At 40.7% G+C, this 72,089-nt stretch overlaps 2 protein-coding genes across 13 annotated transcripts; both read right to left on the bottom strand.

Annotated features, from left to right (window-relative positions):
* Nucleotides 1–31,733: 31,733 nt before the first annotated feature.
* Nucleotides 31,734–69,772, bottom strand: LOC143020645 (3-hydroxy-3-methylglutaryl-coenzyme A reductase-like). 12 transcript variants are annotated; one of them, XM_076177151.1, is made up of 9 exons: nt 69,691–69,772; nt 65,548–65,596; nt 58,164–58,278; nt 57,876–57,982; nt 56,895–57,044; nt 49,898–50,013; nt 47,786–47,866; nt 39,076–39,233; nt 31,734–35,060 (listed from the first exon to the last, which is right to left on the bottom strand). In XM_076177151.1, exons 8-9 carry the CDS (start codon nt 39,202–39,204, stop codon nt 34,773–34,775), a joined length of 417 nt encoding a protein of 138 aa, XP_076033266.1. In that variant the 5' UTR covers nt 39,205–39,233; nt 47,786–47,866; nt 49,898–50,013; nt 56,895–57,044; nt 57,876–57,982; nt 58,164–58,278; nt 65,548–65,596; nt 69,691–69,772; the 3' UTR covers nt 31,734–34,772. The 12 variants fall into 12 exon arrangements, with proteins under 12 accessions (XP_076033266.1, XP_076033265.1, XP_076033262.1 ...); XM_076177159.1 differs by lacking the exon at nt 47,786–47,866 and adding an exon at nt 37,523–37,634 and having other exon boundaries at nt 34,931–35,060; XM_076177150.1 differs by lacking the exon at nt 47,786–47,866 and having other exon boundaries at nt 57,876–58,003.
* On the bottom strand, nt 57,901–67,772 carry LOC143020471 (uncharacterized). The gene is made up of 2 exons (XM_076176895.1): nt 67,465–67,772; nt 57,901–57,982 (listed from the first exon to the last, which is right to left on the bottom strand). The coding sequence occupies exons 1-2, from the start codon at nt 67,770–67,772 to the stop codon at nt 57,901–57,903; spliced, it is 390 nt and encodes a 129-aa protein (XP_076033010.1).
* Nucleotides 69,773–72,089: the final 2,317 nt, after the last annotated feature.

The raw sequence follows: 72,089 nt of genomic DNA, 5'->3' as shown, positions 1-72,089 counted from the left end.
CGTCTAATTCCACAACTTTTTGTCAACACTTCTCTTCAGTCTTCCATTGACTTTTGCCATTTTCTTAATCCTCCTCCACTTGATCATTCGTAGAATGCAATTTACACTTTTTATATTTCCCTTCCATCTTGACCATCGCTATCCATTCACCCGTCCCTTGAAGCAATGAATATTTCTTGTGAATGTCGACATTATAGCAACCCGATCAAGTCGTCCGATGTTATATAAATGCATATACAATATGTATACTGGCTGTAGGTCTCCAATGGATGTTCTAATTGTTACATAACTTTCTTGTCACACTTCTCTTGTAATATTAGAAAACTGATTACTTGTTTGTTATACAATTTCCTTTAAACAAACCCGAGTTTCCACGAGAAATAATTTAAGAATTCCATTGTTCATTCTTTAACGATTATTTCTTTTTGACAAATATTGGTCAATAAATGTATTTGTATATTTTGCAACCGTTACCTATATCTGCAAAAAGAGACTTATATAAAGAGGAAGGGAGAGGGAACAGACCGGTTAAAGTAGGGAGAGATGATGACAAAAAGGAGCAGCACGCACGACTCTGAGCTCTACTCAGTTGCGGTCACTGACTGATTAAACCATAGGCCGCACGAAAATGATTGTTTTTTGAAAGTAATAAATTTTCTTTGAATATTATAAGAGAACACGCCACCAATATTTCTTGTCAATTTCTATTATCACTAAAAGAATTTTAACCATGAATTAGTTTGATAACTGAACCTGCCACCATAATATGTATGAAATTAGTACACGTTGTATTCTCGTTTGCTTACGTATGTCTATCTAGTAAATTATATTTTTTAGACTTGATGCTGACAGATGAATGTTGTAGGGTGTCATTCTTATATTATTATTTTCTTTTCTTTAGCAGACCTGGCGACATTTGGCGAGGGCGGGAGGGTGAGAGGAGAGGTTGGTTGGGTTGCGTGTCGACGTGACGGTAAGCAGGTCAGCCATGAAACACTTTTTAACCTCCTCCCCCTCCCTTCCACTTTCTCTTTCGATGATGGAAACTTCGAGCATTTATGAGAGTAGGAAAATTTGCGGAGGGAGGAAAATATACATTAGTGGGGCACAGAACTGTTGATCTATAAATTGACTACACCATTCGAGTACATGAAAATCATAACATTTCCGGGTCTTCTAAATATATCAATAAATCTAAAACGGGAACTCGAGTGAATAAACTAGCAACATCATAGCTAACAAGATTAGAATCAAAGGAGGGATTTTGTCCAGAGATGGCTATGATGTTGATAGTTTATTTACTCGAGTTCCCATTTTAGATTTATTAATATATTTAGAAGATGAATTAAAGAAATATGACATGCCTCTGCCGGTCCACACAATAATCTGTCTCATTAAAGGTCAGATATCAACAGATATACCATTCGCTAAAAATCATCGTATTGCTCGAAAAAGTACTTTTTAAAAGCATACAAATAAAGTTTTTACCTATTACAGGTCAGATATCAAGACTTCCATAACTTTTTGTATTTACAGTTTAATGTACATAAAAAAAACATACTGACAGTATTCTATATAATTCCACCATCTACATCTTATCAAATTTGGCAAAAAACAGTTTTGTCTTCATTTCATTGCGTCGTCTGCTATTCGAAGCATTCCGCCCGTGCGCTTCGGGAAAGGTTCGGGGAATTCCGCGTTCGTGACGTCACAGTTGCCAAACAAACAATATTGTTATTCTGAATATCTAGACTTCGGAAAAGTGGTATGCGAGGCGCAATTAAAAGTGAATTTTCTGAATATATTCTTCTGTAATAGGTAAAAACTTTATTTGTATGCTTCTAAAAAGTACTTTTTCGATGATTTTTAGTGAATGGTATATCAGTTGATATCTGACCTTTAAGTTATTATGTGCATTAATTAGGTTCAAAATTTGAATTCACGGTAAATTTCATATGCAAAAGTTTGGAATTTGAATGGGGAATCCTTTATCTCCTGTTCTAAGCAACTTGTATATGGAATTTTTTGAAAGAGATATTTTGCCTAAAATTATTCCTAACAAAGTCATTTGGTATAGATATGTTGACGATGGAAAAATGATTACTTTAACCAATTAGATATTCAAGAAGATTTAGATAAATTACAGCAATGGTCTGAAAAGTGGCTAATGAAATTTAACACAAGTAAGTGCAAGGTAATGTACATAGGTAAAAATAACAGTAAGTACGATTACAAGTTGTTTGGAAATTCGTTAACAAAAGTGGATAGTGAAAAAAAATCTCGGCGTAATTATCAGTAACGACCTCAAATTATCCAAGCAGTGTATTTCAGCCTCTGAGAAAGCAAATAAGATTCTGGGACTGATTGCGCGATCTTTTGATTTAAAAAATCCATCACTCATTAACAAGCTATATAAATCGTTAGTTCGTCCACATTTGGAATAAGCTGTTTCCGTATGGTCACCGAATCTTATTAAACACATTGACAGATTAGAAAAAGTACAAGGGCGAGCCACAAAACTGATTCCAAATATCAAAAATATATCGTACGAAAATCGACTAAAACATATGAATCTGTTTTCCCTAAAAAAGCGTAGACTCAGAGGTGACTTGATACAGGTCTTTAAGATTTTAAAGGGAATTGACAACATCAAAAGTGACCAAATTTTCACATTGAATGAGAATCAGACAAGAAACAATGGTCTCAAACTGTCCGGAAATAGATTCAATTTGGAAGTAGGTAGAAACAACTTTGCCAACCGTGTAGTAAATGAATGGAATAAACTTCCTGCACAGGTAGTGCAATGTAGTTCAGTTCGAAGCTTTAAGAATCATTTAGATAAATACCTAAGTAAGATGCTGTAATGATTATAATTTATCTTATATTATTTGTTTTTGTTTTGTTATCATTTGTCTGTCTGATTTTCATTTATTATTAGTTATATGTCAATTTATTATTTCTACTATTTACCTGTTTGTTTATTATTTAACTATATCTATGCATTTATTTATGTATTTTATTTGTTATTTACATTATTATAGTTTTTATTTATTGTTTTATTATTAATATGATTTTTTTTCCGCATCCGACCTAGATATGGATCAAAAGGTCTCCTGTCGGCATGCTCCGCCTTTGTAATCCTTTGTAATCCTTTGTAATAATAATAATTATAATAATAATAATAATGATAATTCATACATATATAATGATACTTATACTACTACTACTACTATTGTACTGTCATTCTTTGTTACACTATATATCAATCTGTGTCGTGAGGAAGCTTGGGCCCAGGAGTGGTCTTGCCCCGCGGAAGAGTAAGGAAGTTGGGCGACGAAGAAGATTTTTATTTAGTTTTGGTCCTAGAAGAAAGCTGTGGGACCTCATGGGGATAAGACGCCACCGAAGAAGGTCCCTTCGAAGAATGGCTTGGGAAGCCATGCAGTGACTGGCGCTCCCCCGAACTCCTCAAAGTCCCTTCAAGACGACGCGACGCCATGGCCCGGGCAGCCGACGCGTCATTGTCAAGACCTTTATGGACATTGAGGAACTTATGGGCTTTTTCAAACGGGCTAAGAAAAAGGGCCAAAAGGTCATTGAAGAGACTATACGGTCCTCGAGGAGAAAATCAAAGGCTTTTTCCAACAGGCTTCCGCATTACGAGCCAAAGTTGATGTCAAAAGGTCATTACAAAGACCTTATAGGCTCTGAAGATTGATTATGGGCTTTTTTGAATGGGCTTAGTAAATGGACAGACTCGGTGCGAAAAAAGACATTGAAGTCTTGATCATGTGCAAATTTTTTGGGCTTTATGATTGGGCTTCATAATAAGATGATATAATTGGGCAAACCACAAGGAAAACGATCACGAAAAACGATCTTTTGTTCTTTGGAAAGAAATTTCGGGCTTTTCGAATAAGCCTCGCGAGGCTGGAGCATTTTGACTTGGGCTAAAAGAAGCTTTTAGTTGCTTGCAGGCCAGCAGGAGCCATAAGACAACAAATCGACACAAGTCACTTGGGCGAATTGGGCTAGCCCTCAGCTGAATAAAATCCTTTGGTTTTATATTGGATAAAATTCCTACATTGTTATTAGTTCAGTGACATTGGCAGTATTCTTTATCATATTATTTTGCCTAAAGGCACAGTTACACTGCTTGAATTAACAAATTTCTATTTTTCTGGGAATAAATCATATAGTGATGGACATGTCTGAATAAAATACAATTATTTATAAAGGCAGAGTGCTCGTGTATTTGACTGGTAGATCGCATTAGGGTAACTGTGGAAAAAGTAGATCATATCTTGCAAAAGGTTCATCTGGTTTGTGTATGTATATATATATATATATATATATATATATATATATATATATATATATATATGTGTGTGTGTGTGTGTATGTATATATATATATATATATATGTATGTATGTATGTATATATATATATTAGATTGCGCTAATGTCGTAACACATTGGTAAAATTTAAACTTAGAACCCTGTGTCTCTGGAAGGGCCAAAGTAAGGGCCTAGAATTGGCCGAGGGAAGTTCTAGGAAGCCGAAGTAAGGGTCTGGAAAGGGCCAAGTAAGGGCCTAGAATTGGCCGAGGAAGGCTAGGAAGCCGAAGCAAGGGTCTGGAAGGAACCAAATAAAGGTCTGGAAGGGGTATAGTGAGGATCTGGAAGGAGCCAAGGAAGCTCTGGAAGAATTTCTACAAGAACATGACTGACTGTTTACAGACTTTTTTCTTTTGGTTTTCCAGTAAGAAGAAATACGTTTCTCACATTCTTGTGGTTTGTGTTAGACCTGAAGGAAATGTCTCCTTCTTATGGCATTTTACCTTTGCTTCCAAATAGTTGGGAATGACATGCTATAGAACAGTGTTTCTTAACTGGGGATCCGTGGACTGCAGAAACCTAGCAAGGGGTTCGGACGACAGTGAATTTAATATGTTACAGTTCATTCCTCTCATGATTTTTTTTTTTTTTTTTTTTTTATGATTACACAATTTACTTTTTTTTTTCCTGGCTTGTTGAGTCTCTCTGAATGTGGCGATGTTGATATATTACAATGTTTCTGTCACTAAATGCTCAGGAAAAGTGGCTAGTCCCGTATAATATAAAAATTGATGTAAGGGTTTCCCAAAGCTTAAAATGTTGAGAAACATTGTGTGTACACCAAATTATTACTATCATTATCATCATTATCATTAATATTATGATTTATTTTTCATTTTATCTATTATCATTATTACTATTATTATTATTATTATTATTTTCTTTCTAGAGTAAAAGTTTGTTTGGATATTTGATCAACGTTTGACACAGATAAGTAATGAGAATGATTGTAAAGACAAGAGCGACAGACAGAATCTGTCAAGGAAGGAAAAATTGTGAAAATTGAGATCAATTTTCAAAGTCTTTCCAGCTCTTCATTCTGTGTTTTCATAATTTCATTTTATTCCATCACCGTATCTCTCTCTCTCTCTCTCTCTCTCTCTCTCTCTCTCTCTCATTCTCTCTCTCTCTCTCTCTCTCTCTCTCTCTCTCTCTCTCTTCTTCTTCTTCTTCTTCTTCTTCTCTCTCTCTCATTCTCTCTCTCTCTCTCTCATTCTCTCTCTCTCTCTTTCTCATTCTCTCTCTCTCTCTCTCTCTCTTCTTCTCTATCTCTTTTTCCCTCCCCTTCCCTCCCTCTCTCTCTTGCTTTCCCTCTCCTTCTTCCCTTCTTCTTTCTCTCCTTCCTTCACGATTTCTTTCACTTCTTCCTCTCTCTTCCACCTTCCTCTCTCTTCCACCTTCCTCCTCTTCCACTCTAACTCCTCTTCCCACCACCACCACTCCCTCGACTCCATCTACTTATCTACTTTCACCTAATACCTCCTCTTTCATCATCAGTCGGGTCTAGTAGTATCAACTCCAACACCCTTCTCTCTCTCTCTCTCTCTCTCTCTCTCTCTCTCTCTCTCTCTCTCTCTCTCTCTCTCTCTCTCTCTCTCTCTCTCTCCCTGCCCCCTCTCTCTCTTCCGCTCCCTCTATCTCTCTTCCTCTGTCCTGTTTCTCTCTGTCCTCTCTCTCTGTCCATATCCTTCCTCTTTCTCTCTCTCTCTCTCTCTCTCTCTCTGTCTCTCCCTGTAGGTGTGTGTGTGTGTGTGTGTGTGTGTGTACGGTACGTACGTGTACACAGCATATGCACACGTGTAGCTGTGTAAATATATGCACGGATGCATGTATGTGTATGTATGACAATGACACAGAGGAAAGGAGACAAAACCTTTTCCCCGTCCACTGACAGAACAACCAGCTGTCAGGCGCGCCGGCTGACCAGCTGACATCCTGAATCCATAAAGATGAGACGGGGAGGGGGGGAGAAGAGGAGGGGGAAGGGGAAAGAAGAGTGGAAGGTCTGAAGGTGTATAAGGTCAAATGCCATAATTTTGTAAGATGCAGAAATCGATGACTTACCTTAGCGGGATCTTACTGTACTGGATGATCATCCGCTATGGTACTGAGTGGATGAATATGGAACCATTTGGGTGCATGAGCATCCTACAGCCATCCAAGGACGTTGGATTAAGAATATTTAGCGTAGAGTGTGTGAGACTCACCTTAAAAATTCACCATCCCGTAGTGAAGTAAAACATGTCAGTCGTGGCAAGCCGTTTTTTATTATTATAATTTTTTTTTTTTTTTGTAGACCGGTGTTTGGGTCACTTCCCCACCTGGCCAGGGTTGTCGGGAACGAACGGGACAACGCCCGCAGTGGCCCCCAGGAACCGAACTCACTCCCACCTGCTCATGAGTTCGACACTGTATCCATTGGGCTACCGCGCGACTCTATAGTGTTGTGTTTGACATAAAATGTGTATTTGATCACATTGTTGGGCGAATTATTTTGCTGTCGTACTAAATATTATGGGAACTGTTGGATGGACTGTGAGGAGATCTAGCGTTTTCCTTTAGTCATCGTTCATCCGAAGAAGTTATCGCTCGTTCCAATTCGACCGTGTTTCAAAATAGCAGAGAAATATAGTCCGATATTTCTAATAATCAGACTTTATGGTCCACTGCATGACCGGCCTATTCCCCTGAGGAACGATACGGCCTCTGTACATCACCATGATGGCTCAGTTCGGCTTGGTATAATGTTGGTATGTATGGTGTGAAGTGCTGCATGTGGAGTTTGTGGTATGTTGGTATGGCTGTGGCTGTAAATGAAATCTGAAATCAGTCTGATCAGCTCGACCATACTGATGAGGCTCTAGCACATATATGCGACACTGACCTACCGCACCCCTAATGTCAGCCGTTGTGGTATTCATATTTATGTTATGTACTATACTTAAGTACTGTATATTTAAAGACAATTAAAAATTTGCCATTAGAATAAACAATTTAGTAATCGTACTGGTAAAAAGCAGACTCCAGGAGAATAAGTAAAGATGTTTATTCCAGATGAATTAAGAGAAATGAATCATTTTTATCTCACGACGTAGTCGTCGAAGGGGATCCCAGAGGTCTTCAGAAGAAGTCCTCCGTAGTTCTTCCCCTCCCACTGGAGAAAAAAGACAGAAGCTTCCTTGATTTTTTTCCTTCCCTAGTGTACTTCCAGAAGAAGTCGCTGAAGAAGGTCGAAGAAGGTGAGCCCAGACTTCAAGAGAACTTCAGAGTCCTCCTTGGTCCTCCTCCAGCTAAAGAAAGGACAACATCGAGGTTTCCGTGAGTTTTTTTGGGGGGTGTTCTTCAGATCTTCAAGAAAATCCGAGTCCGTGTCTTGCGCGCGTCCTTCACGATGGGATTGGGTCCCTTTCCCGCCCGAAGATCCTCACTCGGCCTTGCTGGCGAAGGGGTACCCGAAGGGGTGGCCGTAGTAGGGCCAGGCTGCGGGATGGGCGAATCCGCCGTAGGCGAAGGGGTGGACGCCCCCGACGGCGGGGAAGGAGTAGGTGAGGGGAGCGGCGGCGTCTTCGTCAGCGCTGACGGGGAGGTACTGTAAGGGTTCAAGAAGAACGTTACTGGGGGTCGGCCTCGCGCTTCTTGCGGGCTTCAGCAGCCTCCTCTTCAGCAGGAGCGGCGGCGGCGGCGGCGGGCTCCTCTGCGGCCTTGGCCGGCGTCAGGAAGGGGTTGTTGAAGTAGGGGTTGTAGTAGTAGGGGTTGTTGTTGTTGTTGTAGTAAGGGAAAGCGTTGTAGCCGCCCCAGGGGAGGCCAGCAGCGTGGGGCGGCAGGGCGCCGTAGTGGGGGAATCCTCCGGAGTAAGCGGACGGAACGGTGTACTGGTAGGTGAGGGGCTCCGCTTGCTCCGACTTGACGGAGACGATGGGGCTCACGGGGTATCCGTGGGTGGAGGAGGAGGAGCTGAGGGTCGGCCGCAGGCTTGGCCTCGCAGGCCGCCATGGCGCCAAGAACCAAGAGAACCTGAAGGAGACATAAGAAAATTGGAGGAGGCTGCAAGAGACCATAAGGCCTACATTAGGCAGTTTCATGCCCATTTCCGCCCATCATCCCTAATCATACAGTTAGGTGACCTCAAAACAACCAATTGTTTTAGTGCTCACTAACTACATGGTTTCTTAGTCAATTCCATTCGTCAACCACTCTATTGGAAAACCAGTTCTTGCTAGTTTCCTACTTAAATCTAAATTTGTCCGATTTAAATCCATTACTACGATCCCTGCCCTGCTGTCTTAATATGATGGCCTTGTCTACATCGTTTTTGTTAAAGTCCTTGACCCATTTGAATACCTCTATTAGATCACCCCCGCACTTTGTCATTTTAGTGTAAGTCAAGGTGCCTTACCCTGTCATCGTAAGGTAAGCCCATGTATTATTTTTGTTATTCTCCTCTGTACTGATTCTAGTGAACTAATATTCTATGGGACTGAGACCAAGACTATACCGCATAGTCAAGGATGGGTCTAACTATCGACAGATAGATTATAATGATTGATTATCTGTGCCTTAGGCAACCACACTAACTTTAGGCTCTCGTTATTTTTCACTTCTGATAGAGCAGGACGACTAAAATCAACACACGATGGACGGACACAAAACAACAACAGACTATCCCTTAAAGAACCTTCACTATTAATCAAAACACAACAACAACATAGCAAGCTAACACGAAAAACAAAAAACAGAAAGGAATACTTAGAGAAACCATCTCTCCGGGACCAAACATCGAAGTTTTCGTTCTTGTGGAGACTTCGAGTACTTACCAGAACCTTCATGTTGTCACACTTCGGGAAGAAGTGACACACAATGCAAGATCGGTGAGACATCTCCTTTTATATGTGGTGCTTGGCCTTTCCCTTCCCCCCCCCAGGTCCCATCCAAGACCCCCCCCCCCAAGCCTTCCCCCTGCAGCCCAAGCCCTCCCCAAACCCTCTCCCTTCCCCCCCAAGTCCCATATGGAACGACCTTGTCCCAGGGGGCAAGTGATTCCGGATTCCTTTCTTGAAGGTCTTTTTTTCGCCTTGCAGGTAATCCGGCAGATGTGGTCGTCACGAAGACGCGATGAATTCTCTGGCGTACTGGGGGGTACTTGTCCTGGGGGTCCTATGAAAGAAATGGGGTGTTGAGGGAGCCTACAGGAATAGTCTCCCCCCCCCCCCAACAGTTTTGGTAATTGATGTCCTTCTGAGCATTTGAGATTTTTTTTTTATTTATCGATTTTTTTTTTTTTTTTGTAAGTGAAAGTAGTATATTTTTATATGTTGGCTGTGTCCACAGGACTAAGCTAAAAATCAGAAAGAACATTGGCAAAAAAAAAAAAAAAAAAAAAAATCTTATCGTTACCAGAAAGGGGCCACATGTGACTGAATGAAATAGCCTAACGGCAGGCTCATACGAAGGACAAGTACCCCCCAGTACGCCAGAGAATTCATCGCGTCTTCGTGACGACCACATCTGCCGGATTACCTGCAAGGCGAAAAAAAGACCTTCAAGAAAGGAATCCGGAATCACTTGCCCCCTGGGACAAGGTCGTTCCATATGGGACTTGGGGGGGAAGGGAGAGGGTTTGGGGAGGGCTTGGGCTGCAGGGGGAAGGCTTGGGGGGGGGGTCTTGGATGGGACCTGGGGGGGGGGAAGGGAAAGGCCAAGCACCACATATAAAAGGAGATGTCTCACCGATCTTGCATTGTGTGTCACTTCTTCCCGAAGTGTGACAACATGAAGGTTCTGGTAAGTACTCGAAGTCTCCACAAGAACGAAAACTTCGATGTTTGGTCCCGGAGAGATGGTTTCTCTAAGTATTCCTTTCTGTTTTTTGTTTTTCGTGTTAGCTTGCTATGTTGTTGTTGTGTTTTGATTAATAGTGAAGGTTCTTTAAGGGATAGTCTGTTGTTGTTTTGTGTCCGTCCATCGTGTGTTGATTTTAGTCGTCCTGCTCTATCAGAAGTGAAAAATAACGAGAGCCTAAAGTTAGTGTGGTTGCCTAAGGCACAGATAATCAATCATTATAATCTATCTGTCGATAGTTAGACCCATCCTTGACTATGCGGTATAGTCTTGGTCTCAGTCCCATAGAATATTAGTTCACTAGAATCAGTACAGAGGAGAATAACAAAAATAATACATGGGCTTACCTTACGATGACAGGGTAAGGCACCTTGACTTACACTAAAATGACAAAGTGCGGGGGTGATCTAATAGAGGTATTCAAATGGGTCAAGGACTTTAACAAAAACGATGTAGACAAGGCCATCATATTAAGACAGCAGGGCAGGGATCGTAGTAATGGATTTAAATCGGACAAATTTAGATTTAAGTAGGAAACTAGCAAGAACTGGTTTTCCAATAGAGTGGTTGACGAATGGAATTGACTAAGAAACCATGTAGTTAGTGAGCACTAAAACAATTGGTTGTTTTGAGGTCACCTAACTGTATGATTAGGGATGATGGGCGGAAATGGGCATGAAACTGCCTAATGTAGGCCTTATGGTCTCTTGCAGCCTCCTCCAATTTTCTTATGTCTCCTTCAGGTTCTCTTGGTTCTTGGCGCCATGGCGGCCTGCGAGGCCAAGCCTGCGGCCGACCCTCAGCTCCTCCTCCTCCACCCACGGATACCCCGTGAGCCCCATCGTCTCCGTCAAGTCGGAGCAAGCGGAGCCCCTCACCTACCAGTACACCGTTCCGTCCGCTTACTCCGGAGGATTCCCCCACTACGGCGCCCTGCCGCCCCACGCTGCTGGCCTCCCCTGGGGCGGCTACAACGCTTTCCCTTACTACAACAACAACAACAACCCCTACTACTACAACCCCTACTTCAACAACCCCTTCCTGACGCCGGCCAAGGCCGCAGAGGAGCCCGCCGCCGCCGCCGCCGCTCCTGCTGAAGAGGAGGCTGCTGAAGCCCGCAAGAAGCGCGAGGCCGACCCCCAGTAACGTTCTTCTTGAACCCTTACAGTACCTCCCCGTCAGCGCTGACGAAGACGCCGCCGCTCCCCTCACCTACTCCTTCCCCGCCGTCGGGGGCGTCCACCCCTTCGCCTACGGCGGATTCGCCCATCCCGCAGCCTGGCCCTACTACGGCCACCCCTTCGGGTACCCCTTCGCCAGCAAGGCCGAGTGAGGATCTTCGGGCGGGAAAGGGACCCAATCCCATCGTGAAGGACGCGCGCAAGACACGGACTCGGATTTTCTTGAAGATCTGAAGAACACCCCCCAAAAAAACTCACGGAAACCTCGATGTTGTCCTTTCTTTAGCTGGAGGAGGACCAAGGAGGACTCTGAAGTTCTCTTGAAGTCTGGGCTCACCTTCTTCGACCTTCTTCAGCGACTTCTTCTGGAAGTACACTAGGGAAGGAAAAAAATCAAGGAAGCTTCTGTCTTTTTTCTCCAGTGGGAGGGGAAGAACTACGGAGGACTTCTTCTGAAGACCTCTGGGATCCCCTTCGACGACTACGTCGTGAGATAAAAATGATTCATTTCTCTTAATTCATCTGGAATAAACATCTTTACTTATTCTCCTGGAGTCTGCTTTTTACCAGTACGATTACTAAATTGTTTATTCTAATGGCAAATTTTTAATTGTCTTTAAATATACAGTACTTAAGTATAGTACATAACATAAATATGAATACCACAACGGCTGACATTAGGGGTGCGGTAGGTCAGTGTCGCATATATGTGCTAGAGCCTCATCAGTATGGTCGAGCTGATCAGACTGATTTCAGATTTCATTTACAGCCACAGCCATACCAACATACCACAAACTCCACATGCAGCACTTCACACCATACATACCAACATTATACCAAGCCGAACTGAGCCATCATGGTGATGTACAGAGGCCGTATCGTTCCTCAGGGGAATAGGCCGGTCATGCAGTGGACCATAAAGTCTGATTATTAGAAATATCGGACTATATTTCTCTGCTATTTTGAAACACGGTCGAATTGGAACGAGCGATAACTTCTTCGGATGAACGATGACTAAAGGAAAACGCTAGATCTCCTCACAGTCCATCCAACAGTTCCCATAATATTTAGTACGACAGCAAAATAATTCGCCCAACAATGTGATCAAATACACATTTTATGTCAAACACAACACTATAGAGTCGCGCGGTAGCCCAATGGATACAGTGTCGAACTCATGAGCAGGTGGGAGTGAGTTCGGTTCCTGGGGGCCACTGCGGGCGTTGTCCCGTTCGTTCCCGACAACCCTGGCCAGGTGGGGAAGTGACCCAAACACCGGTCTACAAAAAAAAAAAAAAAATTATAATAATAAAAAACGGCTTGCCACGACTGACATGTTTTACTTCACTACGGGATGGTGAATTTTTAAGGTGAGTCTCACACACTCTACGCTAAATATTCTTAATCCAACGTCCTTGGATGGCTGTAGGATGCTCATGCACCCAAATGGTTCCATATTCATCCACTCAGTACCATAGCGGATGATCATCCAGTACAGTAAGATCCCGCTAAGGTAAGTCATCGATTTCTGCATCTTACAAAATTATGGCATTTGACCTTATACACCTTCAGACCTTCCACTCTTCTTTCCCCTTCCCCCTCCTCTTCTCCCCCCCTCCCCGTCTCATCTTTATGGATTCAGGATGTCAGCTGGTCAGCCGGCGCGCCTGACAGCTGGTTGTTCTGTCAGTGGACGGGGAAAAGGTTTTGTCTCCTTTCCTCTGTGTCATTGTCATACATACACATACATGCATCCGTGCATATATTTACACAGCTACACGTGTGCATATGCTGTGTACACGTACGTACCGTACACACACACACACACACACACACACACCTACAGGGAGAGACAGAGAGAGAGAGAGAGAGAGAGAGAGAAAGAGGAAGGATATGGACAGAGAGAGAGGACAGAGAGAAACAGGACAGAGGAAGAGAGATAGAGGGAGCGGAAGAGAGAGAGGGGGCAGGGAGAGAGAGAGAGAGAGAGAGAGAGAGAGAGAGAGAGAGAGAGAGAGAGAGAGAGAGAGAGAGAGAGAGAGAGAGAGAGAGAGAGAGAGAGAGAGAGAAGGGTGTTGGAGTTGATACTACTAGACCCGACTGATGATGAAAGAGGAGGTATTAGGTGAAAGTAGATAAGTAGATGGAGTCGAGGGAGTGGTGGTGGTGGTGGGAAGAGGAGTTAGAGTGGAAGAGGAGGAAGGTGGAAGAGAGAGGAAGGTGGAAGAGAGAGGAAGAAGTGAAAGAAATCGTGAAGGAAGGAGAGAAAGAAGAAGGGAAGAAGGAGAGGGAAAGCAAGAGAGGGAGGGAGGGAAGGGGAGGGAAAAAGAGATAGAGAAGAAGAGAGTGAGAGAGAGAGAGAGAATGAGAAAGAGAGAGAGAGAGAATGAGAGAGAGAGAGAGAGAATGAGAGAGAGAGAGAGAGAAGAAGAAGAAGAAGAAGAAGAAGAAGAAGAGAGAGAGAGAGAGAGAGAGAGAGAGAGAGAGAGAGAGAGAGAGAGAGAGAGAGAGAGAGAGAGAGAGAGAGAGAGAGAGAGAGAGAGAGAGAGAGAGATACGGTGATGGAATAAAATGAAATTATGAAAACACCGAATGAAGAGCTGGAAAGACTTTGAAAATTGATCTCAATTTTCACCATTTTTCCTTCCTTGACAGATTCTGTCTGTCGCTCTTGTCTTTACAATCATTCTCATTACTTATCTGTGTCAAACGTTGATCAAATATCCAAACAAACTTTTACTCTAGAAAGAAAATAATAATAATAATAATAATAGTACATACATACATATACCAAGGCTTTTTCCCCCTTCCAAGGGAGGTAGCCAAAAAGGGAAAGGCATAAAAACACTCCCACCCATTTCATCCCCAAATACACTCCACACCCCTCCCACCCTTCCTCTCATCTGAGCACCTCCTGGATGACGGGTCATCCCTGCACCCCACCCACCGCCCTGGGTCAGAAGCAGTGTCGCAAGACACAGTACATCCACAGCAAGGCCGCTTCATTTAATCGGCGACCCCCCCTCTCCGTCCCCCTTTGCATATAAGGAGAGGACGGGGAGAAATCCCTTCGGGCTGCGTCAAAATTTACTCACACATACTACCCCACCCCTCACCCCCCCGCCCATTTCTCCTCATGCAGTCACAACATCATCCATATACAACCATTCTCCACTCACCTCTGTATTCCGTCCTCTCCCTTCCTTCCTCAACAGACATTCCCCTCTTCCCCAAAGCCCCCTTCACCCCATCCATCCACCTCATCCTAGGACGTCCCCTCATGTTCACTCCCTCCACATCTGCCTTCCATACCTCTTTTACTAGTCTTTCTTCACTCATTCTTTCCATGTGTCCAAACCATCCTAATATTCTTTCATCAACCCTCTCTCCCAAATCCTTTTTCACCCCTGTTCTCCTCCTCACCTCCTGATTTCTCACTCTATCTAGCCTAGTAACCCCCGCCATACTTCTCAGACACCTCATCTCAAACACATTCAAACTCCTTCTCTCTTCTTCTCTTATGTTCCACGTTTCTGCCCCATACAGTGCTGTTGGCACAATCACTCCTTCATACAGTCTCCTCTTCGCATCCATTCCCAAATGTCTATTTCTCATTACACTCTTTAAACCACCAAGGCATTTACTCGCTTCTCTCAATCTACATTCTACCTCCACCTTCACTCCACCTTTTCCTGCTACACTTGCACCCAAGTATCTAAAACTATCCACTTCCTCCAGTCGCTCTCCCTTAATGTTCACTTCCAGTCTACTGCCACTTTCACCCCTTGTACATCTCATCACCTTACTTTTACCCACATTTATCTTTAGCTTTCTTCTATCACATACTCTCCCAAACTCTGCCACCAGCTTCCTCAATCCCTCCTCTGACCCTGCCACAAGCGCAGTATCGTCCGCAAACAACAGCTGGCTCACCTCCCACTTTTCTCCATTTTCTTTAACCATCTCCAATCCCTGACTCACTACCCTAGCATTCACCTCTCGCACCACCCCATCCATGTATAAATTGAACAGCCAGGGCGACATAACGCATCCTTGACGAAGTCCCACCTTTACTTCAAACCACTCACTCTCTCCATTTCCAATCCTAACACATGCTCTACTACTCACATAAAAACTCTTGACAGCTCCCAAAAGCTTTCCTCCTATCCCATAAATCTGCATAACCTCCCACAGTGCCTTTCTGTCTACCCTATCATAAGCCTTTTCCAGATCCATAAAAGCCCAAAAAACATCCTTCCCCTTTCCTATAGCTTTCTCACATATCTGTCTTACCACAAAGATCTGATCTACACAACCTCTACCCGTCCTAAAACCACACTGTTCCTCACCAATTACTCCTTCTGTTCCTCTCCTAATCCTCTCAATTAAGATTCTCCCATAAGCCTTCCCTACTACACTCAACAGGCTAATCCCTCTGAAATTACTACATTCACACTTGTCCCCTTTTCCCTTGTAAAGAGGAACTATACAGGCACTACTCCAGTCCTCCGGTACTCTACCCTCTCTCCAGCAAACATTAAATAATCTCGCCAACCAGTCCACCATCACTGAACCTCCCTTTTTCAGACATTCTGCATGACATCCATCCAGACCAGGTGCCTTACCTGCTAATAATAATAGTAATAATGATAATAGATAAAATGAAAAATAAATCATAATATTAATGATAATGATGATAATGATAGTAATAATTTGGTGTACACACAATGTTTCTCAACATTTTAAGCTTTGGGAAACCCTTACATCAATTTTTATATTATACGGGACTAGCCACTTTTCCTGAGCATTTAGTGACAGAAACATTGTAATATATCAACATCGCCACATTCAGAGAGACTCAACAAGCCAGGAAAAAAAAAGTAAATTGTGTAATCATAAAAAAAAAAAAAAAAAAAAATCATGAGAGGAATGAACTGTAACATATTAAATTCACTGTCGTCCGAACCCCTTGCTAGGTTTCTGCAGTCCACGGATCCCCAGTTAAGAAACACTGTTCTATAGCATGTCATTCCCAACTATTTGGAAGCAAAGGTAAAATGCCATAAGAAGGAGACATTTCCTTCAGGTCTAACACAAACCACAAGAATGTGAGAAACGTATTTCTTCTTACTGGAAAACCAAAAGAAAAAAGTCTGTAAACAGTCAGTCATGTTCTTGTAGAAATTCTTCCAGAGCTTCCTTGGCTCCTTCCAGATCCTCACTATACCCCTTCCAGACCTTTATTTGGTTCCTTCCAGACCCTTGCTTCGGCTTCCTAGCCTTCCTCGGCCAATTCTAGGCCCTTACTTGGCCCTTTCCAGACCCTTACTTCGGCTTCCTAGAACTTCCCTCGGCCAATTCTAGGCCCTTACTTTGGCCCTTCCAGAGACACAGGGTTCTAAGTTTAAATTTTACCAATGTGTTACGACATTAGCGCAATCTAATATATATATATATACATACATACATATATATATATTTATATATATATATATATATATACATACACACACACACACACACATATATATATATATATATATATATATATACATACACAAACCAGATGAACCTTTTGCAAGATATGATCTACTTTTTCCACAGTTACCCTAATGCGATCTACCAGTCAAATACACGAGCACTCTGCCTTTATAAATAATTGTATTTTATTCAGACATGTCCATCACTATATGATTTATTCCCAGAAAAATAGAAATTTGTTAATTCAAGCAGTGTAACTGTGCCTTTAGGCAAAATAATATGATAAAGAATACTGCCAATGTCACTGAACTAATAACAATGTAGGAATTTTATCCAATATAAAACCAAAGGATTTTATTCAGCTGAGGGCTAGCCCAATTCGCCCAAGTGACTTGTGTCGATTTGTTGTCTTATGGCTCCTGCTGGCCTGCAAGCAACTAAAAGCTTCTTTTAGCCCAAGTCAAAATGCTCCAGCCTCGCGAGGCTTATTCGAAAAGCCCGAAATTTCTTTCCAAAGAACAAAAGATCGTTTTTCGTGATCGTTTTCCTTGTGGTTTGCCCAATTATATCATCTTATTATGAAGCCCAATCATAAAGCCCAAAAAATTTGCACATGATCAAGACTTCAATGTCTTTTTTCGCACCGAGTCTGTCCATTTACTAAGCCCATTCAAAAAAGCCCATAATCAATCTTCAGAGCCTATAAGGTCTTTGTAATGACCTTTTGACATCAACTTTGGCTCGTAATGCGGAAGCCTGTTGGAAAAAGCCTTTGATTTTCTCCTCGAGGACCGTATAGTCTCTTCAATGACCTTTTGGCCCTTTTTCTTAGCCCGTTTGAAAAAGCCCATAAGTTCCTCAATGTCCATAAAGGTCTTGACAATGACGCGTCGGCTGCCCGGGCCATGGCGTCGCGTCGTCTTGAAGGGACTTTGAGGAGTTCGGGGGAGCGCCAGTCACTGCATGGCTTCCCAAGCCATTCTTCGAAGGGACCTTCTTCGGTGGCGTCTTATCCCCATGAGGTCCCACAGCTTTCTTCTAGGACCAAAACTAAATAAAAATCTTCTTCGTCGCCCAACTTCCTTACTCTTCCGCGGGGCAAGACCACTCCTGGGCCCAAGCTTCCTCACGACACAGATTGATAGTGTAACAAAGAATGACAGTAGAATAGTAGTAGTAGTATAAGTATCATTATATATGTATGAATTATCATTATTATTATTATAATTATTATTATTACAAAGGATTGCAAAGGATTACAAAGGCGGAGCATGCCGACAGGAGACCTTTTGATCCATATCTAGGTCGGATGCGGAAAAAAAATCATATCAATAATAAAACAATAAATAAAATCTATAATAATGTAAATAACAAATAAGATACATAAATAAATGCATAGGTATAGTTAAATAATAAACAAACAGGTAAATAGTAAAAATGATAAATTGACAAATAACTAATAATAAATGAAAATCAGACAGACAAATGATAACAAAACAAAAACAAATAATATAAGATAGATTATAACCATTACAGCATCTTACTTAGGTATTTATCTAAATGATTCTTAAAGCTTCGAACTGAACTACATTGCACTACCTGTGCAGGAAGTTTATTCCATTCATTTACTACACGGTTGGCAAAGTTGTTTCTACCTACTTCCAAATTGAATCTATTTCCGGACAGTTTGAGACCATTGTTTCTTGTCTGATTCTCATGCAATGTGAACATTTTGTCACTTTTGATGTTGTCAATTCCCTTTAAAATCTTAGACCTGTATCAAGTCACCTCTGAGTCTACGCTTTTTTAGGGAAAACAGATTCATATGTTTTAGTCGATTTTCGTATGATTTATTTTTGATATTTGGAATCAGTTTTGTGGCTCGCCGTTGTACTTTTTCCAGTCTGTCAATGTCTTTAATGAGATTCGGTGATTCGGAGGAGGAGGAGGAGAAAAACACATGGTAAATAGATAAATAAATAAATAGATAAGTAGATAAATAATTTCGTGTGTGTTTGTGTGTGTGTGTGTGTGTGTGCATGTGTGTGTGTGTGTGTGTGTGTGTGTGTGTGTGTGTGTGTGTGTGTGTGTGTGTGTGTGTGTGTGTGTGTGTGCATGGGTGTGTGTATGTATGTATGCGTCAGTGTGTGTGTCTATGTGTGCTTGTGTGTGCGTCAGTGTGTGTGTGTGTGTGCGTCAGTGTGTGTGTGTTTGTGTGTGCGTCAGTATATGTGTGTTTGTTTGTGTGTGCGTCAGTATGTGTGTGTGAGTGTGTGCATGGGTGTATGCGTCAGTGTGTGTGTGTATGTGTGTTTGTGTGTGCGTCAGTGTGTGTGTATGTGTGTTTGTGTGTGCGTCAGTGTGTGTGTGTATGTGTTTTTGTGTGTACGTCATTGTGTGTGTTTGTGTGTGCGTCAGTATGTGTGTGTATGCGTGTTTGTGTGTGTATGTGTATGTGTGTTTGTGTGTGTGTGACATATGTGCCACATTTGACACTGTCGTGCACAGTATTTTGTTGGAAGACTGTAAAAATATCGGAATTGAGGGGGCTGCTTTGGCTTATATATTGAGGGTTACTTGGAGGGCAGAAGATATTGTGTACAAGTTGGAGAATGTTTCTCGGACATGAAATCGCTGAAAAGAGGAGTAGCGCAGGGGAGTGTATTGGGGCCAATACTGTTCTGTATATTATATACTGCTGATTTGGCGAACGTACTGAGAAGACATGGGGTTACATTCAAACTATTTGCAGACGACACTCAATTTTATATGTCTCTGAACAGTGTGCGAAGTGTGGAGGCTAAGATATCAGATATCATGTTGGATATTGGTAAATGGATGAGTTCACGACAATTGAAATTGAATACAAACAAAACAGAATGTTTGGTGGTTGGCAGGCAACTTGATTTTGAGACTAAATATTCGCGACTTATGCATTAATGAAATAGAATTGCCAATGAGTGACAGTGTCAAGGATTTGGGAGTGTTACTGGACAGTCATTTATCCTTTAAAAGCCAAATTGAACAGACAGTGAGAATTGCGGGTTACCACTTACGGAATATTTCTTTTGTAAAGAAGTATCTTGATGAAAAGACAATGAAAATGCTTGTTCATAATCATGTACACCTAAGCAAGCTGGACTATTGTAATTCATCATATTATGGCCTTCCGAACTATTTGCTAAAAAAGCTACAATTGATAATGAATAGAGCTGCTAGACTGATTACTGGACAATCATGGCGTGAAAGAATTACTCCAGCACTGATAAAATTGCACTGGTTACCGGTCAAAACACACACACACACATACACATACACACATGGGTGTGTGTGTATGCGTCAGTGTGTGTGTGTATGTGTGTTTTTGTGTGCGTCAGTGTGTGTGTGTATGCGTCAGTGTGTGTGTGTATGTGTGTTTTTGTGTGCGTCAGTGTGTGTGTGTATTTGTATGTGTGTGTGTGTGTGTGCGTGTGCAAATGTGTGTGTGTGTGTGTGTGCGTGTGTGTGTGCAAATGTGTGTGCGTGTGCAAATGTGTGTGCGTGTGCAAATGTGTGTGTGTGTGCAAATGTGTGTGTGTGTGTGTTTGTGTGTGTGTGTGTGTTTGTGTGTGTGTGTGTTTGTGTGCGTGTGTGTGTGTGTTTGTGTGTGTTTGTGTGTGTGAGTGTGTGTGTGTGTGCGTGTGTGTGTGTGTGTGTGTGTGTTTGTGTATGTGTGTGTGTGTGCATGTGTGTGCGTGTGTGTGTGTATGTGTGCGTGTTTGTGTATGTGTGTGTGTGTGCAAATGTGTGTGTGTGTGTGCGCGCGCGCGCGTGTGTGTGTGTTTGTGTTAGTATGTGTGTGTGTGTGTATGTGTGTGTATATGTGTGTGTGTGTATGCAAATGTGTGTGTGTGTGTACCGTGTGACGTCATGTCGCGCGGTAGAGAAAACATTTCACATACTATACTAAATGGACATAATTCACCCATGACATTGGATATTTCAATGAAAAAATATTCTAAAAATCTAATTTATTATGAAGAATAAAAGATTAAGCATGATTTTTGCCAGTCTAGCATAATTTTTAGTTGTCTAACATATTCCCGTGTGACGTTATGTCGCGCGGTCGTGAAAACATTTCACATAATAAACTAAAATGGGCATAATTCACTCATGACATTGGGCTATTCTTAATGAAAAAATATTGTAAAGCCTAATTCATTATGAAGAATAAAAGACTAAGCATGATTTTTGCCATTCTAGCATAATTTTTTGTTGTTGTCCAACATACAGGGTGACCACAAAAACACTCCTTGATTCGAATTATTCATAATATAACATATTGAGTTCAGAATCTTACAAGTTTGGTGTCCATAGTTGCATAAACTAATGCATTTTTGTTTCCCTATTTTTCCAGTTTGCAATTTCTACCTGACCCGCTAGGTGGCAGTCTTATCCAAGATGGCGTACACCCCACAGCAACGTAGCTTGTTTGTGTTGGATTTTGGCAAAACAAACAGTGGTACAAATGTGCAGAGTTTATTCAGACGCATTCATCATAACAATCCACCTACTAACAAGTCCATTTTAAAGTGGTACAATGATGTCATTGCGAGGGAGTGCATCTGTGATCAGAGAAAAGGACATTCCGGCCGCCCAGCAGTGTCAGAGGAAGTTGTCGACAAGGTCAGAGACGCTTTTGTTCGCAGCCCCAAGAAGTCGACACGCAGAAGTAGCCGAGAGTTAAAACTTCCACAAAGCACAGTATGCAAGGTCTTACGCAAACCCTTGAGGTTTACCCCTTATAGGCTGCGAATGGCCCAAAAGTTATACTTGAAAGACAAAGAAATGCGCTTTGAATTTTGCCACAGTCTCCAGTAATGGAAAATGATCCTGGTCTGCTGTCAAAGATCATCTTCAGTGATGAAGCAACCTTCCACCTAAGTGGAAAGGTGAACAGACACAATGTGACTCAGAATCCTCATGCCAATCTTGAGTTTGAAAGTAACTCTCCCAAAGTGAATGTGTTTTTGTGCAGCAGTAACAGAGAGGTCTGTGTATGGACCGTTTTTTTTCTTTGAAGGACCATCCATTACTGGCCAAACCTACCTAGAAATGTTACAGAACTGGTTGCTGCCAAGACTACGAGCTGCTGAAGGTGATGGCTACATTTTTCAGCAGGATGGAGCACCGCCACACTGGTCTCTCAATGTACGCGCATTTCTCAACACAAACCTACCAAACCGATGGATTGGCCGTGCTGGACAACACGACCAAGTGTTTTGCAAATGGCCCCTGAGATCACCAGATCTAACTGTGTGCGACTTTTTCCTTTGGGGATATGTCAAAGACAAAGTTTACATACCTCCCTTACCCAAGACCATTGATGAACTGCAGGAACGTGTCACCGAAGCTCTACGCGCGATTACGCCAGATATGCTGCAGAAAGTCTGGACGGAGCTTGATTATCGCCTTGATATTTGCCGGGCAACAAGAGGGGCACACATCGAGTGCCTATGATATCAACTCATATCTCACATGAAACTTTATTAATTTCTGCAACTATAGACACCAAACTTGTATGATTATGAACTCAACATGCCATAATATAAATATTTGAAATCAAGGAGTGTTTTTGTGGTCACCCTGTATATATATATATATATATATACAGTATATACAGTATATATACATATATATATATATATATATATATATATATATATATTTAAACTTAGAACCCACTGTCGGTGGAAAAAGATAAAAAGTGAGATGATTGTTCCTGTATATTTCGACCACTCTCTGTGGTCCTCTTCAGCGGAATGATTACAAAGGTATAGTACAAGAATATATACCTAGTAATGAGGTACATGAAGGGGGACATGGGAAGACACAGGGTTCTAAGTTTAAATTTTACCAATGTGTTACGACATTAGTGCAATCTAATATATATATATACATACATACATACACACACACACACACATATATGTGTATACATATATATATATATATATATATATATATATATATACATATACATACACACACAAACCAGGTGAACCTTTTGCAAGATATGATCTACTTTTTCCACAGTTACCCTAATGCGATCTACCAGTCAAATACAGGAGCACTCTGCCTTTATAAATAATTGTATTTTATTCAGACATGTCCATCACTATGAATATGATTTATTCCCAGAAAAATAGAAATATGTTAATTCAAGCAGTGTCACTGTGCCTTTAGACAAAATGATATGATAAAGAATACTGCCAATGTCACTGAACTAATAACAATGTAGGAATTTTGTCCAATATAAAACCAAAGGATTTTATTCAGCTGAGGGCTAGCCCAATTCGCCCAAGTAACTTGTGTCGATTTGTTGTCTTATGGCTCCTGCTGGCCTGCAAGCAACTAAAAGCTTCTTTTAGCCCAAGTCAAAATGCTCCAGCCTCGCGAGGCTTATTCGAAAAGCCCGAAATTTCTTTCCAAAGAACAAAAGATCGTTTTTCGTGATCGTTTTCCTTGTGGTTTGCCCAATTATATCATCTTATTATGAAGCCCAATCATAAAGCCCAAAAAATTTGCACATGATCAAGACTTCAATGTCTTTTTTCGCACCGAGTCTGTCCATTTACTAAGCCCATTCAAAAAAGCCCATAATCAATCTTCAGAGCCTATAAGGTCTTTGTAATGACCTTTTGACATCAACTTTGGCTCGTAATGCGGAAGCCTGTTGGAAAAAGCCTTTGATTTTCTCCTCGAGGACCGTATAGTCTCTTCAATGACCTTTTGGCCCTTTTTCTTAGCCCGTTTGAAAAAGCCCATAAGTTCCTCAATGTCCATATAGGTCTTGACAATGACGCGTCGGCTGCCCGGGCCATGGCGTCGCGTCGTCTTGAAGGGACTTTGAGGAGTTCGGGGGAGCGCCAGTCACTGCATGGCTTCCCAAGCCATTCTTCGAAGGGACCTTCTTCGGTGGCGTCTTATCCCCATGAGGTCCCACAGCTTTCTTCTAGGACCAAAACTAAAAATCTTCTTCGTGGCCCAACTTCCTTACTCTTCCGCGGGGCAAGACCACTCCTGGGCCCAAGCTTCCCCACGACACAGATTGATAGTGTAACAAAGAATGACAGTAGAATAGTAGTAGTAGTATAAGTATCATTATATATGTATGAATTATCATTATTATTATTATAATTATTATTATTACAAAGGATTACAAAGGATTACAAAGGCGGAGCATGCCGACAGGAGACCTTTTGATCCATATCTAGGTCGGATGCGAAAAAAAATCATATTAATAATAAAACAATAAATAAAAACTACGATAATGTAAATAACAAATAAAATACATAAATAAATGCATAGGTATAGTTAAATAATAAACAAACAGGTAAATAGTAAAAATAATAAATTGACATATAACTAATAATAAATGAAAATCAGACAGACAAATGATAACAAAACAAAAACAAATAATATAACGTAAATTATAATTATTACAGCATCTTACTTAGGTATTTATCTAAATGATTCTTAAAGCTTCGAACTGAACTACATTGCACTACCTGTGCAGGAAGTTTATTCCATTCATTTACTACACGGTTGGCAAAGTTGTTTCTACCTACTTCCAAAATGAATCTATTTCCGGACAGTTTGAGACCATTGTTTCTTGTCTGATTCTCATTCAATGTGAAAATTTGGTCACTTTTGATGTCAATTCCCTTTAAAATCTTAAAGACCTGTATCAAGTCACCTCTGAGTCTACGCTTTTTTAGGGAAAACAGATTCATGTGTTTTATTCGATTTTCGTATGATTTATTTTTGATATTTGGAATCAGTTTTGTGACTCGCCGTTGTACTTTTTCCAGTCTGTCAATGTCTTTAATGAGATTTGGTGACCATACAGAAACAGCATATTCCAAATGTGGACGAACTAACGATTTATATAGCTTGTTAATGAGTGATGGAGTTTTGAAATAAAAAAAATCGCGCAATCAGTCCTAGAATCTTATTTGCTTTCTCAGCGGCTGAAATACACTGCTTGGATGATTTAAGGTCGTTACTGATAATTACACCGAGATCTTTTTCACTATCCACTTTTGTTAACGAATTTCCAAATAACTTGTAATCGTACTTACTGTTATTTTTACCTATGTGCATTACCTTGCATTTACTTGTGTTAAATTTCATTAGCCATTTTTCAGACCATTGCTGTAATTTACCTAAATACTCTTGAATATCTAATTGGTTTAAATGATTATTTGCCATTCCGCACAGTTTTGTATCACCAGCAAATTTGAAAACAGTAGATTTTAGTCTATGGTCTATATCATTTATATATACTATGAATAGAAGTGGCCCAAGAACGGCACCCTGAGGAACTCCACTTGTAACATTTTTCCATCTAGAAGCTTTTCCATTTAAAACAACTTTCTGTTTTCGACCATTCAACCAATTACTAGTCCAACCTAATAGGCTACCACTTATTCCGTGTAAAGCTAATTTAGTAAGTAGTCTTTCGTGTAGGACGGTATCAAAAGCTTTTGCAAAGTCTAGATATATTAAATCTATATTGTTTCTTTTGTCACAATTCGAGATAACTGTGTTGTAGAATTCGAGTAAGTTAGTCACGCAAGAACGTTTCCGTCTGAAACCATGCTGGCTATCATTTATCAAACGGTTACTTTCTAAATGATGTTCGATAGCATCTCTGATGATAGTTTCCATTATTGTTCCTACGATTGAAGTCAAACTTATAGGCCTATAGTTATTTGGCTTCTTTTTGTCACCTTTTTTGAATATGGGAGTAACGTTAACTAGCTTCCATTCTCTTGGGACATCTCCGGATATGATGGCTTTCTTGTAAATAATTTCTAATGGAACAACAATCTCATTTTTCATTTCCTTTAAGATTCTTGGATGCCAACCGTCAGGCCCTGGTGTTTTATTAACTTTGAGTTTATCTACACACACACACACACACACACACACACACACACACACACAGTATATATACGTTTTGTATGTATGTATGTATGTGTCTTGCATGCATGTGTATGAAAGCTTTACATTGTACGTATGTAAAGTTTTCTTCTATGTGTATTTGCATGTGTATGTGTACTTATTGTGTGTGTATGTATGTATGTAAGTATGTATGTATGCAGAAAGTGGACATTTGTGTGTCATGTAATTCTTATGCACATACACACTTGCTCGCTGTGTGTATGTGTGATTCACAATAGTCTTGGATAATGTGGTGGACTCATGATGGACAGTTACTACCCTTCCGAAAGAGAGCTCAGAGCTCGTATGACCGATCTATGGGTAAAGCTTTGACCTTACACGCACACACACACACACACGCATACACACACACACACACAACTCCACTCCCACGAGAGTTGGAGTAACGACTCGCAGCACAGCGTTACTAAAATTATTTCAGCCCTGGGCGGGATTCGAACCTGGACCGCCGTAGTGGCAGCCGGGAACTCTAGCACTACGCCATCGTGTGTGTGTGTGTGTGTGTGTGTGTATGTGTGTACGTGTGTGCATGTGTGTGTATTCTAAAGCTGATGTGTACAATCATGTACACACATGAGAAGAAGTGCGACAGAAACCTTTAAGAGGAGGTAGAGGAAAATTATTAATTCTATTTGTATCTTTATGTTATTATTATTATCATTATTATTATTATTATTATTATTATTATTATTATTATTATCATTATTATTACAGGTTGACATTCAAAAATCCGGCAACCATAAATCCGGAACCTTCAGAAATCCGGGATAGATTTGGGGAGCGCATTTTCATATTTCCCGTCTTGGAGCGCCACTGTTTTGCTGGAGCTGCCGCTTACGCCAGAATCAGCTGTTGGTTCATGCTTCCAAGATGTAACTAATACTGATGCCAAGGAGCTTTCATCAAGGTTAACCCATTAAACTCCGATGACAAGATTCTTGTCATTTGGTCAAATAAAACAAAAAATCATAAAACACCAAAATGTTTGATCCGAAAAATATGACGTCAGCAGTCCTCGCTTCGCTCGCGAGCTCGCGAGCGAAGCGAGGACTGCTGACGTCATATTTTTCTGTTCAAACATTTTGGTGTTTTATGATTTTTTGTTTTATTTGACCAAATGACAAGAATCTTGTCATCGGAGTTTAATGGGTTAAATGAAGATGTTTTAACAGAATGGATGGATGTTGATGATAATGTGCCTACAGTTCATCGTTACACTGATTCAGAAATTGTAGAGAGGGTTTAAAATCCGGAGGGAGATGCCTGTACAGGTGGTGATAAAGATGGATGCAGTGAGTGACGAAAACGAGGAAGATGTGAGGGAAAGAATCTCTATTGACAGGTCAATTGCGTTGACAACTGAACTGCTGGCTGGACTAGAGCAAAGGAGTTACATAAGTGAACAAGAAATCATGAATATTTACTTGATCCAAGATAAACTTATGAACGAAAGACCCAAGTTTATGAAGCAATAGACACTGCACGAGATATTCAAGAATCTAGCTAGGAAGCAGGAAGCAGCAGCAGCAGCAGTGTACACACTAGATAATCCACTGCCATCATCTTCAAGTCAACCAGATGTGCTGTCACCACAATCAACAGTTCCTCCACATTTGGAATATGCTGTTTCTGTATGGTCACCGAATCTCATTAGAGACATTGACAGGCTGGAAAAAGTACAACGGCGAGTCACAAAACTGATTCCAAATATCAAAGATAAATCATACGAAAATCAACTAAAACATATGAATCTGTTTTCCCTAAAAAAGCATAGACTCAGAGGTGACTTGATACAGGTCTTTAAGATTCTAAAGGGAATTGACAACATCAAAAGTGACAAAATTTTCACATTGAATGAGAATCAGACAAGAAACAATGGTCTCAAACTATCCGGAAATAGATTCAATTTGGAAGTAGGTAGAAACAACTTTGGCAACCGTGTAGTTAATGAATGGAATAAACTTCCTGCACAGGTAGTGCAATGTAGTTCAGTTCGAAGCTTTAAGACTCATCTAGATAAACACCTAAGCAAGATGCTGTAATGATTATAACTTATTCTATATTATTTGTTTTTGCTTTGTTATCATTTGTGTGTTTGGTTTTCATTTATTATTAGTTATGTGTCAATTTATTATTATTTACTGTTTACCTGTTTGTTTGTTATTCAACCATACCTATCCATTTATTTATGTATTTTGTTTGTTGCATACATTAGTTTTTTTTATAATTATTATTTCATTATTATTTTGATTTTTTTCGCATCCGACCTAGATATGGACCAAAAGGTCTCCTGTCGGCATGCTCCGCCTTTGTAATCCTTTGTAATTGAAGCTGTTCCTGTTGCCGATGATGTTTTTATGACGGTCAGTAATGATGAAGATGATCCTGACAGATCACCTGCTATTTACATCTTTTCTCAAGAAGTACAGTACAGAGTACTTTATTCAGTTTAATTAAAATTCTTAGGAGGATCAGTTTTATTTAGTTGAATTAGAATCGAATTAAAATGACGTGTAAAAATCCCATCTGCTATTTAGCTTCTTTTCTAAGAAGTACAGTACGGAGTATTTTATTTAGTTTAATTAAAATTCTTCGGAGGATCAGTTTTATATGTTTTATTAAAATTGAATTGAAATTTTACATAACTATCTTTATTGTATTTTATTTAGTTCGTGAATAATAAGAATTCATTTGCTTTTCACTTAGTGTTTATTTTTTCCATTAAAGGACTGTACAGGTGGTAATTTTCTTTAAATATATACGGAGTACACCATACAAAATTATAAACTTCAAAAATCCGGCAATCCTCAGGTCCCGAGGTTGCCGGATATTTGAATGTCAACCTGTTTTTTTTATTATTATTATTATCATCATTACTATTATTATTATTATCATCATTCTCAAGGGACAAAAACACCTTTACGGGATTTGGGGGGAAAAATATCGACTGTATTTTTGTCATGTGTGAAGGAAGTCCATGTGAGGAAATTACTACGCTATTTCTGTCCCGTTGAAGAACTCAGTGTGGGATTTATATATATATATATATATAAGACGCGAATAGAACAAAAAATAACCAATTTTTGGAAGACATAGACATAGAAAACCAAAATCGACGGCATTTTGCCTAGTGTGTACATGGAAATCAACGGTATTTTTGCCTAGTGTGGAGGAAATCGAAGGCATTTTTGCCTAGTGTGAAGATGAAAATAAAGATAGCTTTTTGCCCTGTATTAAGGGGAAAATCGACGACATTTTTGCCTAGTGTGAAGACAGGGATCGATGGCATTTTTGCCTTGTGTGAAGATGGAAATCGACGGTATTTAGGCCTAGTGTGAAGATGGAAATCGACGGTGTTTTTAAGCCTGGTTTAAGACGACATGCAAGGGAAATCAAGATGTCATGGTATCAGGGAGCGAAATTTTCAGGTCAGCACGTGACCTTACGTAACACTGAACGAAACATTCTGAGAAAGCCGTGTAGAGAAAAGTGTTTTAAAAGACGATGAATTTTGACAATTGTGTTCTTATTGAAACTGAGCGAAACATGCTGAGAAAATCCTGAAATACATGTAGAGAAACGTTTTAAAAATATAGAAAAGACGATGAATTTTGACAATTGTGTTAAACGAAGCATTGATTTTTTTTTAACACGTGGAGAGAAAGATGTTTTAAAAATATAGAAAATATGGATTTTGATGCGACGTGACGTCATAACATCGGCATCAGAGCGCGGGAAGATTTTTCGGTAATTGTGTATGGTCATTGCGCGACGGCAACTTTTTCCTTGACTTTTGGCGATGAAGACCAAAAACTTGATAGAGATAATCAGGAAACTTAATATATATATATATATACATACATATATATTTATATATATGTATACATATATATTTATATACACATATATACAAAAATAGCGTTTTCTATCGACGTCACGAAAACAATGACGGCAATGGAGCGCGGTGCATTGTGAGATTAAAGACGTCTTTCCCAATGTGAGAATCTAAAAATTTGTGCTTTTATTTTTCTTTTTGTCATCTATGCATGAGCACAGTTGTACGATTAAGCATAGATTATATTTCTGACAACAACATATTTCCACCAAAATGTAAATATTTCTTGTCCAAACTCACCCTTTTTGGCGCATTCCGTGTACTGCAAAGTATCTACATTAAATACAATGTCTTCATTTGATTCCTTCTTCCCTAAAGAACCTAATATTGCAAATTAATCGACAAAAGTAATTACAAAGATACCAAGTATCAAGATGATATAATGTTAATCATCAAAATTCGCAAACACAATAGCAAATGTACTTTCAACCTCCATTTGAATAACGACAATATGACTTCCGTTGCAGACATCTAGACGTCTCTAAGGACATATTCAACAGCATATGACGGAAAGATAATTTGTTGTTTGGAGATTTGAAAAATTAAATTTTGTAACCATATATCAAAATCCCACGAATCAAAATGCCATAGTCAATATTATCCCATTGTTCATAATCCCACACATAATATTCCAGGATGTTGATAGTATTAATAAACACTATATGTTAAAGTATAATTTCATTTGATAAATTCATTCATGAATATAGGCCTAGGTTAATTGGCGTGGGATTTTTACCAATGGGATTATGACCTTATGGGACTGTCATGGATTCGACACAGGCAAGGTCATCATATCAAGACAACAGGTCAGGACTCGCAGTAATGGATTTAAACTGGACAAATTTAGATTAAGTTGTTTTAAGAAACGGTTAGACAACTTTATGCATGGGGATGACAGGTGGTAATGGACATGGAACTGCCTAGTGGAGGCCACATGGTCTCTTGCAGTCTCCTTTGTTCTTATGTTCTTATCCCACTGGGCGCCGACGACCGTTGAGAGTTCGTTCGAGTCAAAAACGACTTCGGTTACAAAATTTAAATAATATTTCCGTTACATCTAGCAAAGATGAAGGATAAACGAAGAGATTGTGTAAACCTAGATACGGATGTTAGACATACTGTTCAATTGTTCTTAGGGATGTCTAGGTTTCTGTAATAAGCGGTCATAGTTATTCTAGTTATATTCAAATGGAGGTTGGAAGTAGGAGGATGTCGAAGGAAAAATAGCCCAGTGTGATTGTTAACCCTCCTGGAGGTCAGCCAGTCGGCCATATTGAATTTGCAAGTCTGCACCTAGTTGCCACGCATGTTTGACGACAATTATTAAAATATCAAACTATTTGTAACGAAAATTCTCTTAACGATAAGAAATGTAAAATAACAAAAATAATAATATATATTTTGGCATCCGGCGAATTCACCGACAACAATTCATCGAAAAATAAAAAATATTCTAATTTAAAATATATAACTAGGTTGTGTTTTCATCCTTGATTTAGCATATTTTTACCTTTGATAATGAAATCATTACTTTCATACCCTTTATTTAGGATGAAGAATATCTTTTCGTAGTATATATCAAGGATAGTTAAAAAAAAATGACGGCAGAACTATTGAAAATGACAAATTAGTTTAAACTAAACTTAGAACTCTAAATTGGTTTACTTAAAATTAGAAAGCTAGGTTATGGGCTATTGCCCGCAAATAATCAACGGCGTTGCTATATATGAAGGATATCTTTCTAAAGTGTTTTTTATCCGTTCAGAAGCCAGGATATTTCTTTCTTTGTAGTCGAGATGAAGTACCGGCCAAGTATTGATCGACTTTGACTTCATTATAGTTTTGTTCCTTGATTTAGCACACTTTACCTTTGATAATGAAATAGTTACTGCCATAGCCTTTATTTGGGATACTACAAAAACAAGGTAGAATTTCTTTTTGTATTTATTAAGAATAGTTCATATTCTTTGATGACAGAACTATTGAAAATGACAAATTAGTACTTTTTAAAACTATGGCACAGGACATTTGAGACACAGGTTGCTGGACACCACCCTAATATTTGGAATTTTTTCGACTGCCTGAAGAAAGAACAAAACTATAATGAAGTCAAAGTCAATCAATACTTGGCTGGTACTTCATCTCAACCACAAAGAAAGAAATATCGTGACTCTTCTGAACGGAAAAAAAAAAAACATTGTAGAAAGATATCCTTCATATAGCAACGTCATTGATTATTTGCGATGCTCTAATACACTTGGCCAGCAAGCATCTTCCAAGAAATACTTTCAGATGTACTGAACTTTCAGATACAAAGGCGAATCACCCCTCTCCTCCTCAAGTGGTTTGAAATACCATACATACAATAAGTAGGACGCTGGCTGGCTGGCTGGCTGGCTGAGCGGGTTAATTAGGGTTTTGCTACACGAAGCACCAATCGCCGGGACGGGACGGTGCTTCGAGCCCTGCCACCAGCGAGTAGGATCAAGCACGTACATACATATCCCAAAGGCTTTTTTTCCCCTAACATGGGAGGTAACCAAAAAGAAAAAGGCATAGAAACCACTCCCACCCATTCCATCCCCTACACACTCCACCCTCTGCCCTCCCTCTCTCACATCTTGGCACCTCCTGCATGATGACGGGTCATCCCTGCAACCTGTCCACTGCCATGGGTCAGAGGCAGTGTCGCAAGACAGAGCAAGAGCGCTTCATTAAATTGGCAACCCCCCCCCCCCTTCCCGTCCCCCTCATGCAGAAAAGGAGAAGACGGGGAGAAATCCCTTTGGGCTGTGTCAATTTATTTCTCACACATACTCCCTCACCCCCCATCCCCCCCACCTCCCCATGCATCACAGCACACCAAGTACATGGTTCATTAATTTCTACACTACCAAGCCCTAGCCTCCTGATGCGAGGGTTTTGTGACGACGTTAAACCAAATCAAAATCAAATTGACGATGAACAAACTTGTGACCCGTGCTGGAATTAATGCACTACATTTTATACAATCTCCATGAAAACACGACGAGCTAAAGTCCTGAGCACGATCGGTACCAAGACAGACACAGTGTGAAGTCGCTTGAATGATTTACTTTCGGCGGACCAGCACCTATGCATGCTGTGCATCGTAAGTCGTGACCAAAACTAGTTTTCTGCGTAACAAGCACAGCACCTTCTGCCTTTTCAACGGGAAAACGGTTCGAATTCACGAGTGCTGCCGTTAGTCGTCAATCTAGTTTTCTAATGATGTGCTCCATGACGAGTAGCACTGCTAGACCACATTACGTTTAAACCTTTCGCTAACTTATTTTGCACAGAATCTATGACGCCAAGGTGCTGAGCTGGTTCAAAGCTGGCTGGCCCACGACGACCCGTCAAACCCATTTTCATGTCTGCCGAAGGCCAACCTTTAAGAAGAAAGAGATGAAGAAGGAAGAATCTGGAACAAATATCTTCTAAACACCGTAGTGCAAGACAGGGGTTAATTATTTCAACATGGCTTTCCCACACTGATAACAGAACAAGTGGTTTCCACTTTATTTGGTAAAGTGGATTCAGCTGCCTTATCTTATTGTCGAGGAGCATGTTTTCGGCAAACTGTGCAAGGACCTGGAAGGTACTTTGAGCATACGAGGCACGATTGCTCAACGTACACATGCTGTAATCTGCCGCAAGTCCAGTAAAAACTGAAGGAACAAAAAATGAAAGTGATCCTTGTCTGTTGTTGTCAGCTTGAATTTAATCACCTGTGGCGGCATCCTTTTTCGTACGTGTGCCGACTCGCTTCACTTTTTCAAGTCATTTTTTTTTTAATCAATTCAGATTCTAAATCGTCCTCTTGTTAGGAGAGGATGAGTCTGATGTCAGATGGATCCTCATCTGAACGAGTGGGTTACAAAGTCACTACTTGCAGCAGAGGTCGGCGTGACGGAGGTTCAAACCCTGCCGCCACTGGTGAGTTGGACCAAGGGTCTGGTTCATTAAATCCCATTTTCATATGACTCGTTACTTGTTCTATGTCCTACTCTTGTCTGCTTTGCATTTACTGGGAAGACATCAAATCCTCACGACACATTAGCTACGCCTACAGCAAAACAGCACATCTCACACATATTCTCACGCAATTCCTGTACATTACTCTTATCTGCTGCACTGGATAATCAACTTATCCAACTTACTGATCATATATATACACATACACAGTGCCAATATATACATAAACTCTTGTAATATACAGTCAGACATTTGTGACCGTAACTCAATTTACAGGGGTATAAATTTGTGTCATACACACTGATCCAAACACGAATTTACCAAGCAATCCAATGTTCAGTTAAAAGTTCCAAGATTAAGGAATGCACATGTTGTTAGCATGTGCTGAGAGATGGATGTCACAGGATTATTGTGCTGACGACTCTACAGTCACGACAGCAATCTAATGCTGCTGCTGCTGCTGCTGCTCCTGGGCTTACTTTGGTTCACGTGCAGAGGTTGGTTGCGCAAACGTCGGGAGTGACCGCGGTTGCCGCAGAAGGGTAGGAGGAGGAGGATACGGTGCTGGGCGAATGACACTGAAGCCTGCCTGCTTTCAGGTTCTGAAGGTTCTCTTTGGTTGACCTGCCAGGACCCCCCCTTCTCTCTTGCAAGAAGACACTGCGACGGGAGTTCCAGTTCCCGGCGACGCGTCCTCCGGGGGCGTGACAACACTCGTGGGAGAACTTGTGTCCAGAGGAATGTTTGTATCCGTGCAGGATGTGGTGGTCGTTTCTGGGGACACAGCTGCGGCCAATACCACAGATAGGAGAGTCGGTGTTGCTGCTGCTGCTGCTGCAGGGGGTGGGGACGGGGTAGCGGGAAGCGGACTTGCGGTGGTACCCGATGTAGGGTGGTCTGTCACTGTGATGGGCAATGAGAGGAAGCGTGCCTGTGGTGGATGGTGTGTCTGTGCTGGACATGATGGTCACCTTCTAGGTAAGTGTAGACGTGGTCGTCGTAGGCGATGCTGATGTGACTGTGGTGGTTGGCGTGGGTAGCGTGGCGGGGGTGGTCGGGAGGTGCGTGATGACTGTGGCACAAGGAGGAGCGGGAGCAGGAGCCGAGACGGCGGCTTTGGCAGCACGGTTGTGAATGAGATCACTCTTGACGAGGTGCCCTGCCACCAGCGCTGCCATCAGAGACAGTTCTCCGGCCAAAAGTGTAGCAACAACTATCTTGGCAAATTGTACAGCATTTTCTCCAGGACTCCTGATTTGCACCTGAAATAAAAAAAGAGGATCATTTTGGAGTATCAAAGAGAATAAATCTGCTTTTGTCAAAGGGAAGTTATGCGATTATATACAAATAACAAAAGTCCTTTATCCATTATAAAGAAGTAGCTGAGTCAAGACTAAAATCCATTAATATAATTACATCAAAACCCATTTAATGCCCTGCCCCTCCCATCTCAGCACCTTATCCTTGTTCCTTGCCATGCTGCAGGGGAGGGAGGGAGGGCAAACTATGTCTTGTGGGTCCCATGCATGCATGCATGCCTGCGTGTCAAAGGTTCTTATGCGGCCCATCAAGAAATTTTTGCCCCCCCCCCCTTTTTTTTTTTTAATTGCATTACTTTGTTTTTCCAAGTATTAAGGAAGAGAGGCTGGAGGGGGTGGATAGCTTTAGACACTTGGGGGGGGAATATGGTAGGAAAGGGAGGAGTGGAGGTGGAGTGTAGATTAAGGGAAGCAAGGAAATGCTTTGGGGGATTAAAAAGTGTAACAAGAAATAGACATCTGGCATTGGATGCCAAGAGGAGATTGTAGTGTGAAAAAGTGATTGTGCCGACAGTACTGTAAGGGGCAGAAAGATGGAACATAAGAGAGGACTTTAAATGTGTTTGAGATGAAATGCCTGAGGAGTATGGTAGGGGTTACTAGGCTGGATAGAGTGAGAAACAAGGAGGTGAGGAGGAGAGCAAGGTGGAGAAGGAGTTGGGAGATGAAAGGGTTGAGGAAAGAGTATCATCGAGATGGTTTGGACACAAGGAAAGAACGAGTGAAGAAAGATTAGTAAAAGAAGTGTGGAAGGTAGAGGTGGATGGAGTGAACATAAGGGGGCGACCTAGGATGAGATGGATGGATGGGGTGAAAGGGGCTTTGGGGAAGAGGGGAATGTCTGTTGAGGAAGGAAGGAAGGGAGAAGACAGAAGATAGGGGTGAGTGGAGAATGGTTGTGTATGGATGATGCTGTGATGAATGAAAGGGAGTGGGTGGGGGATTGGGAGTACATACGTGTGAATGACATTTTGATGCAGCCCGAAGGGATTTCTCCATGTCTTCTCTTTTTCTGCATGACGGGATGGAGAGGGAGGGAGGGAGGGAGGGAGGGAGGGAGGGTCAACAAATAAATGAAGTGGCTTTGTTGTGGATGTGCTGTGTCTTGCTGCACTGCTTCCGACCCAGGGTAGTGGGTGAGATGCAGGGATGACCCGTCATCCAGGAGCCAAGAAAAGAGAGAGGGAGGGAGGGATGGAGGGAGGGGTGGTGAGTGTATGGGTGGAGTATGTGGGGATGAAATGGCCGGGAGTGGATTTATGACTTTGACTTTGGATACATCCCTCATAAGGGGGAAATAGCCCTTGGTATTATACATGTGTATGTTGTTTTTCAAATAAATGTGTTTCACATCAAGTTTCTATTGTAAAGTATTAATTGGGGATGCAGCAAGAAGCTATGCTTCCACTGCAGCAGCAGCAGCAGCAGCAGGGCCCTGTAACAGCCAGAGGTGACTTACTTGGAGTGCAGCAGCATAATTACGTCACGACCCTTTCCATCATTCCTCATAAACTTGCTTTCAGTTATGCTGTTATGATTTTTAACGTTTACCAAGCCTTGCTCTGGATGTGTTGTGTCTTGCGACACTGCTTCTGACCCAGGGAGGGCAGTGGACAACCCATCATCCAGGAGGTGCCAAGATATGAGGGGGAGAGGAGGGTGGAGGGGAGTGGAATATATAGGGGATGGAATGGGTGGGAGTGGTTTCTATGCCTTTTTCTTTTTGGCTACCCCCTGTGTAAGGGGGAGAAAGCCTTTGGTATATGTATGTATCTTTTTCCTGTTAAATACAATCACTTACCATGAAATATACAAAACCATGAATATCAAATGAATATGTTGAATGCAGGATTGAAAGTTTGGATCAGACCTGCAAACTCTACATTTCCCAAAGCCCAAACTGTTCTCGATATTTCGAGAAAACATTACTATGTTACCCTTCTTTACGGAATCGTTGGCATCAAATTGTTTTCCCAATTTTCCTTTATAAAGTTGCAATTCACGATGTATTTTATCTGTGGGAAATGTACTAAGTTTAAATCAAAGGATATTGATAGAGAATCTTTGACTTTGTAGACACGACTTTAAACGAACGTTTTCAAACGACAGTAATACTATTTACACAATATCTCTTATTCTCTTTAAATATGTATCTTACGTGGTGAAGAACTAAATTTAATTTTATTTAATCAAGATCACTCGATGATTAAAGATTTGAAAAATTAACTTCATATCCATACGACAAATCCTAACCTTAGGCAGATTCCAGAAAAAATCAGTCAAATGCCATTCTGTCAATGTTTGAGAAAACAAAATAGTTTACCAAAGTTATTTTACCGTAGAAAAAGTTCTAGATGTTGGAGGAAAACCTTTCAAGTAATAGTGTTATTGTTTTCTATACTTACCTAATATATACTTTGAACCGATTCTGTGAAGGGTACGGAATTGATGGTAAGTGCAGAGTAGAGCTCCGCAACGGACTACTGTCTTAAGGACGACGTCGACCCCTTGATATTCCTGTGATAAAGAAATACATTTTGATGCAATGCTACTCCACGTGATTTAGGTTATAAAGACAAATCCCATGGCAATTATAATTCATCTTATTTATTTTTGTCAGTGGTTACGCGTTAACTTGAGATTCAAATGGGCTGTAAAAAAAAAAAAAAAAAAAAGTTAAAGAAAATTTGATAAAAGTCCATTTCTTAATTGTCGATATTTTGTCAATATCCCGTGCATGCAGTTCCCAAATAATAATAATAATAATAATGAATCAACATAAATCATTTCAGCAAACAAATAAAATATAAGAATGATGCATGTTCTTGTGATCTCATTTCCGGTTCCAAGTGCCTACCACTCGACAATAATTATTGCCGTTGACATGATGCAAACCAATGAGTAAGGCTTGTATTAAAAAAAACAAAGAAAAAAAAAACTAATTTAGTGTTGCACAGAAAATAAACAAATGAAATATTGTACAATTTAGTTATTTGTTACTGGGCACAACATCGACGACACAACTGGTAAGTCAGGACAGCATGCTAAAGCATACCTACATGATTGACTCAATATAATATATCGACATGGTTTTATTGTGCTAATATTTGTCTACCCCTTCATGGTTCCATTTTATTGCACAATGTCGTCAGTTGAGCGAAGTGTTTCAGATATCATCACTCGGTCACCCTTCTTGCGAGACATTTCGACAAGATATTGCGAAATGTTACGTTCACACTACTCATTGTTGTCGTATTGTGCAATAAAATATCAAACTCCTTTTGAGGTCTTTAATATACTGTGTTATTCTTCAATACAATCCCTACATCGTCAATGAAAGAAATAATTAAAGAAAACATTAAAGTATTTAGAAAGTATTGATGAAAATCTTTGAAAAGGAAAACGATAATCAATAATGAAAGTCATAGCGAGATCGCATTTGCATCAGATTTTGGCGGAATTTTTATTTAGCTAATACTTGCTTGTTTCTATTATCTGAGCTGTTTATGAATTCTGTAAAGAATGAAGGCGAGAGTTATGGACTGCAGAAACTTCCTGCCTTCTCCTTCAGAGGTTATCACACCACTGGGCTATTTCTCCTGCGACATTCGGGATGATTCTACCTCCATTTGAGTAACTAGAACAACATACATATACCAAGGCTTTTTCCCCCTTCCAAGGGAGATAGCCAAAAAGGGAAAGGCATAAAACAAACATAAAACTAGAACAAGACTTCGCTAATTACAGAAATCATTTCATCAACATGTCTAACATGCGTATAGCTTTACAATCTTAATTACATCATTCAGTTTTGCCATTTATAACGAAGTTAATTTGATATTTGGAGGTTTCAAATATATATATATATATTGCAACCGAAGTCGTTTTTACTCAGACGAACTTTCAACGGTCTGCGTTAGTGAATCCCAGTGTGATAATACATTAAGTGCTCGCTTACCTGAGATGTGGCTGGCGGCTTCTTGTCTTTGTAACCGTCAGAGACAGAGAGTATCGTGACAGTCAAGGTGATGACAGAAAAGATGACTTCGCAGGGGTGCGTGGTGCACAGTCGCCCATGACGCCACATCCCCAACTGAACGACGCCCCAGTTTTGGGCTGCAAAAGATAAATAAAACAAATAATGATGTTGATAACAACAACAACAATAATTATAGTAATAGTAATAATAATAATAATAATAATAATAATAATAATAATGATAATAATAATAATGATGTAGTCCAGGCAATATAGCACATTTTAGGGCCCAACTTGGAACAAATTGCAACAGAATTGTTTTCACCACAGGGCATGCCCATGAGGTGTCTAGAACTAAAAGTCCCAAGAAATCCACGTTGAGGAAATATGTCTAATTTGCGTAAATCCAATATGGCCGCCAATTTTCGATAATTTGCCATATCTCCGCATTTAGATGTAATAATTGAGTCATTTAAAGTGCTAAAATGGGGTTTTTGAACACAAGAATTCACGTGGAATAGGTTACATTTTTATTGGATAAAGAATTTATAGCCAAAAATCCAATATGCTGGAAAGAATGTCTATTTTTAAAATGTATTTGCTCAACATTTTATATTTTCGGTGCATTTTTTAACCTAGGGCCTACTGAAATGTAGGAAAACACGATTGTAGCCAGAGATAAGTTTATTATCATACTCATGAACAACAGTAAGCCTATGTTTCAACAACAGATCATCAACATTAATTTCAAGAGTGTCAATTCCAGTTGTGCCACTTTGCAGTATCCGGCTTAAGCGTCGTCGTCTACATTATCTGATCAATCTGGCACCTGTGAGTTAGAACAACTTGTACCACGACATTCTCTACACACGGCAGTGCAATGGAGACCATATATTTGGCATGTGCACCTCCTTGTTTTGCAGTTTTTCTTGCAGCTACAACCGATGACATCCAGTATCTCCGGTGGTGCTGCGGGCTGATCTGTCTGTATAGGCATGTACCTTCTGTCCACAATGTGCCATCCCCAATCTTGTGGCTTCATGTTGACACATGTTCCTTTCCACTCCATTACCTGGTAATAGACACGGAGGCTATGGAATCTTGCAGCTGCTGATGTTGGGGGTAGAGTTTGTGGTTCCACGGAAGATGTGCTCTTGGAAATCTCGTCACAGAACCGCTTGTATCTTAAGCTGTCCAGTCCTTCCTCTCTGGTACCACCGTACAGTGATACCAGAGCTTTCTCTCCTGCAGCAGTTATGTCCTCCAGTGTTTGCTCTGATTTGTGGAACATCTCTGATTGCTCACGAAACAGGGAATCAGTCTTCACCTTCTTCACTGCCAAACCTTTTCCCAATCCAAACGGGCGACTAGTGGTATCGCAGCCAAGAACAGAGCCAAGGACAAAGAGCAGATGGTCGCAAATCTGAGGACCCAGCAACTCTTTTGACTGCTTTATGCACCATACCCTTCTCGATTTGGTGGCTTGCTTTGACTCTTGATACCAGAAACAGTTCGTTTGCGGTCATATCAGCGTGATACAACAGTAGGACCAACAAATCTGTGTCGTCACCAATGAGAACCGTATCTCTTGTTCTGGCAAAGGCAAGGGCTGTTTGAACAATGAGGACATCAGCATCATGCTTTGCGTGTTCTGTGCTGCACCCAGCCCTTTCTAGTTTGTCGCTGAGAAAATGTATGAAGCGCTGTTTGTTTGTCTTGTTGTTCAGGAAGTCCTTCTTCTTGGATTGGATGATCATATCACCACCAAAGTTTACGGTCAAACTAGAGCAGGTTCCTGTTCTTCTTTGTTGTGTGGCATCTTTAGTTGTGGGTTCATCTCTGTAGCCATCAAAAACAATGACAGCAGCTCCATATTTCTGTGTCACATATCTGACATAAATCTGACACACACTATCATATGTGGAACCTCTTGGCCAGGGAATCCGATGGAGTAGCGTGCCGCCATCAAGGACATACTGGACTTGGTCTCCACTCGGCTCACGTTGTTCATCTATAGACTTCCACAGAACATCAGCAAGGACTGCCTTATTGACCTGCAAGGGAAGGGATGACGAGTCAAATAAGGCAGGAGGGTGGCTACAGAGTTCGAACTTAAATAACGTTGACAAGTCTTCGCACCGTTCACCTACAATTACCAGTCGCTGGAACACCAATTGTGGATCCACTACTACAGATTCCCCTCTGACTTTGACAGTTGATCTGGATGCAAGTGTCATTGCTTCATCGGCTTTTCGGAAGGTGAATTCTTCCACAGATTATTTCCCTGCCATACTCACAAGAATCTTGTCTCCAATTTCTTTTGCTTGGTCAACATTGACTCCGTCCTGAGCGGCCATGCCATTAGCAATGTTGTGAAGTGAGGTATTTTCCTTGAATGGATCTCTTTCCTTCAGATAGCTGATAAGATCGAGGGTGTCCTTGACATCTCTGGCCTGTCTAGCCTTCGAAATATCTTTGTGCTGGTCGCTGGTTTCGTAGGAGACCCCGCTGAACTTCTGCATTGCATCGTTGATGTTTGCGCATGCTGGCATGGATAGGACCCACAGTAAGCGCTGAGTCTCTGTCATCCCTTTTCCTCGAGTTAGGCCCCCCATGCGTCTTTATACTTCTCATCAAAACCTGTTCGATGATCAGATCTGTGGAGAGCCCTGCCCAGTATCTATCACTGCGCTGCACAACGTGGTATCCCTCTTGGAACTTCTTATACACATCCAGATGCGTATTTGGTAGTTTGGTCATCATTTGCAGGTATACATATGCAGACTTTGTATACTGTCGGTGTCCAGAAGCGGCAAGGTAGGGAAGCATATCGTGCACACATTGGAGGAGTAAGCTCCAGTTCCCTGTTCTTTCAGCTTTAATAAATTTCCGCAAGATGTCCACCATGTTGAGATACTGCAACCAGAGTTTTGCTGTTGGCATAGTCATCATATCCTTTTTGTTGTCAAGTTCAGTCTGGATTCTTTGCAACACTTTTGCAGAACAAACTTCTTCCACTGAGAGGGAAGAGGACATTGCTCTGTCATACACTTCACTTGCTGTAGTTATGTCAGTCGTCACTGTATCTGAAGGAATATCTTGTGGTTCTACATTATCTGTCTCAGTATCAGCAGTTCCCACTTGTGGTTCCAGAACTGTGTCTTTGGTTGGCACAGGCACATTGTAGGCATCAGCAACCAAAATGGTGTTCAGTGCAGCATCTACCAGCCTATGTCCCCGCACTGCTCTGGAAACAGCTTTGCCTGTCATCATGTGGGGCACTGTGTTTCCAGCATATACCACTTCGAGCAACTCTTGCAGTCCCGAGCCTGCCATTAAGTGACCTATGCTCCCAAGAAAGCTCATCTGCATGTGAAATCCCCCAAGCCTGAGGACTATGCGCTTGAGATCACTGTCATTTGATTGAGACCTATATTATAATCGTTAAAGCTTTCCAGTACAAGGGTTGGTCGAATGTGAGGACTGGAGTAATGTCGTATAGTTGAGCTTGGGTAGACACAAACTTCATTGTAGAGTAGATACATGAAGCTTGACTGGGATCAAGGTCAATCATTGGAAGGAATGTCACAGAAGCTTTTCCTGGCTGTTGACCTCGATGCAGGAACTGCATCATACCAAACCATGATGGCCTTGGAGAGTGGAGAAGTAAGAATGTCTTCCACAGTATATCTAACTCTGATGTTGGATCCTCTTCTGTCGTGCGAACCAGTGGATTGTAGATGATAGGTTCTAATGCTGGAGGAATTTTGAAGTACTAAATGTTAATGCGACCAATGGCAGCAATCTCTTCATCCGTCACACGGACTTTGGGGACAGCCTTGCTTGTTTTTGTCGCCCTGGCTGTTCAACTTATACATGTATGAGGTGGTGCGAGAGGTGAATGCAAGGGTAGTGGGAAAGGGATTGGAGATGGTTAAAGAAAATGGAGAAAAGTGGGAGGTGAGCCAGCTGTTGTTTGCGGACGACACTGCGCTTGTGGCAGGATGAGAAGAGGGATTGAGGAAGTTGGTGGCAGAGTTTGGGAGAGTATGTGATAGAAGAAAGCTAAAGATAAATGTGGGTAAAGTAAGGTGATGAGATGTACAAGGGGTGAAAGTGGCAGTAATCTGGAAGTGAGCATTAAGGGAGAGCGACTGGAGGAAGTGGATAGTTTTAGATATTTGGGTGCAAATGTGGCAGGAAAAGGTGGAGTGAAGGTGGAGGTAGAATGTAGATTGAGAGAAGCGAGTAAATGCCTTGGTGGTTTAAAAAGTGTAACAAGGAATAGAAATTTGGAAATAGATGCTGAGAGGAGACTGTATGAAGGAGTGATTGTGCCAACAGCACTGTATGGGGCAGAAACATGGAACATAAGAGAGGAAGAGAGAAGGAGTTTGAATGTGTTTGAAATGAAGTGTCTGAGAAGTATGATGGGGGTTACTAGGCTAGATAGAGTGAGAAATCAGGAGGTGAGGAGGAGAACAGGGGTGGAAAGGGAGTTGGGAGATAGGGTTGATGAAAGAGTATTAGGATGGTTTGGACACATGGAAAGAATGAGTGAAGAAAGACTAGTAAAGGAGGTATGGAAGGCAGATGTGGAGGGAGTGAACATGAGGGGACGTCCTAGAATGAGATGGATGGATGGGGTGAAGGGGGCTTTGGGGAAGAGGGGAATGTCTGTTGAGGAAGGACGGGAGAGGACAGAAGACAGGGTTGAATGGAGAATGGTTGTATATGGAAGATGTTGTGATGCATGAGGGGGTGAGGTAGTGTGTGTGAGCAAAAATTTTGACGCAGCCTGAAGGGATTTCTCCCCGTCCTCTCTTTTATATGGGGGGACGGAGAGGGGGGGTCGCCGATTCAATGAAGCGGCCTTGCTGTGGATGTGCTGTGTCTTGCGACACTGCTTCTGACCCAGGGCAGTGGACAGGGTGCAGGGATGACCCGTCATCTAGGAGGTGCTAAGATGGGAGGGAGGGTGGAGGGGTGTGGAGTGTTTTTGGGGATGGAATGGGTGGGATTGATTTTATGCCTTGTCATTTTTGGCTACCTCCCTGGTAAGGGGTAAAAAGCCTTGGTATAATGTATGCACTCAAGATTAATAGAAATAATACAAGAAAGAGATGGCTGGGCTGACTGTGCCTTCTTAGACTTGCAGAAGGCTTTTGACAAAGTACCACATAAAAAGCTAATAAGAAAAATTGAAATAATAGGAGGAATACAAGGTAAGCTACTGGAATGGATGAGAGATTTCTCGAGTGGGAGAAAAATGAGAGTGGTACTTAGAGACAAGAACTCGAACTGGGAAGATATGATAAGTGGCATCCCACAGGGCTCTGTATTGGCTCCTTTAATGTTTCCCATTTATATAAATGATATGGACGAGGGAGTGAGGTATTACATGAACCTCTTTGCTGATGATGCCAAATTACTTAAGAGAGCAAGCACAGAAGAAGACTGCAGATTGCTATAAGTAGACCTGGATAAAATATGGAAATGGAGTCAGAAGTGTGAAGTGAACTTTAACATTAAGAAATGCAGTACAATGGAATTTGGATAAAGCAAAAATAGAATATCGGGTCAATATAAAATTGGTACCAAGGAAGTCAAACAAGTCGACTCAGAAAGGGACCTAGGAGTAATTATCTCGAGTGACTTGACACCTGATAAACATGTCAATAAACTAGTTGGAGAAACTTTAAACTTATTAAGATCAATGAGAGTGGCCTTTGACTACATGGATGAAGAAATGGAGAAAATATTAATTACATTGATAAGACCTAAATTAGAGTATGCTGCAACACTATGGGCACCTAGTAAAGTAAGAGAGAAAAAAAAAAAAAAAAAAAAAAAAAAAAAAGAGCAGCAACAAAAATGGCACCTACACTTTTAATTTTGACATATGAACAAAGATTGGATAAGTTACATCTATCAACACGGGATCAGAGAAGAGAATGAGGTGATTTAATTATCTACAGAATTATGAAAGGGAGGAAATTCTAGACAACTTATTAAAATGGGACAAGAGAAACAGGACATGAAAAGAAGCTAAAGAAGGACAGTTACAGAAGAGATTTGAAAAAGAATAGCTTCCCACATGGACTGATGTCTGGAACAAACTAAATGGGGAAACAGTGAGTGCCAAAACTATACAAGATTTTAAGAATAAACTGGATGTGGAGAGATAAAAAATGGGTCACAACAAGCATAGCTCTCATCCCGTAAAATACAAATAGGTAAATACAACTATTATACCAATACCTAGTACACAAGTACTTTAGCAATTTGAATCTAAGTTGTGATCACTATTTGCAATGGTTTCACCAACTTCTATATCGACAATTGTCATACTCTCGCGGACGTCGACCACGTGATTTGGCCCGAGACGAAGCTTGGTGCTGGTGAGCCAGTGCACCTGACCGGCCGAAGGACCGTCATCGTGAGGTCATGCTTGGCTTCAGTGCTGCCAACTGGTCACTACGGGGTCACTACCGTCATTACGCGCATGCGCAGATCGCCACCACCCACTCTCCCTCACCCTCCCGGATGTATAAGAGGGAAGGACAGAGAGGGATAGCACACACACCTTACGGCCGTCTGCCGTTGAGGGCGGACTCCCCCCCCTCCCCTCCCAGTTCCACGGAGAGAGGGCACCAGGACAGAAGGAGACAGACTTTACGGCCGTCTGCCGTTGAGGGCGGGCCCCTCCCAGTTCCATGGAGGGAGGGCACCGGGACAGAAGGAGACCACGAGGAGCAGGAGACCAGGAGGAGACGTGCGCCCGTCCACCAGGACAACAAGGGGACTCGTCGGACCAGGACACAAGGAGGAGACGTGCGCCCGTCCACCAGGACAACAAGGGGACTCGTCGGAACAGGAGTCTACGCTCGAGGAGATCCTCGCACCGCAGTGCGAGGAGTGGTGTAGTATACATGTAGACTTGTAGTCTTGTAGACATCACGCTGGTGATATTTATTATATATGTGTTTGAGAAGTAGATAGGATAGTACATACATACATACATATACCAAGGCTTTTTCCCCCTTCCAAGGGAGGTAGCCAAAAAGGGAAAGGCATAAAAAACACTCCCACCCATTTCATCCCTAAATACACTCCACACCCCTCCCACCCTTCCTCTCATCTGAGCACCTCCTGGATGACGGGTCATCCCTGCACCCTGCCCACCGCCCTGGGTCAGAAGCAGTGTCGCAAGACACAGTACATCCACAGCGAGGCCGCTTCATTTAATCGGCGACCCCCCCCCCCACTCAACACATGGTTTATTACAAAGAGACTCAAAATAGCCCCAGCCAAATCCACAGCAACACTTTTCACCAACTGGACAAAAGAACACAAATACATTCCTCATCTCTATATGGTGTAACATATTGTCAGGGGGGTACAAATAATGGTTTGTATACTCGGTATTATTGAGAATTCGGGCGAGAGAGAAAGAAACACCAAGGTAACACAACATGTGTTTTTATTGGATATAACACAGAGCACTATCCTATCTCTGGAGGAGATAGGATAGAGCACTATCCTATCTCTGGAGGAGATAGGATAGTGCTCTGTGTTATATCCAATAAAAACACATGTTGTGTTACCTTGGTGTTTCTTTCTCTCTCGCCCGAATTCTCAATAATACCGAGTATACAAACCATTATTTGTACCCCCCTGACAATATGTTACACCATATAGAGATGAGGAATGTATTTGTGTTCTTTTGTCCAGTTGGTGAAAAGTGTTGCTGTGGATTTGGCTGGGGCTATTTTGAGTCTCTTTGTAATAAACCATGTGTTGAGTGTATCAAGGCATGGCTGTATTATTGTGATTGTTATGTCGTCTGCATAGGAAGAGATTTGTATTTCTGAGGTGTCTGGTGTAAGTATATCATGCATGTATAGAATAAAGAGTGTGGGGAATAGAACTGAGCCCTGTGGTACTCCATTCTTAATGTTTCTGGTGTGCAATGATTGGCCATCATATGACTCATAAGTATTTCTGCCTGCCAGATAAATGGCCAGCCATCTTTTAGTGTGTGTGCTGTGTCCAGGGCAGTGGACAGGGTGCAGGGATGACCCGTCATCTAGGAGGTGCTAAGATGGGGTGGAGGGTGGAGGGGTGTGGAGTGTTTTCGGGGATGGAATGGGTGGGAATGATTTTATGCCTTTTCCTTTTTGGCTACCTCCCTAATAGGGGGGAAAAAGCCTTGGTATATGTATGTATGTATCCTTTAGTGTTATTGTGCATGTCTTTGTTATATATTTTGTTTGTTACTTTGTGGAGGGGGATAGCATCAAAAGCTTTACCAATGTCTAATGTTATAAGAAGTGTTCCGTGATGGGGCCTATCTGAATTGATGCCATCTAATATTCTTTGTGTGAGATTTATTAGAAGAGTGTGGAGTGTAGTGGCCTAAAACTGTGTTGTGATTCAGCAAGGAGAATATGTAGTATGAGGGAGTTGGGAGATATGGTTGATGAATGAGTATTGAATCTATTTTTCCTTATAAAAAAGTAGTTTTAAGATTCATTTAGATAAGCACCTAGGAAATATGCTGTAATAACTGGCATTTTTATTTTATTTGTTATTATTAATGGTTTATTTCTAGTTATTCATTTATTGTCAAGTATTCTTATTTTTGTTCATCATTTTTCATTATTTACTTATTTTATTCTTTTATCTACCTGTTTATTATCTATGTTTTCCACATCCAACCTAGTTATGGACCAAAAGGTCTCCTGCCGGCATGCTCTTCCTTTGTAATCCTTTGGTTTGGACACATGGAAAGAATGAGTGAAGAAAGATTAGTAACAGAGGTGTGGAAGGAGTGAACATGAAGGGGCGACCAAGGATGAGATGGGTGGATGGGGTGAAAAGGGCATTGGGAAAGAGGGGAATGTCTGTTGAGGAAGGACGGGAGAGGACAGAAGATAGGGGTGAATGGAGAATGGTTGTGTATGGATGATGCTGTGATGCATGAAAGGGAGTGGGTGGGAGATGGGGGGGTGAGGGAGTATGTGTGAAAAATAAATTGATGCAGCCTGAAGGGATTTCTCCCTATCTTCTCCATTCCTGCAGGAGGGGTCAGAGGGTCTTTTTTTTTTTTGCCAATTTAATGAAGCAGGCTTGCTGTGGATGTGCTGTGTCTTGCAACACTGCTTCTAACCCAGGGCAGTGGGCGAGTTGCAGGGATGACCTGTCTTCCAGGAGCAGCCAAGATAAGAGAGAGGAAGGGGGGTGAATGGAAGTGGGGTATGTGCGAATGGAATAGGTGGGGGTGGATTTTATGCCTTTGTTTTTGGCTACCTCCCTTGTACCATATACCATACCAAAGGCTTTTCCCCCCTTGTATGGGGGGGTACCCAAAAAGAAAAAGGCATAGAAACCACTCCCACTCATTCTATTTCCTATATATTCCACTCCCCTCCATCCTCCCTATTATCTTGGCACCTCCTGGAAGACAGGTCATCCCTGCATCCTGTCCACTGCCCTGGGTCAGAAGCAGTGTTGCAAGACACAGCACATCCACAGCAAGGCCGCTTCATAAATTCGGCAACCCCACTCTCCGTCCCCTCAAGCAGAAAAGGAGAAGACGGGGAGAAATCCCTTTGGGCTGTGTCAAATTTTTCTCTTACATACTTCCTCACCCCACACCCCCACCCACTGCCCCTCATGCATCACAGCATCATCCATACACAACCCCTCTCCATTCACCCCTATCTTCTGTCCTCTCCCATCCTTCCTCCACAGACATTCCTCTCTTTTGTAATACCCCTTTCACCCCATCCATCCATCTCATCCTAGGTCAACCCCTCATATTCACTCCTTCCACACTTCTTTTACTAATCTTTCTTCACTCATTCTTTCCATGTGTCCAAACCATCCTAATACTCTTACATTCACCCTATCTCCCAGCTCCCTTTCCACCCCTGTTCTCCTCCTAACCTCCTCATTTCTCACTATCTAGCCTAGTAACCCCTATCATACTTCTCAGACATTTCATCTCAAACACATTCAAACTCCTCCTCTCTTATGTTCCATGTTTCTGCCCCTTACAGTGCTGTTGGCACAATCACTCCTTTATATCATAAGCTCACTTGTAAGGGGGGAAAAGCCTTTGGTATATATATGTGTCATCACAGACACATCAAATAGTCAAAGAATTTTTAAATATCTTCACCTTCCTAAACAAGGCAGTGAACAAGTGGAACACATTACCAGTTGTTGTTGCCTTGTGTTGTTCATAACAAAATAGAGGAACATGATCACCTTCACAGGCTCTCAACAGAGTTTCCACTTGCTATGTTGTGATCTTGTCTGATGGCTACCTCAGTACCCCCTTCCTCCATGTTCTACCCTGTTAGAACCCTTACAGAATTGTTGGTCCAAGGATTGCAGTAGAAATAATAAGCCATACCAACTATCAAGGAGCTAACTTACTCCCCACCCCCACCCACATGGAACCTGAGGAGAAAGAAGTGATATGGCAGAACTATTTGGGAGGCTGTGCACATAAGACTGACAGACAAATATGAATTCAAATCTAAATATGATCATTGAAATTAAGGATATAGATTAATTTGCAACTGTACATGATTTTGAGAATAGGTACGTCATATTGGAGAGTAGTAGATGGGACCCAACAAGCATTGCTATTTTCCTACATACTACAGTTAGGTAAATGCATACATAACAGGACCCCATGAGCATAGCTCATTTCTTGTGGGTAAATATACATGAGAGGTAATATATTATTTTTTCAACATGTCTTTCTATACATAATATTTCTCACTCACCTTGAATTTGCTTGTATTAACAAAGTGTGGGTTGAACACTGTCTCTTCTCTTCTGCAGCCACTCCTTTGCAGCTGGAGATGCCATCTGCAGCTGCACAGACAACTGCATTATCAAACTGAAATAAATATATCAAATGTTATCAGCTAAATCTATCAAATCTATCTCAAATGACCATTAGCTGGAAGAATTAAAACTAAGGTCACATCCACTCACAAATACCCATTATCTTCTGTCCCAATCTCATCTGTATCCACATTATCCTTGATGTTAACTTATGTCAGCCACTGAGCAACAAATGATAGCATAATTTTTTGCCAAAGCACACAAAAGCTACACCAGTAGTGTGTGCAAAAACAATACATGAATTTAAAAATAGTTTAGATAAAATGAGATATGAAGACGGGACACCACAAGCATAGCTCCCCTTCCCGTAAAATACAACTAGGTAAATACAAAATAATTCAAATTATATAGTGAACAACAACAGCCGTTCTGAACAACAAAAGTTGCATTGAGACATATTTCTATAGCCAGAATGATATAACACACTATACATACTGTACATATACTGTCAAGGGCTTTTCCCCCCTTACAAGGGAGGTGGCCAAACTCAAAGACATAAATCCACTCCCACCCATTTCATTCCCCCATACTTCACTCCCACTCACCACCCCTCCCTCCCTTGCTCTTTTCTTGGTTCCTCCTGGATGATGGGTCATCCCTGCAGCTCGCCCACTGCCCTCCCTGGGTCAAAAGCAATGCAGCAAGGCCGCTTCATTTAATTAGTGACCCCTGTCTTCGTCCCCTCATGCAGACAAAGAGAAGATGGGGAGAAATCCCTTTAGGCTGCATCAAAATATCATTTCCACATACTTCCTCACCCACACCCATCCCCCACCCTCCCTTCCATGCATCACGGCATCATCCATACACAATTGTATACTACAATTAGGTAAATACAACTCTTCTCCACTCACCCCTGCCATCTGTCTTCTTCCATCCTTCCTCAACAGACATTCCCCTCTTTCCAATGCCCCTTTTACCCCATCCATCCATCTCATTCTGACCCAGGGCGGTGGGCAGGGTGCAGGGATGACCCGTCATCCAGGAGGTGCTCAGATGAGAGGAAGGGTGGGAGGGGTGTGGAGTGTATTTAGGGATGAAATGGGTGGGAGTGTTTTTATGCCTTTCCTTTTGTGGCTACCTCCCTTGGAAGGGGGAAAAAGCCTTGGTATATGTATGTATGTATGTATCCATCACATCCTAGGTCGACCCCTCATGTTCACTCCTTCCACACCTCTTTCACTAATCTTCCTTTACTCATTCTTTCCATGTGTCCAAACCATCCCAACACTCATAAACCCCATCTCCCAACTCCCGTTTCACCTCATTTCTCACTTTATCTAGCCTAATAACCCCTAACATACTTCTCAGGCATTTCATCTCAAACTCATTTATACTTTTCCTATCTTATATTCTATGTTTCTGCCTTATAAAGTGCTGTTGGCACAATCACTCCTTCATACAATCTCCTCTTAGGCATTTACTTGCTTCTCTCAATCTACATTCTACCTCCACCTCCATTCCTCCCTTTCCTGCCATATTTGCACCCAAATATCTAAAGCTATCCACTGCCACCAGTCTCACTTCCAATTTGCTGCTATCCTCTCCCATTGTACATTTCATCACCTTGTATTTACCCACATTTATCTTCAACTTCCTTCTTTCACACACCTTCTCAAACTGTTACTAACTCCCTCCTCTGATCCTGCTACAAGCAGTGTCGTCAGCAAACAACAACTGGCTTATCTCCCACTTTTCTTCATTTTCTTTAACCATCTTCAACCCCTGACCCACTACCCTTGCATTTACCTCTCGCACCACCCCATCCATGTATAGATTGAACAGCCAGGGTGACAGAACACATCTCTGACCAAGTCCCACCTTTACCTCAAACCACTCACTCTCTTCATTTCTAATCCTAACACACACCCTACTCCTCTCATAAAAACTCTTGACTGCTCTTAACAGCTTTCTTCATATGTCTGTAATACCTCCCACAGTGCCTTCCCGTCTACCCTGTCATAAGCCTTTTCCAGATCCAAAAAAGCCCAAAAAACATCCTTACCTTTTCCTTTACCTTTCTCACATATCTGTCTTACCACAAAAATCTGATATACGCAACCCCTACCTGTCCTAAACTCACACTGTTCCTCACCAATTACTCCCTCTCCTAATCCTCTCAATCAAGACCCTCCCATAGGACTTTCCAACTACACTTAACAAACTGATCCCTTTGAAACTACTACACTCACACTTGTCCCCTTTTCCCGTGTAAAGTGGAACTATACAGGCAACTCTCCAGTCCTCTGGCACTCTATCCTCTCTTAATCAAATATTAAATAACCTCACCAGCCAGTCCACCATCTCTCTACCTCATTTTTTCAGACATTCAGCATGACATCCATCCAACCCAGGTGCCTTACCTGCTCTCATCATCTCAACAACTGCCTTCACTTCATCTTTCCTTATTTCTCCTCCATTTTCTCCACTCATCACGGTCATTTTCTTAGCGCTTCCCACTGCAACTACCTTTCCCTATCCTCCTTCACATTTAACAACTCCCTAAAATATTCTTTATTTTGTATTTTATTTTGTATTTTTAGTTTTACCATAGATTTTTATTTTGATGTTTCAATTTGTAGTTTCACCATAAATAAATAGTTTTTCAATATATAAATAAAAATATAACTCTTTCAAAATTATTCTGAAATTACCTCAGCGGTGACGGTGTTTGGGGGACACTTCCGTAAAGGTGATTGGCTGTACAATACCGACTACCGATATGATTCCAGGAGACGAAACATCGAAGAAGCTTAGACAGAGGTACTTATGGAAGTGGCTAACAGCTATCAAGGGTATAACGAAGAAGATTTTCCAAGAAGATAAGGTGTTGGCAGCTAGACTAAGGGACGAGTACAGTAAAATGTTCCCTGGGTTGTACGCTGACATCAAGACCTTTAATGTTTAAGTGTCAATACGCAAGTTCCAAGGGAAGGTGATCGCCTTCAAATTACCGGTAACTCTAGAGAACGATAAACAATTCAAATACAGTGATGACATGTTTGATGGATTGGAGTGTTCAGACGATATGATAGAGGAGGATTCAGAGGCGTTCACGCGGCATTACTTCCCAGGATATAAGAAATTCGTTAAACATGGTGCAAAGTCTGATCACAGGAACTTCCAGATGCATTTCTTAGACAGACTTTTCAAAACATCAAAAAGAACTGTTATTCACAACAAATATGCTATAAGAAAGGTAAAAGCTGTGATTAAGCATAAAAATGAAACGAAAAAGAAAACTATCGAACACAACGCTCAATCTAACCTCAAACCAAGAACATAACTCTTTCAAAATGATTCTGAAATTACCTCAGTGATGGCGGTGTTTGGGAGACACTTCCGTAAGGGATTCTCTGATTATCTATACCGGAACCACTAAAGAAAACGGAGAAATAGTGACGAAACGACCACACAATGTAGTATATAAGTTGTTCATGAATATTTTTTTAATTGAGCATGGAGTAATCAATATTCCTGAAGACATATTCAAACTAGTAGAAGAAGCTATCAAGATGATTATGCCAGACTATGACACCGTCTACACATCAACCACTGGAGATTCATTGGAGGATATTAAGGATTAGATTTTGGACAAACTAAGGAAGGAAAATAAGGAACTACACGAGAAGTTGGATCAGATCTTCACCATGATGAAGAGGATGAGGGATGAAGACAGCGACGAAGAACATAGGTCGCCCAAATGTAGGTTCCATGCAGAAAAATACTGAGGTAGAATCTGACGAAGGCAAACCGTCGACTAAGAAATAAAACGCATCTGTGGATTGTATGGCCTGCAAACAAAGCGACCAAGTGCCACAGGACAAGCAACCTGCCGAAGGTAGTTGCAGCAAAGCCGCTGCTTGTATATAAAAAATTGAAATTACTCTGCTTATCATGTATGGGGTCACATTTTCATATTTCTTCACTACAACCAAAGTAAACAAATTTATAGCATTCAATCAGCAATACATGTATCTACAGGTAGGTATGGGCCTAATATTACAATATTTGCATTCCTACATAGCATGGGTGCAAGCACTTGTTATACAAGGGGGTAAGGGGCTTCAGTCCATCCCCTAAAATTGAGAAAAGTATTACTATTGTATGTATGCAGTTACTCACACACCCAAAAAATGATGTGTTTGCATCCTTGCTAAATGCCCAAATAAATATTAACAGTATTTTGCAAGAAAATGCAAAGGAAATGAATTGGGAGGAATTGACAATAAAAGGTGGAGAGGAACTCTAGGCAATGTCCTACTGGATTTGACCACTGATTATACATTGACACAATGGGTTAAAGAAAACACTAGATATGGACACAATGAAGAACCAGAGAGACTAGATATTCACTTCTGAGCCAGGAAGAGTGACCACCTACTAATAGAGTTCGAGCTTAAGGAACAAAATGATGTGAGAAGAAATGAGAAGCACAGAGAAGGAAGATTAATGTATAACAAAACTACATACATATACCAAGGCTTTTTCCCCCTTACAAGGGAGGTAGCCAAAAAGGAAAAGGCATAAAATCATTCCCATCCATTCCATCCCTGAATACACTCCACACCCCTCCATCCTCCCTCTTAACTTAGCACTTCCTGGATGACGGGTCATCCCTGCACCTTGTCCACTGCCCTGGGTCAGAAGCAGTGTCGCAAGACACAGCACATCCACAGAAAGGCCGCTTCATTAAATCGGCGACCCCCCTCTCCGTCCCCCCTTGCATAAAAGGAGAAGACGGGGAGGAATCCCTTCGGGCTGCATCAAATTTTGCTCACACATACTACCTCACCCCCATCCCCCTGTCCATTCCACCACATGCATCACATCATCATTCATATGCAGGTAGTCGTCGACTTACGACCTATGCGACTTACGACTGATCGACTTTACAACCACGAGATAGTGCAATAATATTTAACATTTAATAGAGTAATAGAACTGCAATGTTATGCTTGGCAGCGCAGAACAATTACTCCACACGCCGCGAGACGCGAGTACGATAGTTTTGGCAGGCTGCCGAAACCGTCAGCATCCCACCCAGCTAAATATTCTTTCAATTTTTTTCTTTGAAGTAAAATGTTTCCTAATTTTGCATTGCATTTTGTATTTCTATATGTTTTGCAATTAACAAAATGTAACAATAAAACTTTTTTTTATGCCTAGGCTAGTTTGTTGTCGATAACGATATGTTCGGTACAGTACGTAAGCGAAAAAAATGTGTTTTGAAATAAAATAAAATCTTAATTTTGCCTTGCATTTTTTATTTTTATATGTTTTGCAATTAATAAAATGTAACAGTAAAACTTTCTTATGCCTAGTCTGTTATCGATAACAATATGTTCGGTTCAGCATTTTGTATTTTTATGTTTTGCGATTAATAGAATGTAACAGTAAACTTTGTTTATGCCTAGTCTGTTGTCGATAACAATATTTTCGGTACAGTACGTAAACGAAATGAATGTGTTTTGAAATAATAAAAAAAATTCCTAATTTTGCCTTACTATGATTTTAATGTAACCAACAAAAAGTATTAGTAGGTCAAAGATGACAGGACTTTATTCAGTATGCATAGGCCTTGGCTATGTTTCCTAACGAAAATTAGAAAAAAACAATTAATATTAAGCAACGTAGCTCAAAGATAATAAGATTTTATTCAGTATGCATACATTTCCTAAAGAAAGTCTGATGGTAAAATAATATTAAAGTTAAAAAATACAGTATTAAATATCATAGGTTAAAGAGGATAGGATTTTATTCAGTATGCTTAGGCCTAGGCTACGTTTCCCAAAGAAAATCAGATAAAACTACAAAAAGGTTAAAAAATACTGTACAACATAGTTCAAAGATGCTAAGATTATTTCAATATGCTAACTATAATATACAATATATATATATATATATATCTATATATATTATATGTATATATATATATATATATATATACAGTAACAAAAATATTTAAAGGGTAATATATACTGTATATATATAAAGACCGACTTGCGTCCAGATCGACTTACGACCTGTCTGTCGGAACCGAACTCGGTCGTAAGTCGACGACTACCTGTACAACCATTCTCCATTCACCCGTCTTCTGTCCTCTCCCGTCCTTCCTCAACAGACATTCCCCTCTTCCCCAAAGCCCCCTTCACCCCATCCATCCACCTCATCCTAGGACGTCCCTTCATGTTCACTCTCTCCACATCTGCCTTCCATACCTCTTTTACTAGTCTTTCTTCACTCATTCTTTCCATGTGTCCAAACCATCCTAATACTCTTTCATCAACCCTATCTCCCAAGTCCCTTTCCACCCCCATTCTTCCCCTCACCCCCTCATTTCTCACTCTATCTAGCCTAGTAACCCCCATCATACTTCTCATACACCTCATCTCAAACACATTCAAACTCCTTCTCTCTTTCTCTCTTATGTTCCATGTTTCTGCCCCATACAGTGCTGTTGGCACAATCACTCCTTCATACAGCCTCCTTTTAGCATCCATTCCCAAATGTCTATTCCTCAGGAAAAGGTGGAGTGAAGGTGGAGGTAGAATATAGATTGAGAGAAGCGAGTAAATGCCTTGGTGGATTGAAGAGTATAACAAAACTGACTTTGTAAAACTTGGAAAAAAATTCAAAATGCTAGCTGGGAAAATTTTCAAATGATGAAACAAAGATGGAAGAGAAATGGAACATTTTTTAGAGAAAAATATAAGGAGGGAACAAAGAAACTTGTACCTAAGCAGAAACAACAAAAGGGCTTACATAAAGTGTTGATATAATAAAAAGTGTAGCGATGCTAAAGATTGAAGAGATAAAGCCTGGAAAAAATGGGAAAAAAAAGACAAAAAAGTGACTAACTGGCAAACATACATCACACTGAGAAATGAATCTGTGTTGATATTTGAGGAGACGCTCCACTGGGTACCCTGATCGCCCACACATGCATGTACTCGACCCATTTTGCAACTAGCTCCTCCCCATTCAGGTCATGGGTGTTTATATACTCCTCTCCTCCATTTACTGAAACCATAGATCTAATTAGTAATATGCCATGAGTAGACAAAAAAAAAAAAAAAATAATGATAATAATAATAAATCAACAAACAAATTGTCAAGGTTGTATATTCTAGATACATTTCCTTTAAAAATATGTCAGTCATAATCAAATTGTAAATAGATTTCTTTGCTTGCTCAATTACTATGCTGCAAGTGGGGTGCAGGGCAATGTTCCCTCTAAGCTGTGTGCATGTGCATGCACACACGTTTTACAAATAGTACACAAAGGAAAATATATGTGCACACAAGGTTTTCAAGATGAAATTGAAAATTTCTAATTAAAGAAATTAACTGTATAATTTCATAACAATTTAAAACAAAAGAAAGGTGATTTTGAGAATTTGTCAATTTCATAAAATCACATGTCTTGAGATCCTTTGTATTGTGTTCTGCAGTCAGTATGGTGACCCATATAAGTACACACATAGCAAAGAAGGCAAAATTTGCACACAACCAAATTTCTGTGCTCACTCACAGCAAAGAATTAAGAGGGAACATTGGTGTGCAGGCAGGCTTTTAGAAGTGAATTCTCTGTGAATGTCATTAAATATAAAATCTTTAATTCAGGCTAACACCAGTAAATTTGATTAGGCTAAGAAGAACTCCAGCTCTTCAAAGGGAAAAAAATTACTTTTTCAATAATGTAGGTAACAGTGTTTTTGTTACAAGGGATTAGGGGGGAGAGCTGTTACTGTTCCAGGAGTATGAGGGTCTTAGGTTTGCCACTGCTACAGGTTCCCGAGTTTAAGCTCCAATGTAAAAGAGGCTACTACCTGTTGCAAAAGTCAAACTTACAGTACTCTGCCTTGATGCAAGGTGATCAATGCTTCCGAGGTTTTAGGTACAACACCACGCCAGGGTTGTCGTTGGCAAAGTTGATCAAATCCTTCTCAATATGATCTCTGCAATAAAACAAAAACTGTCTGCAGTGGATAACATAAAGAAAAATGGGATCACATGAAGAATTGTCACCCCAGTCTTTGACAGGGTGACAATTCTTCATGTGGGCCATTCTGGGTTTACGATTATTCAGTTGTACAAGTTGATAACAATAAGCACAACCCTCAATCAACCTAAACTAACAATCTTTATTCCACTGTTGATATTTGGCATACTGGGGTGACAATTCTTCAGGTGGGATCTCATGGGGTGACAGTTCTTCATGTGGGCGTTCTGGGGTGACAATTCTTCATGTGCCCTGAAAAATGTAACATTTGCAAAACTTGTTGGTCCATATTGGATGGAGGCTGTTAATGGCTGCCTCATGACCATGGGTCTTCTGCAAGAGAGAGAGACCAATTGATTGATCTCAATACGATGTACACAGGACCCCCATCAATGTGGAATTTATGAGAGTAATTTCAAAGCAACCAACAAAAAAAGGTAATAACCATTGGAAGGTGCCAAAATAGTTCTCAACACCCTCTAAACGATCAAAAATCATTTAAAAGAAACTATTTTTGACACAAAATGTGGACTGTTACATCTATGAGTATGCAAAATATAAGAATATGTGAACTGCAGTTGTGGAACAGCATGTGTTGGGGTGGGGGTGTCATCTTTACATACAGCCTTTAGTTTAATTTTCTTTATTATTATTTTAACATTTATAAGCAGAGCAAAACTGAGATGGGCTGGACATGTGGCACTTATGGAGGACCATAGAACTCCAAAACGAGTAATGATGAGTAGAATGCCTGGAAAGAAGAATTATCTTTAACATAAACATATACATATCCATCACTATGCAATGAATTAGTCAAAACTTACAAGAATGTTAAAATGGATCTTGAACCATTACTTTGCATTCATTCACAACCACCTGCCTTAAATCTAACAATCTTTATTCCCTTTGTATCCAGCTAAATTAAATAACTCCCACAACATAGTAACAGCAAGGAAAATATCCCTTGTACGAGAGGATGTATATTTGTATGGTTTAGACCAGCCTACTGCTCACCACAATGCATATGGCCTGGGGGCATTCAATCAGAGCTCATTATGAGACAAAATGAGAGGACTGTAAACATATACGACAGCAGTCTGCGCAATACTCCCCATGTTGTGTTCACTATGGATACAACTCTCTGGCACCAGTTTACAGGGCCCCAACAAGGGGAGGGGGCGGGGAGTAATGCCCTGAGGTAGGATGTTTTTGGGGGCAATGACCTGAGGCGGGATGTTTGGGGAGGGGGGGGGGCACTTTTGGTGAAAAGAAGGTAAAGCAAATTCCCACTACTGTAATGCACTTTCAATGCAGGATTTATTTATCATGAGTTGTGAGTATAAACATTGTTTTGTGGATGAATCTTACACGTGAGTCGTACTAGTGACCATCAGATGTGGAAGGTGGTGGTGTGTGTGTGTGTGTGGGGGGGGGGGAGTCAGCACTTTTCAACTCGCCCCAGGGTGGCACTTACCCATGTTGTTAAATTGCCAGTTTATAGTAAACATAAATCGTACAGTTTCTGTTTGAAAGGCCTACACCCTTCCATGAGCTGCCTATGGGTGACTTGACCACTTTGGAAATTTATAATGGTTTACAACTGTGTGTGTGTGTGTGTATTTACCTAGTTGTATTTTGCGGGAAGGGGAGCTATGCTCATGATGTCCCACCATTGTATCTCGCAGTGTCTAATTTGTTTTTAAACTCATGAATGGTTTTTGCGCATACTATTTCATAATCCAGTTAGTTCCAAGTGTCCATAACTCTATGTGGAAAACTGTTTTTCTTCAGTTCTCTTCTATAGCTATGTTTTTTTATTTTCTTTCCATGTCCTCTTGTGTTTCTTTTGTCCCAGTTAAGTAAGTTCTCTCTATCAAGTATCTCTGTGCCTTTCATGATTCTGTAGATGGTCAATAGGTCACCTCTCTTCTTTGCTCCAGTGTCGGTAACTCCAGTTTAGCCAATCTCTCCTCGTATGATAGGTTTGCAAGTGCAGGTGCCATTTTTGTAGCTGCTCTTTGGATTCTTTCTATTTTCTTTATATTCTTTTTGGTACTGGGGGACCACAATGTCACCGCATACTCTAATCTAGGCCTTATCAATGTAACCAATATTTTTTTTATCATGTCTTCGTCCAAGTATGTAAATGCCACTTTTATTGATCTTAGCAAGTTGTAAGTCTCCCTGACAATTTTGTTAATCTGTATATCATAGGACAAGTCGTTCGTGATAATTACACCCAAATCTTTTTCGGATCCTACTTTCTTTACTTCCTTGGTTCCAATTGTATATTTTCCTGATATTCTGTTTTTGCTTTTTCCAAACTCCATTATGCTACACTTCTTAGTATCAAAGTCCACTTCCCATTTCTGACTCCAGTTCCATACCCTATTTAGGTCTTCTTGCAGTGCTTCACAGTCCTCATCAGTTTCTACTTTCCTTAACAGTTTGGCGTCATCAGCAAAGAAGCTCATATAGCAGTTCACGTCCTCATCCATGTCATTCATATAGATAGCAAACATTATTGGTGCCAGTACAGATCCTTGCGGTACTCCACTGATCACCTCTTTCCAATTTGAATATTTTTCTCTGAGCACTACTCTCATCTTTCTACCAGTCAGAAAGTCCTCCATCCATTTTAGTAGGTTTCCTTGTATTCCTCCTATGTGTTCCAGTTTTTTTTAGTAATTTTCTGTGTGGTACTTTGTCAAAGGCTTTCTGCAAGTCTAGGAATGCACAATCAGCTCATCCATTTCTTTCTTGCACTATGTCTATTAGTCTTGAGTAAAAGCATATTAAGTTTGTGGTGCATGATCTACCTTGTCTGAACCTGAATTGTCTTGGATTTAATATGTTGTTGTCTTCCAGATGTTTTACCCATCTATTCTTGATTATTTTCGCACAAATGTGTGTGTGTGTATTTACCTAGTTTACCTAGTTGTATTTACCTAGTTGTATTTTGCGGGAAGGGGAGCTATGCTCGTGATGTCCCGCCTTTGTATCTCGCAGTGTCTAGTTTGTTTTTAAACTCTTGAATGGTTTTTGCGCATACTTATTTCATTGTCCAGTTTGTTCCAAGTGTCCAAAACTCTATGAGGAAAACTGTTTTTCTTCAGTTCTCTTCTATAGCTATGTTTTTTTATTTTCTTTCCATGTCCTCTCGTGTTTCTTTTGTCCCAGTTAAGTAAGTTCTCTCTATCGAGTACCTCTGTGCCTCTCATGATTCTGTAGATGGTCAATAGGTCACCTCTCTCTTCTTTGCTCCAGTGTCGGTAACTCCAGTTTAGCCCATCTCTCCTCGTATGATAGATTTGCAAGTGCAGGTGCCATTTTTGTAGCTGCTCTTTGGATTCTTTCTATTTTCTTTATATTCTTTTTGGTACTGGGGGACCACAATGTCGCCGCATACTCTAATCTAGGCCTTATCAATGTAACCAATATTTTTTTTTATCATGTCTTCGTCCAAGTATGTAAATGCCACTTTTATTGATCTTAGCAAGTTGTAAGTCTCCCTGACAATTTTGTTAATCTGTATATCATAGGACAAGTCGTTCGTGATAATTACACCCAAATCTTTTTCGGATCCTACTTTCTTTACTTCCTTGGTTCCAATTGTATATTTTCCTGATATTCTGTTTTTGCTTTTTCCAAACTCCATTATGCTACACTTCTTAGTATCAAAGTCCACTTCCCATTTCTGACTCCAGTTCCATACCCTATTTAGGTCTTCTTGCAGTGCTTCACAGTCCTCATCAGTTTCTACTTTCCTTAACAGTTTGGCGTCATCAGCAAAGAAGCTCATATAGCAGTTCACGTCCTCATCCATGTCATTCATATAGATAGCAAACATTATTGGTGCCAGTACAGATCCTTGCGGTACTCCACTGATCACCTCTTTCCAATTTGAATATTTTTCTCTGAGCACTACTCTCATCTTTCTACCAGTCAGAAAGTCCTCCATCCATTTTAGTAGGTTTCCTTGTATTCCTCCTATGTGTTCCAGTTTTTTTTAGTAATTTTCTGTGTGGTACTTTGTCAAAGGCTTTCTGCAAGTCTAGGAATGCACAATCAGCTCATCCATTTCTTTCTTGCACTATGTCTATTAGTCTTGAGTAAAAGCATATTAAGTTTGTGGTGCATGATCTACCTTGTCTGAACCTGAATTGTCTTGGATTTAATATGTTGTTGTCTTCCAGATGTTTTACCCATCTATTCTTGATTATTTTCGCACAAATGTGTGTGTGTGTATTTACCTAGTTTACCTAGTTGTATTTACCTAGTTGTATTTTGCGGGAAGGGGAGCTATGCTCGTGATGTCCCGCCTTTGTATCTCGCAGTGTCTAGTTTGTTTTTAAACTCTTGAATGGTTTTTGCGCATACTTATTTCATTGTCCAGTTTGTTCCAAGTGTCCAAAACTCTATGAGGAAAACTGTTTTTCTTCAGTTCTCTTCTATAGCTATGTTTTTTTATTTTCTTTCCATGTCCTCTCGTGTTTCTTTTGTCCCAGTTAAGTAAGTTCTCTCTATCGAGTACCTCTGTGCCTCTCATGATTCTGTAGATGGTCAATAGGTCACCTCTCTCTTCTTTGCTCCAGTGTCGGTAACTCCAGTTTAGCCCATCTCTCCTCGTATGATAGATTTGCAAGTGCAGGTGCCATTTTTGTAGCTGCTCTTTGGATTCTTTCTATTTTCTTTATATTCTTTTTGGTACTGGGGGACCACAATGTCGCCGCATACTCTAATCTAGGCCTTATCAATGTAACCAATATTTTTTTTTATCATGTCTTCGTCCAAGTATGTAAATGCCACTTTTATTGATCTTAGCAAGTTGTAAGTCTCCCTGACAATTTTGTTAATCTGTATATCATAGGACAAGTCGTTCGTGATAATTACACCCAAATCTTTTTCGGATCCTACTTTCTTTACTTCTTTGGTTCCAATTGTATATTTTCTTGATATTCTGTTTTTGCTTTTTCCAAACTCCATTATGCTACACTTCTTAGTATTAAAGTCCACTTCCCATTTCTGACTCCAGTTCCATACCCTATTTAGGTCTTCTTGCAGTGCTTCACAGTCCTCATCAGTTTCTATTTTCCTTAGCAGTTTGGCGTCATCAGCAAAAAAGCTCATGTAGCAGTTCACGTCCTCGTCCATGTCATTCATATAGATAGCAAACATTATTGGTGTGTGTGTGTGTGTGTGTGTGTGATTTACCATGGTCTTTGGATCACGTGTTGAACTCATGATCGACAGTTATTTCCCTCCCAGAAGAGAGCTCAAGAGCTCATATTTGACCAATCTAGGCGTGTGTGTGTGTGTTTACCACCTCCATGATTCACCATGGTCTTGAATCACATGTTGGAATCATGATCAACAGTTATTAACCTCCTGGATCAGAGCTCAGAGCTCATATGAGTGATCTATGGGTAATACTGCGACCTTACACGCAAACACACACACACACACCCATCTCCCCACCCACAAGAGTTGGAGTAACACCCTGCAGTGCAGTGATACTGAAATTATTTCAGCCCTGGGCAGGAGTCAAACCCGGACTGCCGTAGTGGCAGGCGAGAACTCTAACCACAGTGCCACGAGGTGTGTGTGTGTGTGTGTGTGTGTGTGTGTGTGTGTGTGTGTGTGTGTGTGTAAAGACCAGATATACAGTGCTGCTGGAGATTTTGTGCAAGTGGGTGGCTCTTTTTTCGGTACTTTTTTTTTTTTTTTTTTTTTTAGAAATGCACATCTATGCAATATAGCAATAGAAAATTAAATAATAACTTTGTAAATTATAATACATCAACACAATATGTTTTTCTTGGCAGAAATTAATAACAGAAAAAATTGCTACAAGTGACACACTAATGAACAGAACAACTATGACTGCTTGAGATGCCATCTTTGTTGTGATAGATGCAAAGGTCAAAGAAATAAAAGTATGATATATTCGTCTAACGTAACCAGCGTACATGTGGTACATGTAATTCTAGAGGTCATCAAGGTCGTTGTCATCATCAGGGATGTTGATGGCCTGTTTAGTCATCCGATTTGACTGCTAGCGGTAGAGTTTCATAGCTTGAAGAAAATCATGAAGGATTACAAAGGCGGAGCATGCAAACAGGAGACCTTTTGGTCCATAATTAGGTCGTATGCAAAAAAATATATAAATGATAAAAAAAATATATAAAATAAAAATTATACTAATATAAATAATACTAAATAATACACAGGTATAGTTAAATAAACAAACAGGTAAATAGTAATAATAAACTGATATATAAGTAATAAATATGGAAATCAAGCAAATAAGACAAATAATAACAAACAAATAATCAAATAATATAAAATAAATGGCAGTCGTTACAGCACCTTGCTTAAATGTTTATCTAAACGAATCTTAAAGCTTCGAACTGAACTACATCTCAGTTCCTTGGCACTGTTTTAAAAATATGTAGCTTGGTGACATCACTTGGAGAGGGAGAACACCCGGTACACACCATCAGCACCATTGTCAAACTGACAACACTGACAGGACTGGAGAGAAGACAATATGGCATCTTGAACCTATTGTCACAACTCCACTCAGTAGTGTATTTGCTTAAAACATTTTTTTCTTATTGATCTCCACCAAGAAAAGCATATACTACATTGATGTATTACAAGTTACAAAAGTGAATATCTAATTTTCTATTGTTATATAGGTGAGTAGTTCCAGAAAAAAATAGACATCTTTATTTGCTTGATAATTATACTTATTTTATGGTCACTAGCTAGTGCACACCATATGGAATCATTGAGTGACATACATTGGGCCCACTGGATATACAAACAATGATAATGGGGATGGCAGGATTTGGTTAAGTCCTGCAGGGTTCTGGCATCTTTTAAAATGATCACAGCACCCCTGGTAAAGACAATCCAGTTCTATTCCAGTATCACACATATGCGTTTTACACAATTTTTTTTTCCCATTTAAATGATTTTTTTCTATAGGATGATTATGTTAGGTTAGGCTAGAATATATTAGGTTAGGAGCTATTGGGTATTGTAGATTTCATGTTATATATCCATGTTTGCATGATTCTGGAACTTATCCTTTTCTTTTGGCATCTGAAAGATCTATTTCTCCTATAGAATGGTTATGTTAGGTTAGGAGTTACTGAAAAACAAGTTTCATGTCAAATATCCGTGTTTGTGCGACTCTGGAATCTCTTCCTTTTTACAATTTTTCAGCTTGAATGTTGAATTGCAATTTTCTCAAAATCCAATCACTTTTTTCATCTTAAAAACTTAAAAGAAACCTGTTCTGCATATCTTTATTGTATACCACACTCCTGGAGAGTAACAGTATAGTTTTGTTATAAAACCATAAACACCACATTCATTCTATATATGATATACAAATTCATTAGAGATTACAAATTATATTCTATATCTGGTAATCGTTTTATGACCGAGTATTCAACCAAATGTCATGATTGATTAAAAATTGGTATAAACACGAATAGGCTGTGAACTTGCCTCATTTCTCTGCTTCCTCTATGGTTTTTCCGACATGCCTCGTAGTTGCCTTAAAATAAAGAAATTGAAAGGCTTAAAATAAATTGGATACTATGTTATTAAAGATAATGATACAATCTCAATGTCATGACACTGTCACTTGTCAGGAATGAACTGTGGCCAGACCATTGTCTTGGAATGTGGTGAATACAACGTATTACTGTCAGGCCCTACATGTAACACAACCTTCAGACTACCTTGCAATGCCAATGGGTCAGTAACTCAAGTAATTGCCAAATGGCCAACTTCATGAAGCTTTGTTTTTAAAGCTATGCCTATGTCTAATCTTTTCTGAAGGCCAAGGTAGTGCATTTACATGTACCATGTGTAATGTATATCAAAAACCTACCCCTGCATACAACAAGTGTACAACATGAGGAACACAACTGAATCTATTCAACTCACATGCTTGATGAATAACCCTTACTTCATACATTTCCCATCCTTGTAACGGATCTGTCTGTTCTTATACTGCCGCCCTGTGCAGTTTCGATTCTATATGTTTGCTTGGCCAGTAACAACATGACTTTCTCCTTTGCAAAGATCAATTTTGTTGAGACCATGTCTACATTAACCTCATCCACAAATACCACTACAGAATACATTTTATCTTCACCTACAATACAGAAAGGTTCCCGCTGTCAGATTACTTGCAACTATCAATAAACATGGAAATTTGACAACTTCACCTTCCATGTATAGCACCAAAACCGAGAACTAATGGATGAGGACTAAGAAGTTTCATTCTTGTTCAAGTGACTCCAAGCAATTTATCATATGCAGCAACATTCAAAGGCATTGTGATGATCTAGGCCTATATCACATGGCTCCTACAAAATTTTAGTTAGCAACAAGAGTCCAACCCTGCAATTTAGGTTGTGAAAATTAACCCAAGTGTCCATATCACCACAGACAGTAGTGAAGACAAAAATGACAGACAATGGTGAAAAAATGACCAGATGGCATGTCTGGAGATACTGAGAGCTGAAACTACTAACTTCCATTACATGTAAACACACAATTTTTACATGCACCTACTCTAACCAATACTTAGTATAGGCCTATATTGGGAGAGGGATAAAAATATGTAAGTGCTCTTCAGATTCATCAAAGGTACATGTACATCATATACCAGGTACATACATGTACTGACACTATTGTTCACAAAATGCATTTTTTATAAACGGGCATGCAAACTCTGATATCACATTGACATTTACCAATAACATGAATAATAGACGAGAATTTTGCCCATCCAGGTAAAAGAAAAGTTTTAAAATTTAAAGATATCCATCCATAAACATGTAACCTTAAATTAAATGGAGTGCAAATATGGGATGCAAACCCATTCATCATATGGGAAAAAAAAAAAAAAAACTTAGCTGTGACATCCCTGAACAGGTACAGTGCCAAGCTCACGAGACAATTTGGAAACCCCCATATATTCCTAAATCCTGCAAATTCAGTGGATAGGTAAAAAAAAAACTATTTTCTTGGTGAGCTTGTTTACAATAAGGTAGTAGCAAGATTCATTCTGAAGGATATTCTTAACAACCGACATTGTTTCCAACCTTGATGCAGTTGCTACCCTGGTATGTTGAAATCAATCCTAGGTTGCTGCCTAGACTCGCATGTACTTCTTTGTAATGAACACTGCAACAAAAACCAGCTGGAATAGGGCCTGTGAAATGCTTTTTTTTTCTTTTACCAGTAACAGCTGCCTGTTCTTCCTTGGGTGAATTACAGAACATGCTGTACTCAGAAAGGCTTCGAATAACCTGCTGAAGAGGGAACTTGGGTTTTCAAACCAACTTCTTCAACTTCTGAAGGAAGTGTTCAAGTGGGAAGGCTGAGACATTATTTAAAATGCCAAACAACCTGACATCTTCATGCACATTATAGACAATTTGATCCTTACCATACATGTCTGAAAATTTTTGTACAAACAATAGACTGAGCTCAAGGGCATAATTAGAGTACTGCAATGAAAGTGAAGGACTCAACATAATGTAGATAGCAACAGAAAGCAAAAGGAAGTTTTTGTACATCTCATCAGGTAGCTCGTCAGCTAAAACAACAGGCTCTGTATAAAGTAAGAACTGACGAAATTCAGTAGCTTTCCAACAATCCTTCTCCTGAATTGGTCTGGGTTTTTTGGCAAACTCTCTAGGAACATAGTTCCCCATATTGCATAACAAGTCTGACAAAACTGCAGCAGTCCTTGAACCTAACCTAACACTTCGAGGACTTTTGAACCAAAGATTAAGCAGTCATCTAGTGACACCAAGGCACACAAGGTGGAAATTCAGAGAGGTCTACAAGGGGTGATAGGCCAAGTTGATGCTCTTCATCTGTTTGATGGGCAAATTCATAGTCAGTCCTGTGGGGAGCATCTAGTACCGGAAATGTCATCATCTTCAACCAGACACCGACGCGTTTGCATCTTTGATAGCAGCCACTATAACCAGAATGCCCCTTACAGTTCTTAACAAAGGCTCGGGCTGGTGCATCACAAATGAATGCTGAAATATGAACTGGTATGACTACCATCAAATGTAACACCTTCACGTTGGACAAGTTTCATATCTTCAATGAACGGTTTCAAGAATGCAGACGTAGGATCATTTGGCTTAGAAGAACCATAAAACAACCCTACAATAAATGGGTCTTTGTGAACTGGATGCTCTGGCATGCCTAAAATAGGCCAGAACTGATCAGGTGAACTCTTCCATATTGGAAACCCATCAATGTTAAGCTCAAGTGATAAAGTTTGAGCTGCCAATGATGGATACATTTTCAATCATGAAATTATTCTTGGTTCCAAACCAAAATGATAGTATGACCCACCAGCAACCTCTCTCATATCTGTTACTGTCTCAGTGCGCATTAATGTTCTTGGGTCTTTGAGAAGGTCAGGATGACTTTTCCATAATATGCCAAGAAGGGAATACAGGGCAATGTGTGAAATTTTAAATTTACGGGCCCAGGCCATTCTGCCAAATTTTCACGGATACATTCAGATTCTCCCACTTCATCCTCCGAGTCAGATGAAGAATAAAAAATTTCATCTGAAAAATTGATTAACAAACTTCCTGCATAACCATTGTCAAGGTCACCCATATCACCAACCGAATAGCCAACTGCACTCTCATATGTCGAAATGTAATCATGCAAGGAACCAGTCGTGCCAGTACTTCCACTATTATACGTCATCACGGTCATGGCTGTTTAAATGATCAAAACCTTCTTGAACAAAACAAAGTGAATGATCATCAGCAATGTTCTCGCAGCTGTCCAGACTATATTCAGATACAGCAGGCATGGTAAAAACTAAAGGCATTTCACTTTCATCATTACTTTCACAGCTATAATCAGCAATTTCCAGAAGATGCCGTGAAACCCCAGCTAAAATGATTCCTTCTACGATGAGTCCAATACTCAATAATAGGACACAGGTTTGAACTCGGCCATTTTCAATTTAAAAACTGGCTCTAATTCCAAATGCAAACCAATAAAATAGTTATGTACGTATGCCAACAAAATATTAAATATATAAAAACCCAAGCCTTGGCATGCTAGATTTAGGCCTTGCACTTATACTGCAAACACCATTGATCCAATCTCGCTGTCTTTAAGTTTAAGGCAGAGATGCCTAATCCCAGTGACTAACCCAAAATAGCTTGAAATCAAGTGCACGGATGGATGGATGGGGGGGGGGGGTTCTTCTGTACCACACAGCAGTCAGCATTAATTAATCAGGGTGACCTAGGCTACATGCATCCCTACATAAACATGTTAAAACTAGAACGCTAGACCTAAATAGTTGTTTACGTAGTGTGAATGTACGTACTCTCCAACAGCAATCATAGCAGTGTGACTAATCATTCGGCCTACATAACCCTGCATGCATACACTCGCGCTGAGCAAGCATTACCAAGTCTTGTTGCACGCATGGAAGACACAGGCTTCGATCATGAAGGTATAAACAGAACTAATTCAAATCAAAGCATATAGTAAATTACGATGAATCGTCAAAAAGATGATCCCAAGAACCATAGTGACTAAAAAGGCAAGACGTCCATTACTTTACCAGAGAAAACTTACAGAATTTGACGTGCTGAAACTGTTCACTCAAGTATTGTTCTAAAAATGGAGCACTGGCGGGCTGTGGTTTGGTGGCGCGATTCGAACGGTTTAAACAAATTACATGATTTCGCGTAGGTTTGAAATCAAATGTCAACATAAAGGTATTTTAAAATATAAAAAAAATCCCTGTGACTAAATAACTGTAGGCCTAGAGGTGGAAAATACGTAGCATGCTTTACCATATTCGGAAACTGTCAGATTTGATCGGCACCCTCCGGGTCGTCATCAGGATCCCCGCGATCGCCTGCATGTTGACATATTGATGATAGGGATCGAGGCCTAGTTTTTAGTTAGGCCTATTTTGAGCGGAATAATTACATTAATTTTACAGTTGATACAACAAAAGCTCACAGCTAGTGGGCCATGACAGAAATTGGATGACTGCCGCTCCGAAAGGGAACCTTTATTTTTTTCCTTACACGTCAGATCGCATCATGTTAAATTGATGTAGAATCAACGTTGGGAATTCGTTGTCTGCATGTTACGTGTACCATCGACACACGGCAAAATATCGACGTGGATACGGCGTCGATATTCGACGTTTTACCGACGCCGACCTTCTTCGACGGTTTTGGTCTTTTCTCAACGTCGATCCAACGTTGGCTTGCTATCTGGGTAGCAGCTTCCCAAAGTGGGAGTCCTATACCTAATTATGCGTCAGCAATTAGCGAGATGTTCCCTCGGACTTCGAGATATCGATTATTTGAAACTTCAATAGAAAACAGGCAAAAATTGAAGTCTTATAATTTCATTGAATTCCGATTACAGAAAAACGATGTCGTCTTTCTCGACCTATCAATACAGTTCCAAGTTTAAAATTTCGTATAGCAAGGGGTGGTTTGACGTATGTAAGGGTCGAATTTAATTGGTGCATAGATAGATGGAGGTTAATTATTATCATTAGAAGTCTTTTAGACAAAATTTGCCACGATCAGTGCTCCTGCTGCGTCGGTCATTGACCCTAATGACGTCATTTGCTGTTTCCGGTGGGCGTGGCTAGGTCGTTGGCCTGATGAGGTCACGCGTAAGGGGTGGAGCTTAGGAGTGAGTATACAAGAGGTTGTACATGTGGCACCGTTGGATGTGTTGATTGGCTTGAAGTATAGTAAGGGTTGAATTTGATTGGTGCATAAAGATGGAGGTTAGTTATTATTATTATTATTATTAGCTGTCTTTTAGACAAAATTTACTGCTATGTCGGTCATTGACCCTGATGACGTCATTTGCTGTTTACGGTGGGCGTGGCTAGGTCGTTGGCCTGATGACGTCACGTGTAAGGGGTGGAGCTTAGGAGTGACGTTTTATGTGTTGATTGGTGCGTTGTATAAAAGAGGTTGTACATGCCGCAACGTTGGATGTGTTGATTGGTTTAACGTATGTAAAGGTCGAATTTGATTGGTGCATAGATAGATTGAGGTTAGTGGGTCAATGTGACCCTGGTGACGTCATTTGCGGTTTCCGGTGGGCGTCAAACCAATCAACACATCCAACGGTGCCGCATGTACAACCTCTTTTATGCAACGCACCAATCAACACATAAAACGTCACTCCTAAGCTCCTCCCCTTTCACGTGACGTCATCAGGCCAACGACCTAGCCACGGCTATCGGAAACAGCAAATGACGTCATGGTCAATGACCGACGCAGCAGCAGCACTGATCTTGGCAAATTTTGTCTAAAAGGCATCTAATAATAATAATAACTAACCTCCATCTATCTATGCAACAAATTCGACCTTTACATGCGTCAAACCAATCAACACATCCAACGGTGCCGCATGTACAACTCCTTTATACAACGCACCAATCAACACATAAAACGTCACTCCTAAGCTCCACCCCTTACACGTGACGTCATCAGGCCAACGACCTAGCCACGCCCACCGGAAACCGCAAATGACGTCACCCACTAACCTCAATCTATCTATGCACCAATCAAATTCGACCTTTACATACGTTAAACCAATCAACACATCCAACGTTGCGGCATGTACAACCTCTTTTATGCAACGCACCAATCAACACATAAAACGTCACTCCTAAGCTCCTCCCCTTTCACGTGACGTCATCAGGCCAACGACCTAGCCACGCCCACCGGAAACACCAAATGACGTAATCAGCAGCAGCATTGATGATACAACGCACCAATCAACACATAAAACGTCACTCCTGAGCTCCTCCCCTTTCACGTGACGTCATCAGGCCAACGACCTAGCCACACCCACAGGAAAGAGCAAATGACGTCATCATGGTCAATGACCGACGCAGCAGCAGCACTGATTGTGGCAAATTTGTCTAAAAGACATCTCAAATTCGACCCTTACATACGTCAAACCAATCAACACATCCAACGGTGACG

The sequence above is a fragment of the Oratosquilla oratoria genome, chromosome 40 (assembly GCF_046742065.1).
Source record: "Oratosquilla oratoria isolate Oo_2021 chromosome 40, ASM4674206v1, whole genome shotgun sequence".
Taxonomy (NCBI): Eukaryota; Metazoa; Arthropoda; class Malacostraca; order Stomatopoda; family Squillidae; genus Oratosquilla; species Oratosquilla oratoria.
This window is presented reverse-complemented; position numbering and strand designations above follow the sequence as displayed.

Bases quoted from the DNA above. Each gene is read 5' to 3' on its own strand.
- LOC143020645 (XM_076177150.1), bottom strand. From the start codon at position 39,204: ATGTGGCGTCATGGGCGACTGTGCACCACGCACCCCTGCGAAGTCATC. The intron at 35,061-39,075 runs GTAAGCGAGCAC...TTTTTATTTCAG, and splicing joins AGCCGCCAGCCACATCTCAG to GTGCAAATCAGGAGTCCTGG.
- LOC143020471 (XM_076176895.1), bottom strand. From the start codon at position 67,772: ATGGGGAACTATGTTCCTAGAGAGTTTGCCAAAAAACCCAGACCAATT. The intron at 57,983-67,464 runs GTTGTTTGGCAT...GTTTTATTGCAG, and splicing joins AATGTGCATGAAGATGTCAG to AGATCATATTGAGAAGGATT.